Source organism: Thermobia domestica, chromosome 11 (assembly GCF_964235325.1).
Source record: "Thermobia domestica chromosome 11, izTheDome1.hap1.1, whole genome shotgun sequence".
NCBI lineage: Eukaryota > Metazoa > Arthropoda > Insecta > Zygentoma > Lepismatidae > Thermobia > Thermobia domestica.
In genome coordinates this window covers 237,569,560-237,628,190 of record NC_137464.1, presented here as the reverse complement: position 1 = coordinate 237,628,190, position 58,631 = coordinate 237,569,560, and the positions used below count along the sequence as shown (strand labels likewise).

Below are 58,631 nucleotides of genomic sequence, written 5' to 3'. Positions count from 1 at the left end.
GATATGAATGTCATAATTTTCTTGAGGACCGTTATACATCGCTAGAAGCATGTTTCCAAAAGCCATTGTGGTGGCTCCCTGGTAAGTTGTCGGATTTCAAATCATAAGGTTCCGAGTTCAATTCCCATCTGGGTCAATGCTCTTTTAAGAATTATATTTTCCGCAATGCATGAAAAATTATATAAAATAATTACATTAAAATACATCAGTTGTATATATATAACATAATCATTGCAGAATATAGTAATTACTATGTTTAAAATATAACATCTGAAATAGGTAGGTGTTCACAGTAGGTCGGTATTATATATATGAGAATGTTAAGTACAAGTTAAGAAACTCGTTGAATAGCAATAAATAAATCATGTAGTGTATTTATTTGCAGCTATTTGTCATATAGAGGGTAATTCTCCAAATTCATAATACAGCATGTCATTTATGTTCTTGAAAAATTATTCGATGCATAAACAGTGGGTTTAAACAGAGAATCCAAAGTCGCAACGCTTGCAAGAAATTCATGAACCCCAAAGGTCACGTGAGAAGACTGGAATTGTCCTTATGAAGCATGCCACAGCAGAAAGTCTTTACATAGATTTTCAAATCAATTCCTGATATGCTTTTGCAATGTGGAAGTGGTGATGCCTTGAGTCGCTCTCTCTCGCTCGCTCGCTCACTCTCTATTTATACAGAATATAAAAGTGGATGTATGTGTGTGTTTCAACATAATTCTGATATATCTAGCGCAATTTTAACTATATTTCTTACAGTCTGGAAAAGAGTACTGTCGGGATACACATCAAAAATGCTAGAAACGGGTCGATATTAGTGTCGAATCCATAGCTTCGTGGTCGCTTAGGTGAATAGTTCCACTTTCAATTCAAGTCTAATTAAGCTCCCATTAGCTCCCGGGGTGGTTACGTAGCGACATAAAAGTATCGAAATCAACCGATATTAGAATCGAATCATAAATTTTCAGCACCGCTAACAGTGCCGCATTTCCCATTATTCCACATTAGTCTACGTATCACATTAGTCCTATTGCCTAGAGAGCAACATATTTGTAGAGTGCAAAGTTTAAAACTTCTATAATATTTTAATTTTTTCCGTATGAAAAAGTTAAAAATCAAGAGCAAATGTACTATTTCATGAACAATCCTCTTTTACTATTCTATTATGTTTAATAATTGCGTAAGAAATCTAAAAATAATTCAGAACATGTTTCGCATTTGTTATTTTTTGTTACGTAGTTCTAGCTGTAGCATGTATTGAGTGGTATTTAACTGTAGTAAATTAAGCATATTCGAATTCAGTTTTATTTTAAATTTAGGGATGAAGGGGCGGAGAAATTTGTAGTTATTGGGGCGCCGAGAGCACAAGTGCGTAGGGGCCCCGAGCTTTTAAATGCAACACTGGTCGCTAAATTAATTGGTAGAAATTTTAATGTCATTTAAGACCAAATTTACTCCTAACGGTGGCAGTATCCGTTTGCTCTCCTAGGAGAAATGAAAGGGGCTGACATCAAAATTATAAAAAAAGACCGACATTAGTGTCGAATCCATAATTTTCGGGGTGGATTAGATAAAGAGTGGCACTCCAGGTGTTTAATTGTAAAGAAAATTAGTTTTTCTTTCTTTTTTTTTTACGTTGGTCTACTTTTCCTTGATTTGAGACTTTCAAATTTCATCCTACTTTCTACTGAAATGTGTCTGTAAGGCAACAAAGAAATAATTATATATGACAAATTTAATCTTAATTTGAAAGATGAGGAACACTTTACCATTGCATATCGTAAAGGTTATGTTCACCGTTGTTGTAACAAAGCGGTGCTTGAGCGATTGACAGTAGGAATTCAAACTCTGATAAGTGATAATTTCAGTCTTGTTTTATTTCAAGTGGAAGCTCTTTAGTGAACGGAGAAGAGGACGTGGATCATGCACCCTAAAAAATGGTATAGTTGCCATAATCATTAAATGGTTAATAATACCAGAATAGTATTGCTTATATAGGGACAGCTATGCTTATGGCCAGTAATAGCATACAGGTATGGCTATTAAATCCGGGTTATTGTTACCATACATGTGTGCAATAGTACCATATTTCTGTATTGTAAATTTAACTACAATCGGAGTTAATAGTCAATATTACCATGCAGATTACAATACAGCTACATCCCAACTATACCTTTATAGCTCTGCCTACAATACCATATTCGTTCGAATACTATACCGTATTGGTATTGCAAAGATAATAGATGGTTGGACAACAGGTGGACAACCATACCGTATAGTCATTGTAACCATTATATGTTGTTGTATTTGCAAGACTAAATTACAGTACCTACAATACCGTATGGCTATTTTAACAATACTGTCTTATTGAGACAACCATATAGCAGGGTAGGTGCACCAAATTTTATACTTGATGTAACCATACTATATTGCTGTAATTGCAATATTATATGACTATATCTACAATATGGTATGGCTATGTGAACAAGAACGTCTTGTTGAAGCAGCCATATAAGATGGTAGATGGAACAACCTGCATAGGTACTATAACCATATTATATTGCTATGGTAGCCATGCCGTATTGTAATATTGAAGATAAAGTATGTTTGCTGTTACCATGCTAGATTGTTGACAGAACAATCTAGCATAGTGTGTGGAACAATTTTGGAATTGTTATAGAAACAACACGCATAAACACACCACCTTGATTCTGCTTCATATTAAACTTCACAGAAGATAAGACAAAGGTATTATTAGAAACAGTTCCAGTAACCATTTCAATACTTCTTTAAATGGTTAATGGAAATGTTTCTAATAATAATGTTGTCTTATCTTCTGTGAAGTTTGATATGAAGCAGAATCAAGATGGTGTGTTTATAGCTATCGTAACCATGCAGAAGTTGTTTCTATAACAATGGAACTGAGGTGGTATGCAATGTAGATCAGAAATTACACAGCATTTATAACAACTACTTTTATTTTCCTTTAATCAAGTATACATTACAGAAAAATTAGAAATGCAGCACAGTAATACCAAAAAAGGAACTTTACAATAATGCAGTTATGAAAGTATATAAAACTTTTAATCAATGCAATGAAAATATACGGTTTAAAAAATAGTAAACCAGACATATATTATTATATTAACATACTTTTGATTTACATTTCTTTCTTAATATTTTTACACGTATTTTATAAAATGTGGATGTTACTAAATAACAGCTATTCCAAGTAACTGAACACGGAAGACACATATTGATGATGTGTCCAAATTAGAATTATTTTTCAACTTACAGTTTCAGTGTACATCTGACACCATCTTCAGAGAGAGGAAATAAGATGGCAAATAGTGGGTAAGGAAATTGAGAAGAACTTGAAGTATTCAATTTTGTAATCTATTCTTTTCCCATCCTATTTTTCTCTATCTGAAGATGCTGTCAGGTGTACAACCAGACTGTTAGACAAGATATAATTCTAATTTGTATACTAAGAACTACCCCAATTACATAAACTAGAAGTTTTGAAGAATCAAGATTCACTCAGGGCCTAAAATTGAGTGGAGTACTCCACACTTTGTGGAACTGTAGGGAAGGTGTGTGGAACTATAATTCTTAATGTGTGGAGTGATATTAATGTGAGTACCTTACTTTTCTCGGATTATACATTTAAACGCGTTTAGTGTATCAAACTATGTCTTTCTGATTCAATACATTCATTATGTAATGGGTTACTCAATTCCATATATCTGCCAGCATATGACATTAAGCCAGAAGTTTGAGAGTGATGAAATGTTTCTTTTGGACATAACAAATAAAAATAGAACTGTAGCACAATTGGAGAGCATGAAAGAGAAACCTCTGTTAGGCGGGTGTGAAGAAACGCTTTTAAACGAACGTGATCAAGAGAACGTCAACGGAGAAATACAGTACTCATTACATGTATTCAACTTCATCGTAACACATGTCGCAATAAATCCCATAAGAAATATGTCAGTGAGAAAAGAGATTTTACTGTAGTACGCTACGAAGTCCTGGATTCCATAATTAACTTTGTTAGTCAGCGTTTGCTGTATGAAAACAGTATTGTTGCTTTGGACGTTTGCGTGATTTGCAAGAGGATGTAACTGATGATGCCTTAAGAGAATGCCACAAAGTTATTTGTCCTGATACAGATTGCAGTTCGCAATGCAATATAGAGCGGCATCATCGTGCAGTATGTTGAAAGGTCTGGACGCTAAAAGCCTTCTCATGAAAATCTGGGGAAATCAGTCATTTCATGCTTTGTCAACAAGTCTAGCCCGAGTTGTTGCTTCGAAACCATCTTTTTCCGATGATGAAAGACTTATAAGTGACTACAACATATTGAAAACAGATAACAGACTCTCTTTGACTCCCACTACTGTGAAAAATTACCTTCACGTTAATATAAATATGGGTCCGTTGAAAGATTTTAGTCCAACTCCTGCTGTTATGAAATGGCTGGCCAGAAAGGAAAGGCGTTTTGAAGTTCGTAGGAAGTCAAAGGAACAGCCCTGGTATAACCGTGTATTTGCCTCGGCAGAAAACAGACTGAGACAGCGTGATGATCACGGAAAAATGACTGAAATTCTTATGTAAGAAAAAGTGACTTTTTTTCCAGTGTGACTATTTTTCTTATCGGTTTGTTTCCTGTATTTTATGGTTTTAATACAATACAATTAAATATGTATCCTAATGTGCCTTTAATTTTGTTTGCTCTGGATGCCAAAATTTTCCTAAATAATAATAATAATAATAATAATAATAATAATAATAATAATAATAATAATAATATTTTCTTTTGGGTCGCAGGTAAACATGATGTACTGGACAGAACACTGATATGTCAAAACAAATGCTGACTAAACTAGTTTTTCTATACTATATAAAATTTTTACCAATGTAGAGCTGTGATGTCGTTGAATTTTAGGCTCTGGATTCACTTAATACAATACACATATATACACGGTGATTCAGAACTCGAATTCACAGGAAAATGAACTTTGAACACCCTGGTCCTCGTAAAGTCCTTAAAACTACAAAGAAAAACGTTCTTGGCAGGACAATCGGTCTCCACCATATCCGTTACGTTTCAACACAAAATTTAGTGGCAAGTATTTGTGCTAAAACTGATTCACACAGAACAGGAATCAGAAGAAAACAAATATATACATGTATTATTCCATTAGACGCAGACTTACTGTTTTACTGATAATGAATATATTACATTACGATTTATGGCTGATTCGTTTTATTATTAATGAATTTAACACTAATGCTTTATTGTTGTAAGATCATATTGCACTTATTTTTAATTTATTTTCCACATTCCTAATACTGATACAATAAATCATTTTTGAACCAAAACTACTAAGTTTTATCTTAGACAGAAAACCAAGAAAAAAAAATGAGTACAACTTAACAAATATACACAATTCTTTTGAAACTTGGTAACTGTTTCCATTAAAAATGTCAATAATATGAAAAAAAAATACAAAACATGTTACAAGACTGCTTTTTTAAATGGAAAATTTTGTAACTACCATGTAGTTCTTTAGTGTCAATACCTACATCATAATAAATGTGTTTCTTCCTACGTTTGATAAATAATACGGAAACATGCATAAAATAAAGCTTGGAAGATTGAACTGAATTAGTGTTTCGCTATGTCAACTGAATTTTCCTTATCATTTTATTATTACTTATTTTTCAAAAAGCTTTTTGGAGTTGGTAGTGCGTATTTCTAATGTCATTTAATCTCTCAATTTTTTTCTTTCTTTCTAAAGTGTACCGTACATAACGGAGTACTGAAAAGTTTTCAGAATAGTTTTGCAGCTCGTGAAGTTTAAGCTAGAATGATTAAACACCACCAAGCAATTCCTCGTACATCCTTTGTGAGTCAGTGCCCTAAGCGGCTTTGTCCTAGGAAGTCGCATTTAGTTTTTAAGCGTATCTTCCCCAAGTTATGCGCTGAGTAACAGCGAAATTGAAGGTGACGAAATTTATGAAACTAGGTAAAGCTAGAAAATCTGCTTCAGAAGCACATGAAATGTTGAAGTCAACATTTGGAAAAGATGCTTTAGACCATAGTCAAACGTAAGAGCATGTTAAAAGTGAGATTGAAAATAATGTCCGTTCAGGATACCCGTCAATCGGTATAGAATTTTGTACCACGAAGAGAACATGGGAGGATTACTGTAAAGGCTGTGTAGAGACTTGCTGTAAAGACTGTGAAAAAAATTATACTACTAACTTTCCATCGGATTTACCCAACTCTGCGCCGTGTAACATTTTCTTCTTCAGAATGGAAATCAACTTCAAGGGCCGAGGATTTAACAGTATACAACACTCAAGCGAAACTGCCATCACGAAATACACGAGTGGAAATATATGCAAAAATTAAACGTGATCTTCTAGCACAAAGTCGCTTAAGCATTGACCACCAAGTGATGCACGAGGAGCCATCTGCCGGAATTTTACTGTACAGACACTGCGGAAATTGGGTACCCTATCATACACATGACATTATTTAACATGATAAACGCAAACAAAAATTTACATTAGATGCCCACACAGACTGGATTACAAACGACACAATTTCACGACGAATATTTCCATGAGAAGTAATTATTATTATTTTACATTTTCTGAAATTATTTTCTTGGTACAATATGCATTATTTGCATCTAACAATAATACGAAAGTATTTGCTAAGCAGTAATAAGACTTGTAAGAAAAGGCACAAGGACAAATAAAATACTTAAATACAAGGGACAATAATTAGAACCATCGTTAGCGTAACGTTTCGTAACACATAATATAAACGTTACAATACGAAAGAATATCTACTGATTCATGTTCTATCATAGGTTCGCTACATGTTTCCGTACCTATCTCTTTTTAAGAGTTAATGGCATTTGATTTTCGCGACGTCACGCCTGTGGTTTTCATTCCTTAATAGTATTCGATTTCTCCTACAACCTTTCCTTATTTTTATAAGTTTAAAATAAAATGAGGAGACAAAATGTATAACAAAGAAATTGGGGCAGCTCCTGCAAGTATCTACATTTTAAGGAGTAAAAATTTTGTTAGTGCACCAAGGATCAGAACAGGAATCGTCAGGCTGACGTCCTGGATTCAAACTTACGTCCAATAGCATATTTTCAACTCTAAAATTAGAACAAAGTATAGTTTGAACTCAATAAAGGTTATAGTAAATCGTTTATGTAATTCAGTGAGATTTTCAATGAAGAAATATTATGACCACTAGCAATGTATTTGCAATCAATAAAAGCTATTCTTTTTGACGTACGACACATCATACTACCATATAATATTAATCGGAATTTAATGGCATCATATGTTTTTTCTTAAGACGGACACCTTCCCAAGATACGGTTCTTGACTTTGACACATTTATATTAAAATTGCAGAAACCCATTAAAAACTGCTTTCATAAATATCTTTTTAGTAGATTAAAGTTAGTGTCACATGACATCCTTCCCAATTAAAAAAAATACTTAGAATTAAAGATGGCAGACAATGATTTACCTTCCTTTCACGCAATATTGTTTAACTTTTGTTTTAAACCCATTTCGGTAACACTAAATCCTTTTCATTAGCAAATCCAAGTTACGTTCTTATAAAGGAACCAGAACCCATACAAACTTTTGCGACTGGGTACACGGATTCCTTTTCCAAATCGGTTTTATATATATCGGGTGTAAGGAAAAGGTAGTACAGGCAGACAGACATGATTCTACAGCTAAAACGATACGAAAATGTCTTTATAAAGTTGTCCTTTAAGGCCCCCTTATGGAAGGGAGAGACCGGTAAAGTTTGGTGGATATGGCAATATCGCACGGGTTGTCGGTAACAAGACTTGATAGCAGCGATTTTGGAATGGTGTTTATCGCGAAGTAGAGGAAAGTGCCGTACTTCAAACGAAGGTACCTAACTTCAAAGCTCTTTGTCATTTTTCTTTTTCTTCTTCTTCTTCTTCTTCTTGTTTTCTCTAAAATAAAAGTATGTAATATCGGATGAAGCAAAAGGTCTGAAATGTGGCGGGAAAATGTGAAGAGATGAAAACGTACATTTAAAATGTCAAATTGAATAAATGTCGTACAAAAGGAAGCTTTCTGTGCCCAGATCATGACAAAACATGCCGTTTCAAATCTAGCCTTTTGTGTTTAAAATAAAAAAAAACTGATTTAAAAAACCTTACATAACGAAGAAGTTTAAACTAAACTCCAAAGCCGATATCACGTGTTTCTACAGAGTACCGCAAGATGTTACCTCATAGTCCAAATTTTACCCGTCTGTCACTTCAAAAGAGAACCTCGGAGGACAAAATATCGTAAGACATTTTCGTTTCATTTCAGCTGTAGAGTCAGATTCTGTCCAAGCTGTGCGATCTTTTCCTTACACTCGATATGTAACCTTTTTCTATTCCGAACAAAAAATCTGTATAAAATTTACATAGAACCAACCATGTTTTTTAAAAGTTTAGTTCCTACTTCGGTGGCCATAGGATCATGCAGGCAAAACATCTAGCAGTACAGGAATGTATGCTTCATTGCAAATGCTTTGCTAGTGGATATAATATTGTTTGACTGAAAATCACATGGATTAGGAAACATTTTCTTATGCTCGAGCCCTATTACGATTATGTTAGAAAACACTGCCCCACATGCAACACAAAATCATACCGAAACAGAAACATATATGTTGTCATTATCGATTATCTTATAATACGTAGGAGGCCCTGCAAAATTCAAATTTACTGGTATGCAGATCCACTCTTGCGTGAAAGACAAATGATATGCACAGTAGTGACCGTCATAGCCAACTGTTTTCATTTTCTTACATAGAAGGAAAATGTGCGACTCTTCGTCTAACAATTTTTTTTATATTATAAAAGTTTAAACCATCTTCATGAATTTCGAACGCTACCATGCAACACTTGAACACAAATCCGTTGTATATGCACCAAGCTACTGACCGACAAAGTTTCAACAACGAAGGAGGTAAACACATTGAAAACAATTGAAAATTCTGATCTTGTGAAAGGTATATCTTTGCTCCAGGTCCAATTTCTTGTTGAATATGAAAACCGTTTTTCTGAAAGAACTTGTAACATATCTGCAATTCGTGCAGCAATCTTGGACGGTTGGTGTTTGGATTCATACCTCATACACCATGTGAAAACAAGTGGTCCTATATGTCGCATTAAACGTGGATATTGAACCATATGATGATGCTTAGGTTTTAATGTATCCTGAAAAAAAGATTTGTATATCTCATGATGTTCTTCAATTAATGTACAAAGTAATTCAGAAGTGTTTACGTGAATAACTTTTGTTTTTAATATGACTGTTATTTCTCTTAGCAGAATATAAAATTTCCAAACGATATTTTCCTCGGGGACTAAGTCACCCATTATCAAACCAAAGTACCTTATGAGAAATAACATTTCAGCAGCAAACAAGTTTAAGTTATTATTTTCAAGATTTTCAGAAGATAAAGGTGCCGGCTTATTTACGTCATCTGACATGCTTGCAAAGGCCGAAATCTTACTGTTTAAAATATCCATTGTGAAAAGACGTGTTTCGTTGATGTAGTACTTCAAAATATGCATCATATCATAGTTCCCCACCCCTTCCAAAAGATCATGCATCACGTCCACACTGTAATTTTTGGTAACATGAAAACTCGGCAACATGTTCCAAGCGCTATTCTCTTTTACTCCTGTCTGTGAAGCATCTCCGAGAATTACATGTAGTTCATAATTCTCAACGTCCCGCAAATTTCGGATGTTTTCTCTTGACTGCGCCTGTAAATCTGTTTTTGATGTAAGGCAAAACCTGCAAGGGTACTTAGCAGAAAATGACTCTGTAAAGCCAAGAACGTAATTCAATCCAAGATTGTCACCCGTAATAGCACACAACTTAAAATAAATCTGTACTTCTGAACCACTATACATTACACATATACCTTCACATTCTAGCAAACGCAACTCTTCAATAAGAATTGAAAAGGTTGCTTTATTACCGAAAGTTTTTCTATCATTTGAATGAAAGACTAAGGCGAGAAATATGTTCTCTAGTTTCGCGATAAACTCCGGTGGAATACATGCAATTGTATAATAAACTACCCCTATCTTTTTTGTACCAGCATGCCCACTTGAAGGATTGTTAATTTCATAATCGTCAAAGTAAAGAAATAAAGGTAATATCAAACGATCATCAAAAACCGTTACCTCGTTTCTCCAATGCAGTCCTTGCACACTACTGAAAAGTACTTCAGTCTCTTTATCTGCACTGTTCTTGAAGTGGAGTAACGTTGACAGAACATTCGGTAACTCCAAAAATAGTTTAAGCATTTTTCGCATAGGCACAAACTTTCCAAGCACTTGTAATGTTTCCACCGAAACCTCGCCTTTCTTTCTCTTTGAAGATAATTTCTGTCCAATAACATAATCAATTGGTTTTATCAAACTGCCCATTGTCTCTAACATGCCAAATCGCCTATATTCGGTTTCCAAGCTATAAAATGGACTGGGCATGATACTAAACATGTTCATTACTTCAGTTACTGTATTATCATCATGATTTCCTCGAAGCGTTTGTAAAATTTTCTCTCTTAGCAGTTGCATCATACTATCGCCCATAAACCCGTGTACCCAGTCGCAAAGGTTTTGTATATGAGTTCTGGTTAAGTTACATTGACTATACAGTTTAGTAATAAAAAGAAGGGCTTCCTCCGTTACAGCCTCACGGTAATCTTCAAGAGAAAGGCTTTCCACAGAAGTTTCAATTGGTATATCACCATTATCAGACAACTGTCTATCAACATTGATGTGACACACCTCATTTTGGTATCCACGAAAAGGCTGGTTCCCATCACCACCCGCACTTGTTCTTTCGTGTTTCAGCAAGTGTTTGCGGAATGAATTGGCGTTATCAAATTCGCGTCCACACAATGATTCCCCACAACGAAAGGGGCTCATGGCACCTAATTTGTGACAAAATTTTAAATGAAGTAACAGAGACTGACTCGTTCTTAAGTCACTATGACAAACAAAACACTTAGGCATCTTCTTACAAACTAAAAAGAACGTATATACATGAAAAAACTATTTTACAAACTAAATGATTAAGGGAAAACAACCTTTCCCGCCATTACACGGTACTAGATCTTTGATATTTCAGAGATAAGCGTGTTCACTGAAGGAAAATTCTTGTCGCAGTCATTTTCAATTTTGTACATATGTTTCTGCACCATAGGCGTGCCCACCAAAAATTTTCTGGGGGGGACAGTACCCTTCACTCAACATTGTGGGCCGAATTTAAAGAAAGGCTGATGTCATTGCACTCCCTTCTTAATTTTCAAAATGTCACATAACATGAATTAAAGTGCCGCAATTTAGGATAGATAAATCCTATCAATGGTGATAACAGGTTCTATTCCAGCGACACAAAAAATCCTATTTATGGTACTGTTGACAATATTTATTATAATTAATGGGATTTCCAGGGCGATGATAATTTGTAGGTTTCATGACAGTACAATTAACTTATGATCAGTGACTAATTATAAAATTCTAGTTCATGTTTTCATTTATGATTTGTATTGTTTCCCATTTTGACACTGAAATGTTTGATATCTCTAGTCATATGAGCCCAAGAAACGTAGATCCTTCAAAAAGCCGCAAAAGCCCAGCTGCTGATCCTGAAGATGTATTGACAATTCCGTCAGTCTTCATCTTTCCAACGTAGAGAGAATTTCTTCATAATGTTAAACAACTCCCATTATTAGACTAAGTCTACAAATTCACCCATTCGGACACAAGGATTTAATGTTTACAATGTTTAAGACGAGACCACAAGCATTAGCCTCGATTAGAGCAGAAAATCGTGACCTCACTGAAAGTGACTGCAACAATAGTACTCATAGTTCGTGCACCCACTGCAAAGAGTTTCTCACTACTTCTGACGCACTACAGGCACCCTTAATCACAAGATTAGTACTGTGAACTCCACAATGCACGTACAAGGCAAGAAGTTCCTATTTACATATAATAGATGGAACACTAATTCCAGAGCCATCATAAACTTGTCCACTGAGTTGAACAATGGAAAGCTGGGGTCTCACCATCTCATCCAGAATAACTGAAGCTATAAACTCACCAGTAGTTTTTTGATATACTGTAGAACACACGAAAACTTTCATGAGAACAGAGATCTTCATCAACTCCCCTGGCACAAATATCTAATTGTTCTTCGCCATTCACATCACGGGAACCATCAGACACAATAGAGTACAGAGAAGAGTTTTGAGATTCGATTTTGTTACATATATGAAAAGCAATTTCTTGGCCCATGGTTTCGAGATTTTGTTCTGGATTTTAACATCCATAAAATTACATCTCTTCATGTTTCCCTTTCTCCGGCTTTTCAATTATGGAAAATCTTCAGAGCAAAGGCTCATCAACTGAAATAAATTCCTGAACCGGGAATAATGTCCTCTAAATGTGAGTCGTTGTCTTGCAAGAAAACGTATACTTGAGATTACATTTTTTTCAGAAATTTCCTGGTTTTCAGTTGTTCATCTAAAATTTGTCTGTTTAGTTGGTTTTCTATTGGAATTTTTCTCTGGGTGCAGCGCAGCCAGTTTATGGCATTCTGAAGTTTCGTATATACTTAATTTCTCTTTAGCTTTCTTCCAGTTGCAAAATCTTACAGTACAGAAAGCGTCTTCAATGGTTTTAGTAAGAACGTTTTTTTTAAAAAAAAGGTTTTTCAAGATGTCCTACAATAAAAACAGAAAATGACGCTAATTTTGTTTGGATCGACGTGCAGCTACGGAAGGAATGAAGTTGACACGACCTTTTCAGACGCTGTTGTGGAAAATTTGTAGGTAACACTAAAGTCTAATTGGGCTTTGAAAGGTTCGAAGGGTGGGGGAAAATCTTAACCACTTGCTAGATGTGGAGATTGAGAGGTTTCTTCTATAGACACTGATAGTGATGGTGACCGATAAAAGATTTGATTTTCCGTGGTCAGTTTCAGGTTGTAATCCATCAGCTGAACTATCATTTGAATTAATTTATCTCTTCTTTTCTTCAACAATGGCGCTGCTTTGGCCCACGTGCTGTCTTTCTTTTCTTTTTCTATGACAAATTGATCAATTTCAAAATAAAACAACACTAAACAGAAACAAGAGATGAAAAACTTCATATCAACGTTATATTCACAGTAACACACATAAACACGGCTGTTTAAATAAAGTTACTGTTGGAGAAAACACGCTACAAAACATGTCCTTTCAAAAACAGTGGCGCACTTGCGCACAGCCCAGTTGACGAAGTTCAACAATACATTAAAAAGAACACGCAAAGAGACCTACGTTACCCGAACAAGAAGAAGAAAAGTCTTTTTAGGCAAGTTTGAGTTATATTTCTGAAGCTAAACAGTGTTGTAAGTCTTCTATCGATTGTCCAGGTTGGCACACTAATGGTGGTATTTTTACACGAGTCCGTATATTAAATTAGAAAAGTCATTCAACATTTTCTCTTTTCTCTTTGTAATGCTATAAGTGTAGAGGGAAAAGAATGTTTTTAGATACTTAGAAACCGATATTTTTTTTCTTGCAGCTACCGCTTTCTTGGAAGACTAAAGATAACACCACAAGGCAGAAATATTTGAAACAGCATGAAACTTCTGATAAGTACTAAGTCAAATTCGAAATGTTTTTGCCTTGGAACCAAGTTGTAAATCTTTCACAAAGTGGTAGCTGTTCAAAATGAAAAGAGACACTAAGAATTACGTACTTTCAATTAGAATCTACTATTTTCATAAAGATACTAGCCCACACACACATAATATCAGTAATAGGCTATATGGTGTTCATTGGACCAAATATTCCAAACAATAAAAATTCATCTTACACTGAAGAAATAGTTATGCTTCGTTTTTCATTATCATTTGACCATGAAACAAATATCAAACTCGTTGTGATATGATGCTTTACTTTTTAAATTTTCAATACTTCCGCGTACTCCTAAAAAATGTAATAAAGAAATAACATCCATTTAAAAAAATATTCAATTATAACTCAACAATCTTCACAAAATTTGCAATCGATTAGTGAAAACGGCATCTTTCCAGAGCTTGTAGTCTCCGAGATATTATTGTTAAAAGAATTTCCCTCAAACTTATAACTTTTCTTGACCACAAACATATAAACGTAGGATTTTAATATATAGAAATTTCAAAATTTTCTTTTTGCTGCAAATGAATGTGTGCACGCTTTATGATAGTTTTCGACGTAGCTAATATAGTGTCGCTACTTTCTGTATTTCATTTATATACTTTGGCAGTTGTTACAGAATTTTCTTCAATGAAACTGTAATTCCTTTCAGTTCCAGGAATTATTAATTGACAATCGACGTTCACATTCCAGTATTTTATCATTTTTGCCGAGATATTTGGGGAAGAATTCCTGCTATAAAATTTTCTGGGGGGGACAATCCCATCCTAGAAAATTTCTGGGGGGGACGCGTCCCCCTCATCCCCCCGGCTGGCACGCCCATGTCTGCACAAATGTCCACACCTGTTCCGATTCCTTCGGATATTCTGCATCCAGTACTTGAAACGACTTGAATGTGCTATCGATTGGTTTCAGTGGAGTTTCAACTCTGTACAGATCATCCTCAATACTCACGTAGAAGGCTTGAGGTTCATCTATTTTTGAAGCGACAACGACGGGCATGGGCTGAGTAGGTTGTAACACATCTATCGCCTGCATGAATATTCATGAGGGGCGATAATTTTGACATGGTAGCACTTCGTAATACACGGCCGGTTGACAGTGTGAAAAAATGGATACACCTTTTTTCCGCATATTAATGACACATAATGTATGCAAGTGCAGCCGGAGGTTGTATAAAGAACATGACACATAATAAATGTTTCCGGTAAAAAAGAAATGTTAATTTGACAAGCAGAATAAAGAAAAGACCTTTCGGAAATAAAATATGCAGATCACACACGTAGAACAAGGTAATATATTGTTGGATTCATTAATATGCAGCACATGTAACGCGACAGCTGCTGTTGGAGAATATTCTGGAATTTTGGATCGTCGGAATGAGTGAAAGAAAGTACTGGAAAATCCGAGATCTTTTTTAAATTTATTATTGTTGGCATAGGGGAAAGAACACACTCGAAATTTCTGGAAAGATTGAAGGGCATATAAATACCGATGCATTTGCATGATGTGCACATTTAGAAAGAAGAGTCCACCAAGTACAAGTGTTAAGTTTGCGAAGAAGATATTTTACTACTAGGAGAGATTGGAAGATTGGTAAGTACTAACGTTGTAGTTTTCTTGTATTATACTTGTTCATTTTTATATGGGAAAGGGACATATTGTAATTGTTGGGAGTATAAGTGGGACGGAAGTGTTTGGTTTTATCGGAAATTGATTGCGGAATTTCCGGCATTGAAAATGATATGACTCGGTGTACTTTTATGGAATTATAACTTGACTAAGATATAGTATAATGTAATAGGAGGGTAGAGGGAATCAACATTAATGATTGCACCGGGAATCGAATGAGTATTCTCCCAGGTGGAGAACCGTACGCTAAATTTTATGCTTGCAGTGTGAACGTATTACTTATATGTAGCTATCAATTGTTAATTGGACAGACATAACAGGAAGTTAGCAGAATGCGCCCCCGGGAATCGAACCAGAACTCTTCCACTTGAAAAGCCGTACGACAAACATTTTGCTTAGCAGATGTTGTTACTTATATGCAGTGGCGTGCGGTGACTTTTCTCACAGGGGACTAGGTTCGAAGAGAATGTGTGCTGTAGAGTGGAAGTCCTGACTAGTATTGTTGACGCCAAATAACGCAATTTATATGTTTCTGTAAACGCTTCTTCTACCAAGCCTCTTTCTTTCAAGAAATGGATAATTTCAGTCACAGTTTTATTTGAAAAATCTAAGAGTTTGTAAACCTATATAATTCACTCCGCAAATTGTTAAAATTAAAAAAAAAACTCCTGTAACTTGATTTAAGGGTCAAAAACAAACTATGAGGAAATCGAGATTTGAAGCACTGAAAATTCTTTAAATCTAACAGCTCAAGAAATTCTAACTCAATGAGATCTTGAAATCTCACCTCCATTTGTCCAATCGCAGTATCAATAATGTCATTGAAGAGACGCACATATATTTAATTTTTGGATGTGTTGAGTCATCTACTTTAGTCTACGTCTTTTATTAGAAGGTTCCCGTTGTCCTACTTTTCTATAAGTCTCTTCAAAATCGTTTCTTGCATTTCTAAGTTGAGATACCATCTTTTATACTTTTTGGATGCAATATTTCACATTCATGGTTTTACTTTAAAGAATGGTGAATAGTATATCCGTGCGCGAAAAAAAAATGACTGAAATCTTTTAGTAGAAATACAAAATCGAAATCCTTCAATGATAACTCACACATTTTTTGTAGTCATGAAAGCTTCGGTGTCGCAATTATCTGAATCCTCTACAATGTTCTCAGAATACTGTAAGAGTTATATTTGATTTTCATTTACTGCATGCACAATTCTGGAATTGTGATTCCATCTTATATTGGCAACTGTTGGAAATCGCTTAGTTACTTCTGATTCAGCAAGCGCGTTACAGCGTTTCGATGAATATGAAAAGAAATTTGGAATGCCACTTATTCTTTAAAATATATATATATATATATATATATATATATATATATATATATATATATATATATATATATATATATTACATTCCTTGATGTGATTAACAGACTGTGGATCAACGACATTGAGTCTGTGAGTATAGCAGTGTATGGTGAGTGCACTCAAACACCTTTTAACAAAAGATTGTAAACCGTTCAAATGTCCAGAAAATGTGGCAGCTCCATCCATAGCCTAGTGCTACGAGAGAGGACTTGGAAAGCATGCTCACTTAGACAAGGGCGGATCCAGGACCGACTTCTGGGAGGGGGGCGATGGGTTGTTATACTCCTACTTTTAAGATCTCCAAACTTTGGGATGGGTTATATATATAAAATAAGAAAGTTTCCTCTTCTGCGGGGGGCGATCGCCCTGCTCACCCCCCTGGATTCACCCCTGCACTTAGAGCAGTCGCAGTGCAATTACTAGTAACACCCGCAAAACAAATAAATCTTTCATGAATATTGCCGTCTTTCACGTACCGATTGAATGTTGAGAGATCTTTGCAATGTCCGTAGTTTTGTCCATTAGTGCTGTAAAAAGTGTATTGTTTATTTCTGACTTAATTTTACCCAGAATTACATCAACACATTTAATAATATAATTCTGAATCCTGTTTGATGTTCCTTTAAATGCTCCTGTGCTGTGAAGATGACAAGTCAACATGGGCCTTCCTCTGGCTCACGAAAATGTATACTTAATATAGCAAACCACGTATATTAAATACCAGAAATACCAGACGCAAAATAACATCCATATACAGCATCGCAAAATAGCATGCGCCCCTCCCTAGAATATTTTCTTCTGGCGCCCCTGCAAGTCCATTTAGTATCTTACTTAAAAGTAACTGAATTATTTCAATATAGTTTCCCTAATTGACAGAATCTTCCTGTTCGTTATGACCTCTAAATGATAGCTCTTGCTTAGCCATAAAACAAGAGGCATAAATCAATCGGTTCATTAGTTCTCGGTTTCAATCAACTTCTGCATTGCTCGCTCAATTGAAAATCTATTCTGGTTTCCCGAAAGTTTTCAATTTAGTTATTGTGGACAGGCGTGAATAACACTTTTCGTGGCGCAACTTCGGTTTGTGAAAATTGTTCATGTCACAAAAGCCATCATTATTTCACACGTCCTTTTTCTATGTGGAACAGAATACAAGGCCAGCAATACAGTTTGTTTCTTGTCTTACATGCAGTTAACTATTTTGAAGAAGCAAAATAATCCGTTTTGATATTACGTATATAATCTTTCATTTTTGTCTGAATGGAAATGCTTAAAGTTGATCTACCACTGGTTATTATTTGTTGCTTTTCTTGAAAATTAAGGAATCCAAATGACACCATGAATAATTGGTCCAGAATACAACACCGAAACGGCCGATCCCCATCCCTACTGTCTCCTGTACAAATTAAAGTAATATCACTGCTTGCGCCATCGCTTTGCTGCAAGGGACTCGGTTTCTCAAACGAGTCCCCTTCCATACTTTATTCTTTGAGTCATTTTCAAAATATATTGATAATCTAAAAAGTTCACACTTCACTAGATCTCTTAAAGTGTCAAGATTAATACTGCAAATTTAATTGCGTTAAAACTATTAACTGTAAAAAGCAAACGAGCATTAAATTTGCTTACGACAGAACGCCCGTGCTTAGAGCTTACACAACATAATATGAGGACTAGCTGGCTGGACCCTGTTCCTTTCCCGAGAAAAGCCGATTAAAACCCGAGCGTTTCCGATCCCCGCCTCGCTGTCGCATCCAGCACACGGGCGCTGACTAAAGTTGTCAGAACAATTGAGTTAGTGTTATTTTACGAAAATAGAAAATTACAAACAATATTTTAGTTTTCTTTGGTATATATTTATAACAAAATACTTTAATTAAAATGCCAGGGGACTAGCCTAGTCCCCTAGTCCCTTTGACGGCACGCCGCTGCTTATATGTAGCTATGAATTGTGTAAGACGTATAACTGATATTTAGAAAGTATATGGTAAGAAGGAAATTTTATTGAGTAGGGAGTCATGACACTGCCGGAACTCGAACCAGGGTTGTCCCACGTGGAGAACCGCACGCTTGCTTGCATTGTAGACTTTTCTCAGTTATAAATGGTATATTTTACTGTGTATGAACAAACTTATATTGGATAGGTAGTTAACAGAATCTGCATCGCGAATCGAACCATAGCTCTCTTACATGCAAAGCCAATATGGTTGAGAATGTTAGTGTTACGTTGAATATCATACTTCGTAATTTGAAAAGTCGTAATACGGTAACTAATTGCATTTTTTTCTTTTCTGTTTTAGGTGCTGAAGCAAATAAGTGATAGGAGCGAGAAAAAGCAGAGAGCGACGTGGATTTCAATTGGATCATCACTTAAACAGAGATAAACTAATATTCGGTAAGTATTATTATTATTATTATTATTATTATTATTATTATTATTATTATTATTATTATTATTATTATTTTCAAAATTTTGTTTGTTTTCAGGTTTTTAGTCATTGTATACATATAGTGATTGCACTTTTTTGTCTTGTATTTTACAGAAAAAATGGAGTTTTACTTCGAGGAATTTAACGTTATTGACGAAACCATTTTCCAGGTAAGATTGAGAGGGTTGGATACTGCTGAACGTGTTTTACAGACTTGGCAGTAGGTAGTGGACCTGCAAGCAGCAGGGTATATTGGATCGTCTGAAATTGTAAGTGATCTACTATCGCTTTTGTATCTATATTTTAGAAATAATCAATATATCATACTGAATAATGTTCGCTCAGCAGCGGACATTATAGAGCTTTTTGACCACGGATTTTTCCGTGAAGATCGACTGTATGATGCGGCATTTATGTCATATTTAAATTATATGGCCTCTGAGAAGGGGCAGTTAAAGCGAGTGAGTGACAAAAGTGTATCCGCGTTCTTTTCATTTACGGGAAATCGTGAAAATGTTCAATCAGAACATAATGATGATGATGATGACTCATTACATATTGATTCGGCACTTAAATGAAATTAATTTGGATGAACCATTACAAGATCAAAATTCCGAAACTGACTTTACAGAGATGTGGCAAAAATTACAAGAAATTGAGGACGAAAATGCGCGTGTTGATCGTCTGAATAATGCACATTATTCAGAAGATATGCGGCCCACAACTTCTCAGCACCCTCCATTGCGAGGGTATGGAGGGAATGAAAGAGAGTGTAATATGTTTGAAATTGTGGGGAGAAATGTGAGAGAGTACCCGCGTTTTAATATGAAAGGGGTGGAAATTATTGTAAAACCAACGGTGCAACATATAATTACAAATCCCATGGATTATATTACATCCATGATGGATTATGCGCTCTCTGCCGTTCTGAGGGATACACGACCCCACGATTTTGTTGGTTTAAGAATAAATTCCGACCGAGATCTCCTGAATAAAGAAGTGTTTGTTCCATGGCGAAAACGTCAAAATTTGAATACCGATGTGGTTCTTAGAACGGTGGAGAACGTAGTAAATAGCAACGAATCATATCTTTTAGGGAATCAATTAGAATTCCGGTTTGACATCGTTGATGGATTACACGGACAGGGTATATCTAAACGCGCAGCGGTAAGAAAATATGCAGAAATGTTTTTTTTTTCTCAAGGATCATGTGGTGGCCACAAAGGGTAGTGATTTTCTTTGTCTGACAAAATCCATAGTATATTGGATTACAAAACATGAACAGATTAAGGATGCACTATACAATATGACCTTGCCTACGAAGAAAACATGGGAAAATAAAGCACAAAAATTGTGTAACGATGCAAAAATGTACGTTGAACGGAAACAGGGATTTGATTTGGAAGATGTAGATGCTTTTCAAAATCATTTAGTGAAAAAGAATTATCAAATTGTAATATATGAATTTCTCGGAAAATTCCAGAACACCTGTGGTACGCTACCCAGGAATAAATGCGGAGAAAAAGATATTTATTTTGTATCAGAGAGGGGATACTGTGGGCCATTTCCAACCCATTAAGAATATTAATTCGTTTATGGGTAAGAGGAAGTTCTGCTTTTCGTGCTTGGAAGGATTTTATGAAACACGTGCGGCTCACCAATGTCAGATGAGATGTTCGTACTGTGAACACTTTCATAGTAAAGAAACTAACGCGAAACTAGTACATTGTACACAATGTAATAGAAACTTTGCTGAAGGCACTTGCTTTAATAACCATTTAACACTAAATAAAGTAAAGAAATCCACATGTGATTACGTGAAATTGTGTAACGCATGTGGTGTAATTTATGATGTGAGAAAAAGAAAATCTCCTCATGTATGCGGCGACTATTATTGTAGTCTCTGTAAAGTGCACGTAACTGTTGGCCATCGATGTTTCGTTCAAAAGTGTAAACTAAAACGCACTGAACGGTTTTTGTGCATTATATTTGATGTGGAAACCATGCTATTAGCACCAAATGAGAAAGGTGAACGGGAGCATGCCGTAAATTTGTGTTGTTGTTTGAATGTATGTTTCCACTGCATAAATACTGGAGTAGATAGTTTGTGTTTTAAGTGCGGAGATAAAATAACCGGGAACCGTATGTTTTCTTTCACAACCATGGAGGCGTTTATTGAACATGTGCTTATGGAAAGGCCAGAGTATCAGATCATTGTGGCACTTGCTTACAATAATTCGCGATATGATGGTCTATTTTGTGTTCGCACACTTATTGAGAAACAAAAAATAACTCCACATGTTCTTATGCACGTCAAAAGATATTTCAAATTAGTATTAGTAATCATTTTTATTTTCGGGACACTTTTCTTTATCTTGGTGTAAAATTATCCAAATTACCGAAAACCTTAGGATTGAATGTTGAATTGAAAAAAGGAGATTTTCCATATCTCTTTAATACAGAGGAACTTCAAAATTATGTTGGAGAATGGCCGGCATTGCATTATTATGACCCAGACTCACGTAGTAGGCAGACCGGGCAGAACTCATGCTGTGGCATGAAGAGCGAGTACGGAATGGTGATATTTTTGATTTTCAGAAAGAATTGTTGGAGTACTGCCGGAACGATGTGCGTATATTGGCGGAGGCAGTAATTAAATTTACCTCCATGATTGAAGAGAAAACAAATAGTATTCAATGTTTTATTTCCAGCACGACGATCGCTAGTCTAGCAATGTTGACGTACCGGTGTCATCACTTGATTGAAAACACAATTCCAGTTATTCCTCCAAACGGGTTCCAACTTACTCAACAACAGAGTATTAAAGCATTAAAATGGTTGAAGTATATGGAACACGTAACCAAGAGATCTATTGTTACTTCGAATAATGCGTTGGAGGAACGGTTTGGCAGATATAAAGTTGATGGTTTTGACGCTAAAACAAACACTATATACCAGTTCATGGGATGTTACTGGCATTCCTGTAGAAGCTGCTACAAGGATAATAGAAATAGCATTTTATGCAAAGAAAATGGTGCGTACAACACTTTTGAAAAGAGATACGAACAAACAGTGCACTGCCGCAACTATTTGAAAAAATTAGGTTATAATTTAATAGAAATTTGGGAATGTGAATGGGATGCAATGGTAAAACGTGATAAACATATACAGAATATCCTCGAACAACGGTGCAAACATATTCGTGATCCTCTCATTCCGAAATTTGCCTATCAAGGAGGTAGAACAGAAAATTTCAAGTTATATGTAGACTGTGCAGAGGACGAATACGTAGTTTACGTAGATGTCACTTCGCTTTACCCCGCAACAATGTGTAAACGAGGCATGCCTGTGAGTGTACCTAAAGTACACAATGGCCCCAATTTCCCCAATGTGCGAAACATTCATGGACTTGTAAAATGCAGTGTTCTTCCACCCTCCGATTTATATTTTCCAATCCTCCCTTATGTTACGGGAGGAAGATTAATCTTTGGATTGTGTAAATCGTGTATGGATGAACAAAATGATGATGAATGCACGCACATAGATCTTGAACGTATCATTACCGGAACGTTCTAAACCCCCGAACTGCACAAAGCATTAGACAATGGATATGAGCTAATTGAAATTCATGAAATATGGGAGTTTGATTTATTAGTCCCGGAAAAAGATGTTTGTGAAGGATTATTTGGGTCATATGTAAAATCCCTTTTACAAATGAAACAAGAAGCTTCAGGCTTTCCTGCAGAATACAAAAGAAGAGCAGGAAAAGTACATTCAAGAATATTTCAGGCATGAGGGAATACAGTTAAATTATGAGAACATAGAATATAATCCAGGCCTGCGCAGTACAGCGAAACTGTTTTTGAATTCGCTGTACGGGAAATGGGGGAAAAGAACAAACCTTTCACAGTGCACAATGGTTGATACAGCAGAGGATTTTTTGAAAATTTAAACAGATCCTAAATATGAAATTCAAGCTGTAACACCAATTGGTGAAACTCATTTAATTGTTCAATATAAAGACTGTGAGAGTGAAAATATCCCATTAGCATTTTCCAATGTTATGCTGGCAGCGTTTATAACATCATGGGCACAACTGTGGCTGTATGATCTACTAACAAGTGTTGGAGAACAGAATGTAATCTATTGCGATACGGACAGTATCATGTTTATACAAAGAAAAGATGAGCAACTCCCATTAAAATTAAGTTCGTATTTGGGTGGGTTAACAAATGAAGTTCCCGAAGGTTGGGAAATACGTAAAGTAATAGCATTAGGTGCAGAGAATTACGCCTACGCTTTACGCAATGCTAGTGGGGAAATGAAATATGTATATAAAATACGTGGAATAACATTAAATCACAGAACAAGTGATAAAATTAATTTTGATAGTTTTTATGATTTAGTGACGGGGAATCGGGAGGCAACTGTAATCGACATGCCATCCAAAATTGTTCGGAAACCAGATTTGCGCATCTTTTCTCGAAGAGAACTAAAGACACATCGAATGGTGACCAGTAAACGCAGACGAATAGACGCTGACATTGTGACTGACGTAGCAAAAAGTGTTACTGTTCCGTATGGCTATAGATCTCATAAATGATTGGCCAGAAACTCGTCTTTTGGGGAATAAAAAGCAGAGTTTCTATCACATTGTGTCATTTGCAACGAAGATGTTACGTTTTGAACATCCGTGCACTATTCTCATAGCTGGTCCTTCCCGTGCTGGTAAAACTCACTTTGTTAATCGATTAATCAAAGAAAGAAATGATATGTTTAATGTTTCCTTTAAAGAAATTGTATGGTGTTATGGCGCAGTTATACCAAACTTGGACGTTGATGCAAAAATACGTTTTCTGGAAGGAATCCCCGATATAAATACTTTTGATATAAGTGAAAATTCATTACTCATATTAGATGATTTAATGTCAGAAACAAATGACAATGTGGCCAAATTATTTACCAAGTACGCTCACCACAAGAAATTAACCGTAATATTTATTGTTCAAAATTTATTTCCAAAAAACCGGCATGCTCAAGATATTAGTTTAAATGCACATTATATAGTGGTATTTAAGAATCCACGTGATAAGTTACAAATTGAATATTTAGCAAGACAAATTATGCCTCGTTAAAGCAAACAACTCGTGAATGTCTTTGAGGAAATTACACAAAAGCCACACACGAATTTATTGTTTGATCTTACACAACAAACACATGATGCCCTACGACTGAGAACGCTGTACATGAAGTATATTATTTCAAGAACCAAAGGTTAAAGTCAACGTATGTATTTCTCTTTGGGAAGTTGCAACAGATACGGATAAAAAGAGAGAAATTGAACAGCTTAATGAATCAAAATAGACAATTAACAAGTTAAAGACTATAGGCTGCGGAAAAGCTATTTCGTCACAAATTCTAAACATTAGTTTTATTCATTGCTACAAAAGGGATTTCATATCTGCTTATTAACCCTACTGAATCTATCTTCTTCATATACTGTTATTCAAGTAAATACTGATTTCAGGGATGTAAACTGGTCACTGAAGTCAGTATTTCAGACTCTTTGGGAGATTAAACGAAAAATGTTCAATTACTACACAGCAGTTGAAATATTTCTCGTGATCTGAGCTCAATAATGAAACAAAAGAATAACAGAGCTTTTTTAAGTGCTCGATATGTTGTCGATTTACAATTATCATTTATTTTTCTTCTAGATTTTGATTTATTCTGCTCGGACTTACGACTAAAAGGAGACAAGGGAAAATTGCCGGAGCAGCTGTAATTGATCTTTTCTTTGCTTACGGGAATAGGCTGAACAGTGTTGCGTTTTGATAATTATAGTGAACAATACTTAATGAAATAATAAACAATGTGTACACCATTTCTCCACAGTCACAACTTACTTCCATGCACTTCCACCAATGGCGCAAATCCTCCCATAGCGTCGTCACGGTAGAGTTCCTAGCCTTTGAAGCGACATCACGATCACAGCGCTGGAGATCCTTATCTGATAAATAGTACGTTTCCTTAAAGTGTTCCTTCAGTTTAGGATAGATGTATAAAAGACGCTCTATCCAAGATCAGGGTGAGGAAGAAGTAATACTGACTTGTGAATGGCGTTGTTCACAGAGTTTCTTCCCAAAGGTATACGAGCGGTACATCGAACACTAAAACACTAAAGAAGTTGAAAGTTCGACTGACGCGCGTCAGACCTGAGAATGTAGCCTTTCTTCACCGGAAAGTTTACCACCGACACAATATTAAAGCTTGGATACACTACACTCCATACAGCCCTGATCTTAAACTTAGTGACTTTTGCATCTTTCCTAAACTGAATGTACACTTAATCCACTATTTTTCAGAGAACAATGTCGACCGTGCGATACGATTGTGGTGTTGCTCTATAGGCAAAGCATTCTACCGCGACGCCATTGAAGGTATGATGCGCAGTTGGAGAAGTGCGTGGAAGTGAAAGGTGACTATGTAAACAAGTAATGTTTCAGAACTGAGCCCTAGATGTCAATATGCTCTTGTTTTCTTCTTCTTCAAATTATGTTCACTATAACCCGACATATTAAACAACAAGCAAAAATTTTCAGCCCACCTTTGTAATAAAAGTGAGATTTCCGTAATCTGAAATACGGTATTATTATACACGATTTTGCTTTGGTAGTTCACGGTCTTAAGTCAGAGTTTTAATAAAGTTGCAAGTTTTATTAATAATCTAACGAGTTTAAGATATATTGACAGCTGTTCTGGGACAGACTGTTAAACTGTTGTTACATAAATATTGAGAGACATCAATTTCTTCTTTAAAACCGTTGTTTTTGTGGCATACACCTTCCGCATACGGAAGTTCAAGTTATAGTAGATCTGCGTGCAATATTTTCTTTTAATAAGAAAAATAATTACCTTCCCTGATGTTCTCCTGCAGCAAAAGTTCTACTAATGTGGCTCCGTCATTTGCTGTTTGTTTGGTCGTGGTAAGTATATGCTGAATCTTCTTTAAGTCTGCATTCCACGTTGAAAAAAATGTTATATCTTTCCCAGGATATAACTGGCCAAAATCAATGTCTATCTGAAAAGTGAAAGAAATTGTTGTCACATATACCTAACGCTGTTTGATGATATAATGTTCTATGCTTTCTTCTCTTTATACAAAAGTTTGGTAGTATAGTTTTCTTTGAAGTTCATTAAATAATCTTTGTTTCAACAGAGCGTTTTTAATCAAGTTATGAACATCAATGGCATTCACCCCATTATAGTATCCATTTTCAGAAAATACTATGTCTGATTGAAAAAGAAATCCCAAATTAGGCATGTAAAAAACAATTAGAGTGGAACTGATAAAATACACGCAAATATAAAACAAACTTCCAAGCGCTTTCGCATTTATGGAGTCGTCATACAGGGACGCAAAGACGAAAGTGGAATAAGAAATAGAGAAAGACACAAGGACCGCACCTATACCAACAGTGATTTCTCCACAAGGTTCTCTACTTTCTCGTATGAGTACTTGACAGCAGTCACGTGATCACATGACCACCATAGCACCTAGCAGAAATATGGCAAAATGGAATGAAATCTTTGAGTTTTACGTCTCACGATTATGCCGGTTAGGCTAAAGGAGACCGTGATGATGAGAGATGAATGAAATGGTGGAATGAAGAAAGTGGGAGAACCCGAGAAAACCCACGAGCACGGTGTTTGTCCACCACAAAGTCCACACGGCAGGAGCAGGGTTTGAACCCGGGACCCCAAGCACCGGAGGTGAACGCTCTACCACTGAGCCACCGCGCTGATAGAAAGCAGTGATAGAGTTTTACACACAGATGAACAGTAGATATACTGATTGCACAAATTCACGGAAATTTGTTGATTTATAATGAAGGTAGTACCCTTGAACTGTGAATCTGTTGATTGACCATAATACGTGAATATGTGTAACCATGTTGTAAAAAATCGGCACGCATCTCTTTTAGGAAGTTTTGTACCCTTGTCTGAATATAAGATAGCATAAAACACTATGCATCGTGATTTACTGATAAAATTATAATACAGAATTTATGAAAATGAAAGTAAATAAATGGAAAAGAACTATGAACGCACCATCTAAATCGACTTCGGTAGAAGTTGTAGCTGCACACCGGTTTCTCAAAGGCAAAACACCACTTTGCCGCAAATACCTTCTTGTGTTGCAATATCTGTCCCAAAGTTTCCCTCTTGCCAAAACCTTCTTCCCTTGAGCAACTTTATAGGGGACGTAGTAAGTATGCTACTTGAAAAACAAATCACTGTTATAATATACAGTCCTGATATCCTATTGCACAACACAAAATTACAATTAAACTATATTATTTCCACAGAGAAACAAAATATATGGAAACCTGTTTTAAACGAAACTTATATAAACCGGAAATGTGCCAAAGATGGATAGTTTTTAGTCCCGGCAACTCTGTCTGATTTGCCATATGGTAAAGATTTTTCTCTTAACTGATTGCCAGCTCGAAACGTAGGGGTACTGTAGTCTGTCTGTCTCTGTGTTGGCGTTACTACTGAACTTCTGTTTTCAATAGTTAAGATCTTTCGGCCGTGAACAAGAATGGAGATAATGTTTCTGTTATTTAAGTCACCTGTTTCCTGTTTTTATTGATACACACATAAGCACTTTTCTACTGTCAAAACTTTCTTTATAAATTAAAGACTTACTGCATGCTACTCCGTCATTACACATGCATTTCCAAGAATTCGGTCATTTTTGAAAAAAAAAATGGTAGAAATTTAGACCAGTTGTTGAAAATTTCCATTGTTTCTGCTGCAGAAAATGTGGTTTCAGTGTGGCGTGTTTGTGTGCCCAGTGTTGTGCACAAATAGGCAAAAACAAATGTTATTGTTACTTTGGAGGACACAATACGATAATTGAAGAGAGAAAAAGAGACAATGTTTGTAAGATATAAAGTTCATTTCAAATGTTGCAAACGCAAATTTCCAACACTGAAACCCAGAAAATGAAAACAATCCTTAAAAGGCGGTGAAAATGTAAAGAGGAATGTGAGAGGAAATACATAATAAAATACATACTTGTAGTTTGTACTTTAAGCGTCTGTCTTATTCAAATAAGTTCACTTTGTTAATTGAGTTTATGTTATAAATACATTTTTGTGTTAATTAATCTTTCACCTCAACCATTTTAACCTAGGTATAGTACTACAAGATTATTTTTACCAGCAGTTATTGTTACAGAACTTAACTTTTCGAATTTGCATACAACGGAAAATTATTTTGTTCCTTGACGTTCCGTCTTATACAAGTTTCACTGTATATATATGCTGTAAATTAAACATGTTGGAATTTATTTTTTTTTTCTGGATTCCTTTAGTACTTCAAAAAATGAGCACTGAAAAATGTATTCTGATAAGTTATGGAAAACGTTCACTTGTAAGTTAAATTGTAAATTTCTCCTTGTTCTGAAGACAATGATAAAATAAATATCAATACAATTAAGTCTAATTTTCAATGAGTGTTCAGAAACTACACCGGCAAAATCGGAAGATGATAATTAATGTAATTCTAAGCAAAAAAGCTTCTACACATATCCGATTCTCAGCGGCCTGACACCTACAGATTGGTAACCATTCTGTACATTTTTCCAAAACAAAAATGTATTACTCATCCTGTATATTTTCTAAAGGTCATCTATGATGCATTTGAATGGTGACAGAATGGCCTTTCCAAGGGTATATGCCATGTGACGATATTTGCGTTGGAAGGAGTCTCATGAAGCTAATTTTCAGAACAAAATATCTTTCTTCCAAGAGCTTCAAGGAACACGGTTGCCAACACTGTCGCCAAATAGGAACGACAAAAAATTACGCATCAACTTCAATTTTTATGCTGAATAATGTCGCAAAATTTATATATATATATACATATATATATATATATACAGGATGGTGCATTTAAAATTTGCCACCCCCTATATCTTCGAAACGACTACGAATATGAGAAAACGCTAAAAACACGTCCATCATTATTTTAAGGGGCTTGAATTTTCAGCTATAAAAGGTCCCCCTAAACACCCCATATAGCGCTATCTGGAGTCAACTTGAAAATTTTAAATAGCAAAGGGGGTCGAGTGATATATCGTTGGAAAGGTCTCGACAAGAGAAATATTTTACCGAGAGTTTCAAGTCCCTATGTTGACTCCATCTAAGATGTCTCGGGTTCACATTCTTTCCAACGATATATCACTCGACCCTCTTTGCTATTTAAAATTTTCAAGTTGACCAGCGTACCTCGATAGGGGGGTACCTGGAGTGGACCGTTTATAGCTCAAAATTCAAGCTCCTTAAAATAGTGATGTACGTGTTTTTGTGTTTTCTCATATTTACAGTCGTTTCGAAGATACACTGGGTGCAAACGGACTTCATGGACACAAAATGGGAACCCCCGCCATTTAGGTAGGGTCAACATAGGGACTTGAAACTTTCGGCAAAACATTTCTCTTGTCTAGACCTTTCCAACGATGTATCACTCGACCCCCTTTGCCATTTAAAATTTTCAAGTTGACCCACGTACCTCAATAGGGGGGTACCTGGGGTGGGCCTTTTAAAGCTCAAAATTCAAGCCCCTTAAAATAATGATGGATGTGTTTTTGCGTTTTCTCATATTCGTAGTCGTTTCGAAGATACACTGGGTGCCAATGGACTTTATGGACACAAAATGTGAACCCCCGCCATTTAGAATAGGGTCAACATAGGGACTTGAAACTTTCGGCAAAATATTTTTCTTGACGAGACCTTTCCAACGATATATCACTCGACCCCCTTTACCATTTAAAATTTTCAAGTTGACCCACGTACCTCCATAGGGGGTACCTGGGATGGACCTTTTATAGCTCAAAATACAAGCCCCTTAAAATAATGATAGACGTGTTTTTGCCCTTTCTCATATTCGCAGTCGTTTCAAAGATATAGAGGGTGGCAAATTTTAAATGCACCACCCTGTATATATATATATATATATATATATATATATATATATATACTACAGTAACAGAAAGAAAAAATAAAATTGTCAATTGTCATTATACAATCGAACTACTTTTATTAAAATGAAGAAAGTTTTTTTTCTTCCTCCACAACTTCCCTTCCAACTCCACTATCGTCATATATATTTGATCTAGGAATTAATTCGTGCGGTTGGTACGCACACATTGAAGCTGTAGTACAAACACAAAATACATAAATACCTTAAGAAAAATATTGTCCATCGCTAGCCACCACTTTCGCCCATCTGTCAGGCAATGTACGGATTCCGTGGCGAAAGAAGTCCTCATCCTTGGAAGCGATCCAGTCAGAGACCCATGTTTCGATATCTTCTGAAGAAGTAAACCGCTGTCCAATCAAATCGTTGTTCATGCAATCGAACAAGTAGTAGTCCGAAGGAGCAACGTCTGGTGAATACGGCGGGTGGGGTAAAACTTCCCATCCGACATTTTCTAAATAGGTTTTGACCGGTTTTGCGACATGTGGGCGAGCGTTATCATGTTGAACAATAAGTTTATCATGTCTGTTCTCCCATTCTGGTCGTGTTCTGGCCAGAGCTTGCTTCAAACGCATTAATTGTCGTCGATAACGTTCTCCATTCATAGTTTCACCCGGTTGCAGCAGCTCATAGTACACCACACCTTTCATATCCCACCATATGCACAGCATAACCTTTGCACAGTGAATATCTCGTTTTGGTTGTGATGGACCTGGTTCACCTGGTTTCACCCAGGCCTTTTTTCGTTTAGGATTCTCGTAATGGATCCACTTCTCATCACCCGTAATAATTCAATGCAGAAACCCCTTTCTGCTCTGTCGTTGAAGCAGCAATTCGCAAATGGTTTTTCGTCTTTCAACGTCTCTGTCTTTCAATTCATGTGGAACCCAATGTGACATCTTTTGAATCATTCCCATGGCTTTCAAGCGTTTGGAGACTGTTGTTTGATCAACGCCTAATGCTGCTGCAAGTTGTTCCTGCGTTTGACACGAATCCTGCTCGAGCAATGCTGTCAATTCTTCGTCTTGAAATTTTTTTGGCTGTCCAGCTCGCTCTTGGTCTGCCAAGCCGAAATCACCATTTCTAAACCGTGCAAACCACTTCTGACATGTTCGCTCAGCTAGAGCATGGTCACCATACACTTCCACCAAAATACGATGACGTTCAGTCGCACTTTTCTGCATGTTAAAGTAATGCAGCAGGACACCCCGCAAAAACACTTTATCAGGCACAAATTGCGCCATGTTCACTTAACTACAAACTGGTGTTGTTGACGCTTTAATCTACTGCCCTATACTACGAACGATACGCGATGACAGGGGTTTGCAACACATGTGTGGATACACGAACCTGTGGGACGCTCCGTTCGTTGCGCCATCTCTTGTCCACCCGCACGAATTAATTCCTAGACCAAATACATCAGTGGAAAGGTACTTCCATTGCCGTTCAAATACGCCATGCGTCATCTCTCTAAAGTACATACAGGATGAGTAATAAAATTTTGTCCTGAACAAATTAGTATATTTACCAACCTGTAACTATCAGACCGTTGAAAATTGAACATATTCTTATGGGATCATTTTTGCTTAGAAGTACATCAGCTATTATCTCCAAAAGTTGTCAGTATGGTTTCCGAACACTCTTCAAAGAATCATAAAACACTCCACGACTTTTAATTTTTTTCCAGTGAACGCAAAGAAAAACGAAGAAATAGCAATATACAATAATTCCCTCACCTAACTGAATTTTACACAAATCTTGTTTTCAGCCGGAAACAATCGTACAATCGCCTCACTTATTGAAATGAATGACTGTCTACTGATCCTGTAAGACAGAAAATGAAATTTCACAAAGCAATTCCCATAGAAGCTTGAATAAATATTAAGAGACGACGCTCCATTGGGGAGGAAAAAAAACACTTGTTTATAAATTTTGTAACACTGGCACTAAAGAAAGAAGTGAATGTTTAGTTTCATTAAGTCAGGCAAATAAACGAACTGTAATATTTAATACAACTCAACGTGTTCCAAGTTACTGCAAACAGCTATTAATAAATCCAAAGGGTGCTATGCAGTCATCAGAACACTTTCAAATTCCAACTGATCCATATTGTTGTGTACCACAATGAGCAACTAACGAATTAATGCGTTTGAACTTTTGCTTTGATAATTTCAATGCATTTTGAGACCAAATGAATCCTAAAAACACAACTACAAACATAGTTGTAATATAGATCATAAGTGAAAAATACTGTCACGGTGATAAACGCAATCAATACCGTCGAATATGTGCCATGTGAAAACGAGATTCTACTCGGAATTCTTAGTGAAAACGATAAATGTATAGGACAGCAATTACTTAATATTTAAGACTATTGCATATACATTATCTTTAACATACGATACCACAAAATTTAACGAAACGATCTGTACCTTTTATCTGCGCCAATATATCGAATGATGACATCTGTTAATAAACTGCGAGCTCTGCTATTAAGATGTCCCAAATTCTTGTGCGTAGATAATACTTCTTTTCCTTGCAGTGAACTATTCAGAATCTTCTGCAAGTCCTAGAACAAGGTACTTGTGATCATAGAATTTGAAATAAAACAAAACTTAAACAACAAAAGCAAAACTATAAAATAATTTGATATCACTTATGTTAAGATCACATAAACGTGAATACGTATAACCAGACGAATTTTATTTCAAAAATTTACAAAAAGAAATTCTTGTTTTCTACAAAAAACAAAAACTAGCATGAGCATGTATGTGTAAAAGTACACATATGTCCCAAATTTTGTCGAATGGGTGCAGTATTTTTTTTTTTTTTTTTTTTTTTTTTTGCTATCTCTGGTGATTACCTGAAAAAGAATTTCATTTTCAACGCATCACAACTTTGACAATTTTTCACATGGAAACTTTATTTTGATGGCACTTGCAATCTTTTCTACCAGAAAACTAATGTTTTAAATTTCGTTCATATCTGTTTCGTAGTTTTCATAAACGAACAACGCCGAAATGCCAATTTTTGTATTCTAGAAGCGTAAGCACTAGTCGATCTACTTTTTTAAAGCCTTGCTTGCAGGGCGACCGTCCTGCCTGATAACGTTGAGTTGATTTTTAGTTTAGCGTCCCTTTCAGCAGCGAGGCTATATGAGACGTGGACCTACTGATTAACGTGGAATCCGAACCACATGAGCTCCCGCTGGAAATCGAACCCGGGTCCCCCACGCCATGCCTGATAACGTACACGTAGAAGAGTTTAATAACAGTCCAAGAGCCGATTTGAATGAATGTGGTATCAAATGAATACATTAAATAAGATTATAAAGAATATGAGTTATGTTTACATTGAGTTCGTCCTACCAAACACATGCTCACTCTTGCTGTCATAAAAGAGTGTGACTAACTGATTATTAAGATCTGGAAAATTAAACTTTAAATCTAGTAACGGTTACACAAGCTGTACCAACATACTTATATTTACGTAAATCTTCTATGGAAATACGAAGAATAGGTACTCTCTTTGAGGATAAACGGACACTTACAATCAGTTTTATTTGTCTATTTCATCTTTGGATGTGAATTTTCATCAATTTCATGGGCTCTTTACGTGAAATACAAGGTAATTTTACACCAGGAACAATGTGTTGTGAAAACTTACGAATTCCTCTTTTGCTGCACTTTCCTTCACTTGGGGGTTTCCATCAACGGGCTATTTTTGCAGATATCTACATCTGTGGATGTATTTCTTGATCCTGCCGAACCACATACTACATCAACTGGAATACACAATAAATAAATAAATAAAATAATGCTGTAAGAATTTTATATTAACCTATCCTTATTCTCTCTCTCAAATAAATTAATTGAAGTACCTTCATTACACGTAAAAGCAATCACTCTAAGCAAACAGAAATGCATGCTGGCGTTAGGACTTCACACTTTGACATATTTTCTTTTACAAATCACAACCAGGAGCGGACCGTATATACCCGTGTAACAGCTGCGTTTAAGTAATACTTGCACCCACGCTTTAAAAGTGAATTGAAACAAAAGTGGCCTGCTCGGACTGCCATTCTGATGGAGGTTTTCCTTAGTCGTACCACGGTAATGGAAGCAAGAACTAAAATATTTCCAGGTCACTACACCTCTTTCCCAGTCAGAGGGCCATAAATAAAATTCAAGGGAACTCACATAATGTCTACATCCGAAAAACGATAATTTTCTCTACTGGAATATATAATTAAAAGTTTAAAATCATAAAATATGAATTCGCAACTTACCACTGTCCTAATTGCTAATATATATTATAATATTATAATATTTCAAGAGCTTTTCGACTGGCATGTTCACGCGAATCTTCTGTATATTAATAACATGTTATAAAATGCGAGAGATGTTGAACTCAAGGTAAGAAATAAGAAGTAACGAAGAAATTAACAATATTTATATATTCATTTGAAGACACAATTGAACTCACTTGTGAATGCTCATCGCATCACTGTGTCTTACACCATTTTTTTAACAATTTGAGAAAAGTATCTCAGCAACCTGATGCTTTGATCATGGAATCTGTTTAAAGAAAGAAAAATAGTATATATTGTTTCTTTTATTCCTTTTTTCTAAAAAAATTCAGTTAAAAGTCACTTGCATTTTATAATAAGTTTCTCATATGCGGGTGGACGGTAGGAAAGTTCTCGAAATAAGGGTTATTTCAATTTATACGAGCGACTAGGACACTTACCCTTTGATTATCTTACCTATTTATTAACAACATTCCAAATACAGCCGAAAGGCATTTCACATTGAAACAAATAAAAACAAAGAAAGGAAAGGAGCTTCGAAGTCGGCGAGGCGGGTCATATATTCAAGGTACCATCCAAGGTACCAGGTACCATGCCTAATGAAACTAAGAAAAACCCTGGAAAACAATTGTTACGATGGCCTGCCTCAGGATTCGAACCAGGGACCTCTGCACACGCTAACCACTCACCCACGCTCGCTCGGTTAACTACTAACTGCAATAGCACACAAAATGTTTATCTTTAACTATTACCATTTTTCCATGCTCATTCTTCATTTTCATGCAATAAAACACATAAATATTAATCCGAAAATAAATGTTTAAACATGTTTTCTGGTGGTGTTAGTTGGATGTGTCTAATTAAAAATACTTTTCTACGTAAGTCATTGAGATAGAATTACAATCTACTCACAAGGTTCCTCGTAATAATACAATGTGCTTCCATTTGCATTGCTTATCCTATCTCCACCACCAACACTAGGGAAAAAGGAAATAGTTGTCACCTGGAATAAAAGTTAATTATTAGCTTCATTAAATACAATGATTAAAAAATATAAATGCATATAATTACATAGCGCAACTGCGTACGCGCGTAATTTCCCTTAAAGTGTTAAGAACTGTTAATTGCCATTACTTTTATTTTTTATTTTATAACAACGCACAGATTCAACAACTTCAAGATGCCTTTTCTTGAACGTGTGCTGATCATAACCAGTTTCATGTCAATTTTGTTAATGCATTTTAGTTCAGTTTGTGGCACTTCATGTTAAGTGAACCAATGGTCCCCACTCCACCATCTATAATTTGTTTAAACTTTTGCTCCAATGTTACCTGACACAAAAATGAAGATTAGTCTTTTGTGGTCCGGCTATCTCAAAATAACCCTTGTAACAGCAACAATAAGTACTTTTTTTTAAGTGCTTCTCATTGTTCACTGAAAGGTCTAACAAACTTCAAAATTTGCTACCTGAGAGAGAGAGTTAGTCATCAATTCCCATGGATGCGCAGAATTTGTACATAAAATTCACAAAGTTTGCTTAAAACAAAGTGTGTGTGTGTGTGTGTGTGTGTGCAAGTGTAATGAGTGACAACGGTGTATGAAGTCAATTTAGTAGACTGATACTTGAAATAAATAAAAATGGTAGATGTACTATAGAACAAAGAAAACCTCAAATCTGAAACACAGATTGTTTTAGGGACATGCGATCTTAGAAAAAGGAAAAGTACAAGATGTGAAAAATGAATGCTCTTCGTATCTCAAAATGGTTATGTTGCGAAACTTAATCAAATTGGAACCATAACCAGTGGAAAGAATACGTTTTCATATAATTAGAAATACATTTTTACGTAGATAACTTTCTTGGTTTCTGGATGGTGGAAAAATAGCTATTAGGTCATTTCACACTGAATTCACTACCGACAGAATTTGCATACCATGTCGATGCAAGTAGTAATATTTTTAACAAACAAAGTCGTAGGAAAGAAGAGAAGAGATGGGGATAAAGAATGGATGGAGAGAATGATGAAAAGGGGATAGAAAAATACAATACATTTTAGTAACATCATGCCAAAACTTACATTGAAGCCCTCCTCGCCTGTTAGTGAATAGAGTGCGTGAATAATTCACGCAGTCCCGGGTTCAATTATCAGTGGAAGAGCAACGAACACATTACAGTGTTCCTGATTTCACTTTAAAATGTAGTTTCACGTCTAATATAGCGTCAATGCTAAAATGGGACATTTAACTACAATTAACTAAATAACTTACACTAAGGCCAAATCTATGTCTTTCAACTTAGTAAAAAGGAACAATTGGCTATTTTGATTGCTGTTACATTAAGCACCCAAAATCACGATCTGCAATACAACATCGAGCATGAAAATTGATATGATCACCGCACCTTGAAAAAACTGGCTGTATTAACTTGTTCAATCTTTGCGTTATTGTAAAAATGAAAGTAAACTAAGTAGAAATTTGATAGCTATTCCATATTTTCCAATATTATCTAACCAAATAAAAATTATTCTCAGAAGGTATTTCATCGACGCTTCCGATATTCTTTCAGAAAACATAATATATTTCTCAGAGGATTGAACCTCTGAAACAATCTGGTATCTATTAAGTCGAATGCAGTTAAGGACAGAGATATACCTTGGTGAAACAGAGATATATATTTATTAAGACTAGAAGAACCTGTTAGAGAATCAAATCAAACCGTCATTTCGGGACTTTCGCTACATTTAGGGCTTTCAATATGATATTCGTACTCGTAAGTTCTTGTATCTCTTTCATTTACCAAACTTACAATTAAGTTTACATTTACATTTTTCTGCTATCTTTAAATACATGTAAAACTGCTGCACTGTGCGCTATAATTTAAGTATTAAATTGCAAACATTATTACATGGATAATTATTATATTTTTAAACATTGTCTTTTTTACGGATTTTTTTTTCCTGGAATCATCTGAAATGGATTACAATTTAACGTTTCGTTCAGAATATTAATTTACTGCCGTTGAAGAAAGTATGTGCATTCGATTTCTTGGTTTAAGTTTAGCGTCTCGTTCAGTAGCGAGGCTATATGAGACGTGAACCTACAGCTTAATGTCGGATCAGAACATGAGCTTCCGCCGGGAATCAAACCCGGGTCTATCGCGCCAAAGGCGCGTCACTATCCACACAAGCACTGAAGACCTCGTATGTGCACTCGAGTTTGAAAAAACTAGGAGGGTAACAAAGAAAAGATTTAAATCATTAGTTTCCTTGTTTTGTTCTGAGTTAGTAATAGTATGAGTTGGTTTGGAAAAAGCTTGCTAATATTTTTTACGAGTGAATTAAACGTACAAAATTGTTTTCATTTTTTTTCTTTCTTTTGCGAAGCATCAACTTTTACACTTACACATTGACACGGACTAATCCTTACAGAATGCAAGTACAATAAGTAACTGAACGCAAAAGACAAATTTTAAAACATTAAAGTGTAATAATTAAAATTACATCTTCCCTGACAGTTTCGGTATATTCCTGACACCATCTACAGAGAGGGAATAGAATGGGAAAATAGTGGTAGCCTTTTCTCATTCTATTCCCCTATTTGAGGATGGTGTCAAAAGTACATTGAAACTGTTACCAAGATATTTTAATTTGGGTTAATTTCAGTTTAACGTCCCGTTCAGCTAGGCTATATGAGAAGTGGTCCTACTGATTAACGAGGAATCCGAACCTCATGAGCTCCCGCCGGGAATCGAGCCCCGGTCTCCCACGCCAAAGGCGCGTATATTTTAATTTGGGCACTGTAAGGTGTTTATATTTACAAGTAAAACACTTTGCTGAAAAAAATAGTGAGTATTATACCCAACACTTTCTCTACCGATTAAAATCGTAATACGGTTGACAATACACCTATGAATACGGTATTACAGGTACAATGATAACAAAGTACGATTATATTTGAGAAAAATAATAAGATATCAGTTATTTCTACCTCGCTATCACTAAAGGTACTGCCTTCTGAGCTTTGTGACAGGAAAGACACAGGGGATGAAGAAGTAGGAGATTTCATCTTCTGTTCCTTGTACAATTTATATTTTGATATAAATTTCATTCGTGGTCCAACTTTAGGAATTAATTCCTTTATTGCATTCACAGTTAAATTTTCGAATGCGTCATCATCGATTTCTTCCTCTGAAATAATAACAAATGTTTATTCAATGAAATACACAGATTGCACAAAGCTCCTATTTAACGAACAATATAAAGATTTTGTCGGAATCTATGGTACACGATGCTGGGTGAACATAAATTTTGAGCTCCTTTCGGGAATCGAATCCGTCACTCATCACACCACAAGCGCTAGGCAAAACAAACTGGATGTGAAGAGGCTCTAAGGAAATAAAGAAATATGAATAAAACTTCCCTGAAATAAGAAAAAATTGAATCCTGCAACTCTTCATTCTTTCAATTTAATTTTATAAAACGACATGATAAAATTAGGCGGATTATACAAATATGTTCAACTTTTTGTCACGTCTTAGCTATTTTCTTCAATGTCATTCAAACCGGTTAGCATCTTAAAATATAGGTCCTGAGCGACATATTTTCCATATTCCTATCTTTCAGTTGTGGGTCAGCTTCTTTAAGCCAAATGGCTCTTAAAAAAAAAAAAAAACTCTTCGGAAATACAGCTTAGTGATTGCATGTACAAAAAGTATTTATCCTACTTGGAAGTTGGGATACAAATAACTGAAGGTCTGTCCTGAAGAAGCAAAGTAGAACTAAGGAGGTACTGTTCTGTGCCTTTTCTCTTGATATTATTTGTTCATTTGTTTGGTCTTTCGGAAAATCTTACTTTTGATGACTTCAATATGTGAATGGAATGAAAAATGAAATGAAATGAAATTTTGAGTTTTACGTCCCACGGTTATGCCGGTTAGGCTAAAGGAGACGGTGATGATGAGTAATGAATGAAAATGGTGGAATGAAGAGAGTGGGAGGAAACGGGAGAACCCCGAGAAAACCCACGCACACGGTGTTTGTCCACCACAAAGTTCACTTGGCGGGAGCAGGGTTTGAACCCGAGACCCCTAGCACCAGAGGTGAACGCTCTACCACTGAGCCACCGCGGCCCAGAATGAAATTTATATCAAAATATAAATAAATTGTCGGATGCAGTGAACTACTTGAATGAAGGATCTGTCAATGCTAATGAGGAAAGCATAATTACTATTGCAAAAATATCTTTAATTGAGTAACCAGGAATGAAGTATAAAAATCTAGCTTCATGTACCGCAGTTATGCCCTGTATGTTGATGGAGAAGAATCAACAAAGAAACAGCTGCTAAATTAAGAAAACCAAAGACAGGTCTTTTGTAATGGAACACCAAATCTTGGGAGTTACAGGTATTGTGATCTCAGAAATAAGCTGAGAAGAGGCAGAATATGCTTTAAAGAAAATGAAGACAGGGAAAGCAACTACAAGCTAAAACATGGGTGCTTAGGACCAGAAGTTGTCCTACCGCATACTATGGGATCTAATGAAAACTGTTTACAGACAAGAGAAAAATGCCAAGTCAGTGGAGAGAGAGAGACAGAGAGAGAGAGAGAGTAGTACTGTATCTATATACAAAGAGAAGTAAGATGTACAAAATTGTGAAAATTACCGAGGAATCAAGCTGATGCCACATACAATAAACACTTGGACGATGAAGATTTAGAAAGGAAATTAAATAGAAAAACAACAGTTGAATCCATGCCACAGATGAGTACAACTGATACAATCAGTGGCGTCATTAGCTCTTAAATATTAGGGGGGGAACACATGATATATCTCACAAGTGCAAGTTATTTTCTAATTACATACTATGATTTGGTTTAATTTTATCGAAATAAATTAATGATATACCGTAACTTATGCAGTGCAAATAATAATAAAAAAATAAATAAATAAAATACTAGCCAGCTGGTAACTTTATACACGACACAGAAAATTATGGGGGGCATGTCCCCGTCACGCTAACGACGCCCGTAGATGCAATCTTATTAAAGCGAACAATGGAAAAGCAATAAGGACGCAGTATTTACTGAATGGGCAAAGACGTAAGACAGAGTACCAAGTCAGGAAGTTTGGAGGTATATGAAAGGAAAATGGAACTCCAGTAAAGTACAGGAAGATTGTTCAAGATCCGTATACAAGAGCTAGTGTCCCGGTAAGAAGCAGTGTAGTAATAATACATCTTACTGCATTTAGAGTTGGACTGCACTATGGTTCGGAAGTGAAATCTCTATCTGGTAGCCCAAAACGCAACAGCCCAATACGAGCATAACCTAACCGTAACTACCCTACGCCAGAGGTCACAAAACTATCTGGATATGTATGTCCCTCAATAATGAATAGGCACGAAACGAATATAATTAAAACGTAACTAATTCAAGGAAGCAGTCACAAAACTAGCTGTGTGTATTTTTGATTATTATCTATCAGAGTTGGTTGGTGTAAACCAAGATGGTTTAAATTTTTAAAAAATCCAATTGGTTTAAGCCAAAAATATAAAATAAATGGTCCACAGCCAGAATGAACACAAATTATTAGTATTTTTATTCACTTCTAAGCAATTTAAATTAGGACGCTGTACTTCGGATGCAGTGAACTACTTGAAGTAATCTTCTGTAATCTGTATAATCTTTTGAAATTGTCCATTTATTTCAATTGTGAAATGAAACATTTAGTTTAACGTGCCACGTTTATACACCGAAGCTAAGAGAGACGGTGATGATGAGTAATGACTGAAATGGTGGAGTGGAGAAAGTAGGAGGAAATGGGAGAACCCCGAAAAAACCTACGCACACGGTGTTGTCCGACAGACGGCCCACTGGCGCGAGCTGGGATCGAACGAGGGACCCCACGCACCAGAGGTGAACGCTCTACCACTGAGCCACCGCGGCCCCTTATTTCAATTATAAGTCTGTAAAGTGATTTCACTTATGCAGTTGTGTATGTTTTTGTCCTGAAGTGACGCAAAATATGCACAAGTATGCAAATCGGTTAAACATATTTCTATCAGGTGTCCTAAGGTTTAGTCTATAAACACATCGCCTTCCTAATCAAGGGATCCCGAGTTCAAGTCCAGGTGAAGAACAATTTCTCTTGGATGTAAACCGAGTATTCAGGTCCAACCTTAAACTGTATTTCCCGTCCTTCATAACCTCACTGTTGAATAAGGGTATATGGACCAGACATTTTCATTAATATGTAATCTCAACAAATAAAGTTTAAAGTGGAATAACGATGACCCCTACTATTTTTTTTTAAAAAAAAGGAATAAAGTAATTTGAGGGTACTGGTGCTATTGAGCTCGATTTCAACCTCAAGAAAAAACAGTAACCCGGTCAAACTCGAAGGCAAATATCAACTAGCTCTGTTTTCCTCGCAATCGATGACTTCCAATTCCAACATGTGCAGCAGCTGTGCGTGTTACTGAAGACTAGCCTTCGGCTAGCTGGAGGTCTCGCACCTAGATCACCGTTTACTCCGACTACGTTCTCGCACCTTATAAACCCACAAGTATGCCAAATTTCATCCGCAGATGTTCAGGAAAAGTCTAAGCATTTTGAGATGTAGAAGATATGATATTAAATAACTGTGAGTTTTCAGTTTTCTAAAATAAATAATATATAAATAAATAAAAATTTAAAAAATACCTCTATAATTAGATATTTTTGGTCAATAACTTGCATATCGCTATCAAAAGCTTGCAAGCATACCGAATTTCAAGCTTTTGTTCCAATTTCAATTACCTAAAACAAAAGATTTTATGTCCAAAACAAGCATGCATTTAAATAGCACCGGAAATATTTCTTTTTATTTTAGAATTACCCTAAAAACTAAAAATATTTACTTTTGATATTTTTTGTGAGTTACTTCCAGAAGGTTACAAACATGCCAAACTGCATCACTCTAACCTTCGGGCTACATCATTTAACTTAATATTTTTTAATAATTTTGGGCTGTAGAAGGTGTCTCCATATAAATAACAAGGGAAGATTTTTCACTTTCCCAAACAACCTCACTGAACTAGGAAATGTATAGTTTTGGTGATTTACTTAGTTAATTTTATGAAAACCCTACATGAATACCGAATGGAAAGTTTTTACTCAAATACAATTTCCTAAGACTTTTTTTTTAAAGTACACCGAAATAAGATGGGATTTTTACTCATTCTTCCTTTTCACTTACTAAAAAGAAAAAAAAAATCCTGTATATTTTTCTCTGAAGGCTATATGTATGCCAAGTTTCACCTTTCCACGTCAACCGCCAGTTCCATTATTTTGTCAGTTAATTCATGTAATTTTATGAATTATAGCTAAATTGCATTAGTTAATTGGTTATAAAAAAAATGGCACGATGAAAAGTTTGAAACTTCCGGCTTTTATCCTAACTTAACGTACGCTCTAATGCAACGTGTGAACCAGATAATTTCTAAGGGGAAGTTCTAGAACACAGGTTCCACATAACTTATAGGTTAGCAAGGTTGGTTCCTTTCTGTACCAAAATTTAAATTTTATTTCACAGAATATTGCTAGCGAGCGTCAGCAAGTGAAATCGGGTTAGAAGACCGCAGGATACGTTGTTTTTTGTTTTTATTACAGCTAAATGGGAAGTGGGACATGTGTTCTAGAACCTTGTAATTTCTATGACGTTTATATTTTCTTCTCGCTTATTACAAAGCTAAGGCATCACTGCCGCATCGCCGGACCAGTATTAAAATCAAAAAAGTACCAAAATGTACTGTATACGGTTATAAAATACAGTGCAAAAAACACAAACCAACTTGTGCTAAGTGCACGAATGCTATCTAACCGAGCCAAGGCAGGGCGGAGCTAGCGGACCAGCGCGGCAGTGTGCCCGAAGGGAGCAGGCGCGTCAGCGACGATGTGTACACGTGTAAGGGAAGGTACTGAAAACACTTGGTTTCCGCAATCATATACATTTCAATAGCACTTGCCATGGTATCATACTAATAATGCTTTACTTTCAGAAACAGAAGTCACTTACCTTCAAAATCGTGTACAACAGTTTCTTGGGGTCTTCTTTCCTTAAACAAGTACTCAGCTAAATAGCCCTCTAAATGGTTTTCCTTCTTCCCTGACGCTGTAAAATAATACGCTCCCTTTCTTTTCTGTATTTTCAATTCATTTCCACATTTTCCACACACCGTCAACCTTTTCAGTATACTGGTCTTTCACAAAATTTCAATAACTGCCGCTCGTTATTTTTGAACAGTTCTATGTACGTAACACACGACATGTGACAGCCTTGACATACACGAGCTATTTTCATACTCCTCTTCGCGATAACAACTATATCTCTCCGCGAAATGGTCCATCCAGCCTCCACATACAGTGTCGCTTACAACATCAAAAATAACCAATTTCTTCATTTTTACTATTCCCCTTACATGACTTTCACTCATTCTTGCTCATAAACAAACAAACAAAAAAAATCTCCAACTGACCTGGTAAATTTTCTAAAACTGTTCCGGTGATACAGATAGAAAAGTATCGGACGTCCAACTTCGGAATAAATGCCCAATTAAGTAAAACTCAACGCAGAAATATCAACATAGGATCACTATGATCCCCAAGCATCGAATCGTTCTGCAAAAGCTTAAGCCTCTTCCAAAAAGTACGAACTCTCACATTAATAATAACCTTTCTCTCAACTTTTCGCACAAACATCTTACAAGAAGTCTTAAATCATTATTATACCTTATATAATTTCATCTGTACATTTTCGGGCTTAAGTTTAGAGTTGCCCCTCCAGTTTCCAACCTACAAAAATGCAATTAAAACATTAAAAATTGTTAGGTTAGGTTAGTTTAGGTTACCTGGTAAGACTTTAGTTAGACTAGAACAGTGACTGAAACAGGTTCCAATATCGTAATTCCGAGTAAAAACGGACTAGAAACTCTAAACTTACCCTCAATTGCGTGAACACATCGTGTCTCTATTTTGATTTCGTGATAATAAAAATAATATTTTGGAAGCGTCATAAATGCTTAATAATACACTATTTCGTACAAGGGACTTTTGTTGCTTGTGCGCAATACAATTCAAATAAACCTTCAATTTACATATTGAAACTTACTGACTATCCACTTACCTTGAAATTTCATTATTAGGGTTTCTAAACCCCAGTCTTTTAGAATATTTTGATAATTCATGCTTTCCACTATAGAATCCATCATTATAGCGGCTACATGACAACTCGTAAAAGGCGGGATTTCGCATTGTTGCCATAACAAGAGTTTTATATTGTAATAGCCATTCTAACCATAATGCTATCGCTATTTTAGCAATACTAAATAATCTGGTTATAAAAACAATATGCATGATATTATTAACCATACTAATATTAGCAATATTTTTTTCTTACCACAGCCATACTAAAAAAAATAGGTGTTGTATAATTAACAAATCAGTATTTATACATCAACTATACTATAGTCAATATTAATTTACAAATTAGCAATACTCATCAACAATGCTTTTATTGTCAATTCAGCTATACCATTTTTTAGAGTGAGGGAAAGAGGTGTATGTTGTATTTATTTATCTAGAAAAGGCTTTTGACCGCGTAAATTGGGAATTGTTGTTGGGAGGTCTAACAAAGATAGGGTTGGAATGGAAAGATAGAAGACTCATAAGAAACTTATACATGAACCAACAAGTAAGTGTTAGGATAGGGGAAGAACTGACGGAAGAGAGTGCAATTGGAAGGGGAGTTCGACAAGGATGCTGCCTCTCGCCAACACTATTTAATGTCTATCTAGAAGAGATAGTGAAAAGGAGTCTACATGATGATGATGGCAATCGGTAGGGGGTAGAATGATTAGATGCATAAGATTTGCAGACGATATGGCGCTTGTTGCAGAATCTGAAAAGAAAATCAATAAAATGTTAGAAAAAATGAGAAAGGGCTTTGAAGAATATGGGATGAAAATAAATGTTAGAAAGCCAAAAGCCATGGTGATTGGAACGAAGGGGTCTGTGTCAAATATAAAAGTAGGAGGGGAGAAAATAGAACAAGTGAATAGTTTTCGATACCTGGGTAGTATTCTTAGTAATGACATGAAATGCGAACGTGAAATAAAAGGAAGGATAGGAATGGCGAAAGAAGCTTTTAGGAGGAAGAAAAGTCTGTTTTGTGGGACCTTGAATAAAGACTTGAGAAAAAGACTCGTAAAATGCTCCGTGTGGAGTGTTGTACTATATGGGGGCGGAAACGTGGGCATTACGTAAAGGTGACGAAAAACGACTGGAAGCCTTCGAAATGTGGGTGTGGAGGAGAATGGAAGGAATTAGTTGGGTAGAGCGGAAAACGAATGAGAGAGTGTTAGAAATGGTGGGTGAGAAAAGAACACTTTCAGATATTGTTAGGAAGAGGAAGAGAAACTGGTTGGAACATTGCCTAAGAAGAGAATGTATCATGAGGGACGTCCTAGAGGGTATGCTGGCGGGAAAGAGAGGGAGGGGGCGAAGGAGACTACAATTAATGGATGATATTAAAACAGAAAGATCATACGCGAAGACGAAAAGGTTAGCGGAGGACCGTGGAGCATGGAAGCTTCTCAGCTGCGGCAAGTGACCTGCCAATAAAGGCAGAATACCTATGATGATGATTCCCATTTTGATCCACTTTCACTGACGCATAAAGCGATACAAGTCACGCACAAAACAATGTGAAGAAAACGAGTTCGAAATTCGATGCTGACTGAACAGCAATACGTTATTTCGCTATATGTGTAGGCCCATTATGCCCCATTTCCGTAGACACATAAAACATGAAAATAGTCGCAGAATACGGTACAAAATATGCGCTATACGATGCGAAAGAAATTACCTGCAAATTCGATAGTGGCGGAACAGTGGTTCTTTTTCCTCGTACATTGATGGATCATTTTGACCCCACTTTTAGTGTTGCTCAAAACGTGGAAATAGGCGCACAAAACGGCACAAAACACTCTAAACGATGTAAAGGAAACGCTCTCAAAATTCGTTGGTGGGGGAACAGCATTTCCCACGCCGTAAACGTCGCCAACACCTAGTGGCCCTCTTGCCAGTAAATATCTGTCGTCGCTATAGCGACGTGTCGAAGGACTGCCGCTAGTGTGCCACTAGCGGCAGGGTTTCTTCGAGTCGAAGGAGATATCTAGAGTCGGAATATTGAAGTTACCACTGCGTAGCAGCGAGGGCTTCATTCTGGACCGCGCTTCTTCGATTCGTCGCGGAGAATCGCGAAGGGACCAACACGAACTATCGCCAGTCATGTACATGCGGTTATTTTTATATATTTTTTCCTGATGAATTGTTGCTAAAGTGAACTATGGGGGTCAAGAATAACCCCTACTTCTACATCATGAAGTGAAAAATCTTGATATGAGTGTGTATAATTGTATGAATTTAGATGACAATTTGTAGCCTATCATTTGAAAGTGAATATGGGAGAACTATGAAATAAAGTAAATAGACGCGTATAATTTTGTTATAAAATTACATGGGCGAACGGATTTTATCTAATCTCAAACGGTTATCGTCGAATATACAGGGTTACAGGAGCACTCTGAATTGCTAAATTAGAAATACCACAATGATTTATGCCTGTACAAGCGACGTCTTCTGCATCGCCTCCGTGGCGAATTCGGAAGAGCACGCGCCAAGTAATCCAAAGGTTTGTGGTTCGCCCCGGCCCTAGGGCACGTAATTTTTATGTTTTAAAAGTATTTTCCAGACTCTCCTTAATGTAACAACTTACGCATATAGGCGATTTAACATATTTTGGGGGAGAAATTTTCTTGTTCGTTTTCGTTTCGTCGCATTCCTGTAGTTGGTGGTATAATTATCAAAACGGAAGTGGGGTCACCGCGGATCGTCGCTGCAGGGTCAGCAATTTTTGGCAAGATATCTCTAGTTGCCCATCGATGGTCTTCTAACGCCCACGGCATGGAGTTAACTTGTTCCGTTATATTTGTATCTTCATTTTGACTCACTTCCGGTGACGAACAAAACGATGAGAAAAAACGACCTCGAAATTCGATAGTGGCGGTGCAGTGGGTTTTCGCTCAAGCTTGTAGACCCATTTTGACCTACTTCCGGTGACGCACAAAACGACAAAAGAGGCAATAGATGATACGAAAGAAAGGTCCTCGAAATTCGATAGCGTTTAAACAGTGGGTCAGTTTCGTCACACCTTGGAGGCTCATTTTGACCCACTTCCGGGGACGTACGAAATGTAGAAATAGGCGTAGAAACAGCACAGAACGATGTGGACTTCCAAATTCATTGGTGCCGGATCGTCCCACCGTGGAAGCCCATTTTGACCTACTTTCTTTGACGTACGAAACGTAGAAATAGGCGCATAAAGAATAAGAGAAAAATGGAAAGATGGGGCGAAGAATTATTAAAACATTTTCTTCTAGGGGCCCAAATACGCGTATTAATGCTTGCACCTCAGAAAAAATATAAGTTAGGGCGCTGCCGCCATATTTGCAGACCCATTTTGACCCACTTTCGGTAACGCAAGAAACGTGGGGACAGACGCACGAAACGATGCAAAAGAAATCACCTTGAAATTTGTTGGTGGCGGAACAAGTTAATGACGCTGATTAAGCTTATTCCTGAGCTATCTGGGGTGCAGTAAGTACGCCAGAAAATTTTACTGTGGGGGTGTTCAAAATAAACCCACACAGCAATGAAATATTTTCAAAACGTTTCTAAAACGTGCCATCATTTTCCTTCAGAAAATGTATCCTACTTCCCTTAAGGAAATATATTCCATCTGTTGTTGAAAACATTTTCCACATAATACTGTAAACATTCTCTGAATATACTCAAAAACGTTTTAGAAATATTTTATACGCCGTTAGAGAAGTTTTCCAAAAAATATTTCCTGTACGATTTCCAAACATTACTGAAAATGTATTTGAAACGTTTTATACAATGTTAACGGAATGGTTTTTAAAATATTTCTCATGGAATATTTTAAAATTATTTACCAGTAACACAGACAATATTTTCCTACATATGCCAAAATATATTTAGTGAATATTTTTTGTACATCTCAGAAAATATTTAGAGAATAGTTTCTGTGCATGACAAAATATTTAGGGAATATTTTCTGTACATGACAAAATATTTAGGGAATATTTTCTGTACATGATAGAACCCGAAGCCCGTAGGCCAACTCGGTTACTATTGCAGATACGGAAACAAGGTAAGATATAGAAGGAAATTTTTAAAATGCAGCAAGTTTTGTATTTATATTAGTATATCGCCCAATAGACGAGAAGTACAACGCTGCCACTGTTGGATAACACTGAATGAAAGAAAGTGTGATTTGAAATTATTTGGACCAAAGGGAACGGAAAGACACAATGAAAAATATAGTGCAAGACCCAATTTCGCTTCCTTTGTATCTGCTCTCCCCCCCCCCCAACACCGTGGTTGCTACGCCACTGGCGTAGATATTGCATTTGCATGTTTATCCTTCACTGTGTCTCCTTTCAATTCTTCTCGGTGTAGCTAATTTTAAACCACACATTCTTTTATTCGTGTAGCCCAACATGATGTATGTTAACGCATTTTCTTTATTGAGCGGTACACTAGTACAAAAACAAAAGAATTGCTGGAATTTAAAAATGTCCTTACATATCTTACCTTGTTTTCATATCTGCAATAGTAACCGAGTTGGCCTATGGGCTCCGGCCTTTTGCGTCACTCTATATATATCTAATGGCTACTTGCTGGGAACAAATAGCGGGTTGAAAACAAGGCGGCCAAACTGTGACATAGCAGCTGGAAGAAAACATAATATTCTTCTGTCCAATTTTACCTGCTTAGACGCCTTTGCCTCACTCTGTCTTCATGCCGAGAAACCATTGCGGCCCACAGACTCAGACACACACAATAATAATAATAATAATAATAATAATAATAATAATAATAATAATAATAATAATAATAATAATAATAATAATAATAATAATCAGTGTAAATTGTAACTACATAATGTTAGCTTGTTCTCATAATTTTAAGCATTTTTTTAAAATCAAAATCTTATTTACACAAATGGTTCCTGGGTGTTCCACTGGTGCTACTGGTATGTGGCCACGCCGTGCATATATGTTGGGGTGTCTTATGTGACTTACGAGATTCAAACTGGATATTAGTGTGTTCACAATCGTCGCCTGCCAGTTTTGAAAGCGGCTGTATTGGATCCATTAAAAAAAAAAGATTGAGGTTTAGACATCCAATTCAAGAAACAATTGTTGACAATCCTTTTCCTATCTTAAAAATAATAAATCCAATATAGCCGCTTTGAAAACTGGCACGCGATGATTGTGAAGACTAATTTGCAGTCTGAACCTCGCAATATGACATAAGACACCCCAACATACATACACGGCGTGGCCACATACCAGTAGTAGCAGTGGAACACCCAGAAACATTCTGTGCATAAATAAGATTTTGAGGGAAAAAAAAATAAAATTATGAGAGCAAGCTAACATTATGTAGTTATAATTTACACTGTCCACTATAATAAATATACATATATATCGGTTAGTAGTTAAATAAAAATATAAATGTACACTATTCTGGCTTTATTTATTTAAATTGTCTTCAGCAGAATCTTCATGCTGCTCGTATTATTTGTTTCTATACATTAAGAACAATCTTCTCAAATATCAGAAATTCACATTTTAATTTGATAAACTTGTTCTAGAAAATTATGTCACTGACACACTAATACTTATTTGCTTCTGTATAATCTCACTTTTGATTACCACAACTAACTCTAATTTCGACGCTGCGAATTGTCAGTTCAAGTTCTGTGGAACTGCAGCTGAATTCTTAACTGATTTTCTTGTTCGTCTCTGCATGGCATGTTGAAGCTAAATCCCAATAATCTACGCGATCTCATCGTTAGTTACGTTTCTCTCGTGTTGCAGTTTCTGAAAATAAAAATAATAGGCAGTGTTTAATAACATAATAGCAGCAGGGAATGATTAGAGATCAATTATTACATCTTAAACTTACAAAAATATTTAAAATGTTTGTGTAGGACCTACAGCAGCTTGTGAAGACAATAATGTGTTACAAAAATAACATCCTGAAGAAAATGTAAAGGGCAAGGAAGACAACAGCTAAAGCTGAAAGTGACATACCTCAGACTGTAGCTTAATTACGGACGTTGTAACATGTTGAAGCGGTCGCACTTTTATTTTTAAAAAGTATAGCATCTTATAAATATTAAACCTAATATTAAAAATAATAATAATTTGAAAACATGTGGCAGCATTTGAGTTAATGAAGAACTAGCGTCTCATTCCGAAGGCTCCGATCTCAAATCTGGGCCCGATCATTCTTTTACCCTCAGTCGCACCAGATGAATGCCGAGATGGTTACTAAGGCTTTGATGACCGCTACCTTGCTCGATTTCTTTGCCACGGAGCAGGCCATGCATATTACTTTGCCTTATACAAATGAATAATTTTGATAATGTACGAATTAATCGTGAAATGCTCAAGAAAACTACCAACATGACAGAACAATTCAGTAAAAGGATGAACTATATTTTATACATATTCAGCTCTCTCTTCTACGGACACTTAAATGTAACGTGTCACTTGAGGACAGGAAAATTGCACCTTTTCGCTAAAATAAGGATTTCCAAAGCCTTTTAAATGTTATAACAGCGGTTGCAGTATATGCTTTTGGGAAATAAAGTTTACAGGAAGATGATTCTGAGAAGTATTCATGGCACATTAGTAAGTATCTGAAGCGAAGAAAATAAAAAGGGCACCAGAATGTTTTCCTTTTTTTTAAACAATATTTTAAACATAGTGTATCCCTCTTCAAATGACAACTTCTATATTCTTTTCCACTCTGAAAATGAGATTAAAGAACAGTAGGGAGAGTTTCTTACCTATTATTGCGTTGGTGATTAACGAGGAAAGCTCTTTCCTTTTGCACCGTGCCAACTAAATTGCTCAGCTATTGCACTTGTCTTTTTCATGATGTTTCTTGTGATGGCTTCTAAGCTGTGACCTCCCAGTTTTTCATTTCTTAGACCTGTAATGAAATACACATTAAGCACTCAAGTAATAGTAATGGAAATTTAGAGCATACAATTGATGCCCTTAAACAAATTACATTGATTTTAGACGACAGTGTCACAGAATCAGTTGCAATTGGCGCATCCTCAAAAATTAATATTTGCACTGACGTTTTATTTTTCCAATAAAAGAAAAGTTGCATACTAATTTTCAAGCAGTTGTACAGGGTTGGCAAAAACCATGGTTTTTATTGAAAAAAACAGTTTTTTTGTTTAAATAATTTACTCTATGTATTTGTATTAAATATGGACAGAAATTAATTTGTTTCGTCTTGGTGTTATTATGCTGAAAGGGAATCCAAATCGCTTCTCGGCTTACATCCAAGAGAAATTGTCCATTTCGACACGAAACCGGGACTAATTGGTCAGAAGTGAGATTGTCGACTCACTCACGAAGGACTCCTGATAAAAATACGTTATACTGATCTTTACATAGGCCTAGTTGTTCATATAATTGTCAAGAGTCATTTCAGAAGGACAAAAAGATAAGTAGTTACAGAAGTAAAAACATTACAGAATTACATATAAATCGTGAAACTTCCGCCTTAGCCATTGGGAATATCCTATTATTAGTTTAAATGTATTTGTATGTAAAATTTTAAGGTCAACGTATCATAGTAAATGACAAATTTGTTATGTAGATAACATTCAACAAAATTAAAACAAAGTCGAATCCAAGCTGATGTAGGAAGCTACGTAGGCAGTTGATACATTTTGCCAATTTCTATCAATATATTTAAGCAACCTTGGCTTCTTTATAAAACAACAGGCATTCAGGCAAGTAGAAATATACAATTTGGTTTCGTTTCGTGTGTTTAGGCTTATCCTTATGAAATATCAAAGTTATCACGGAGAAGACTTTCGCTTAAAGGGACACCTCGAATCGCTACTTGGTTTACACTTGAAAGATGGGTTGTGGTTCGACCGAGAATTGAACACGGGACCCCTTGATTAAAAGGTGAGAAGTAGATAAACGTAATGCAGATGGTGTGATATGTGGAGACATTACCATGAATTTCACACGATTTAAAGCATTTTTCGTTCTTTTTTCTTTTTTGGTTTAAACCTGTTGGTTTTTTTGAAAAAAAAACAGCTGTTTAAACCAGCCAACCCTGCCGTTGTAAATTAGAAATTGATGAAAGCAATGTATGTATAAAAAATAGCAGGAAGACGAGGAATAATTTAACAGTTTCAGAATATACACGGTGGTTGTAAAGCCATCAGCTTAGCTGGCGTGTGATGCTGTTAACATTTTAGAAGTTGTGGAAAATGCGGGTGCATAGGTTGAAATGTAACTTAATAACCAAATGGTGCACTCTAATAATGTATTCGATGAAAATAAAACTGTGATAGTTTGTTTAGTTTTAGAAATATTCATTGTTACAAATAAGAACTGACTTTACACCCAAGCTGTATTCAGGGAGTAGTAATGCAGAAAACAAACTATTCGCGAACATGGATGAGAGATACTTTCCAGCATGCATTGTTTAACAAGTCACGTATTTCCAAATTACTTCCAAAGCAAAGCCTACACGAAGTTGTTCTATCAGAATTCATAAATATCAAATTCTGCGGAGAATTGTAGGCACTAAAACGTCAGCAACCTATATTAATACACTAGTTTAGCATTGTTCACAGATTGAAAATATTATGTATAACTCAAGAAGCAGGTACTTGTATATGGAAATTAAGATGAAATGAAACATTTAGTTTAACGTCCCACGTTTATGCATCCAGGGTGAGAAGACGCTGATGATGAGAAATGAATGAAATAGTGGAATAAAGTAAGTGGGAGGAAACGGGACAGCCCCGAGAAAACACATGCACACGGTTTGTCTACCACAAAGCCCGCTTGGCGTTAGCTGGGATCGAACCAAGGACCCCATGCAGCAGAGATGAAAGTAGATTGGGTACCTAACTTCTGGCCCACTTTTCCCCCCACCCCCTAACTAACAAAAACTATGAAGCCGCCACTAACCATTGTACTTTAACACAGAAGGATACCCCAAAGTGAGATTGAATATGCTTTTATGACATTTAAAATCATAAAAACTTACATCTAAAACTTATAACTTATAGGTCTGTCTTTGATTGAAAAAATAGTTTTTGTTTGATCGAAATCGGTTCAGAAATAGCTGAATTATAAGAAGATAAAGTTTAGTATGTCGCATAGGCTTTTATGACATTTAAAATCATAAATAAATTGTCAAAGTAAAAAGCAGCAAAACCTGTGCACAGGTGGACCTGAGAGGACTTACGCCTTTCTCTTATTTGTTTGTTTGGTTTGCTTTTGGCTGCCTCTCAGGCTCCTTTTTCTGTTTGTTTCTCTTTCTGCTGCTGCTTCTCTTGTGCCTCCGTTTCTCTTTCTGCTGCTGCTTCTGTTGTGCCTTCGTTTTCTTTTCCCGACTAGCGCTAGTCTCCATTCACGTCAACTCAATCTGATTTGCTGCTTATAGATGAGAGAGTGAAAATCCTTCTTCTGGCTTGGAGGCGACTCGAACCTGCGACGTCCACGCCGATAACTACTTACAGCTGGCCAGACTGCAAGCGAGCGAGCTCGGCTAACACTACGCTCAAGAAATCAAGTGAAAATCGGGCCTTATATATGAACAAATACTTCTACAAGCAACGCCATCTATTAGCAAATTGATAAACTAAGTGATATGTAACGCCATCTATTGAGTAGGTGAGTAACTGCTTGAATATGTTCACCTGCCCGGCAAATTTAAAACGAAAAATAAGAAAATTGTGGATATCTTGGATCCTATAAGAGATAGAGGGTTGATATTTAATTTTTGGCAATTAGTGTTTGGCTGACCCATAAGTGCTGCCAACCTATAAAATTAAAAAATCACTAAGACTAGTAACAAATTTGGTCCTAAGTTTGCAACACTGCAAAAATAAAATTCATAAATTTGAAAAATAAAAAAATACTAGCATAATCTACATAAAATTCTAAGACTTTTTTAAAGAATAACATTTTCCAGAAAACTCAAAAATAAACCCGTAAAAAATTCCCGAAATTTTGAATTGGCTGTAACATTGTCAAATATTAACCGATTTTCAAAATTCAAACGTCAATCAATAGAGAAATAAATTGAATTTTTTTGAATGTGTTGTAGGTTGCATAACTCTAAGGATATGATTACAAAAGACTCTAATAAATCTCTTATTTATACATGTATCTTTAAAATTCGAATGACATTCAAAAGTACTGCTTCTCCTTATGCATTGTGTATATCCAAAGATCTCAGTTTTATGGCTTTATCACCATAAAACACTTAGAATATACTTAAAATTACAAGTTTGGATACTGATAATGGAATCTTCTGTTAACTTCGTTCTCTATAGGAAACAACGACTTCTTAAACTCTGTCCACTGATCGTAATTCAAGCTGAATAGACAACCGTTAATGTCAAAAACCACTTGAACTTCGGTTTGCAGATTTTTTGCAATTACATTGAAATTGTTAGTAAGAATGAACTTCTTTTGGGGATCCATTTCTAAACACTCCATTTTTTACTTTTGATGACATATTTTTGTTCATTTTCGTTCATTTTTTGGATTTACATACAGAACTCAACAGTTGGATAGTTTTCTTTTAGACCAGTGTATTTGATTTTTATCCCATCTTTAACGATCTCATCAATCATTTTATCTGTTAAGTGTTTTGTAAATCTAGGTGGAAGAAAAACCTTGAACTCACACTCGACCAAAATGCTCTTTCCAAACTTAGTTTTAATCTTTTCCATTTTCACAATCTTATATTCTGTATTTAATTCCAATTCTTTTAATCCAACAACTTGTTTCTGTTCAAGACTTCCAAGCTTGTTTAAAAAATCAACGTGTTTTGCCATCGTATTTATTATATAGAAAATCAATCTTCAATTTTTATCTTCACTAAAAAAATATTTAATCATTTTTTATCAATTTCGTTTGATGGAAAAACTTCCATAAAACAATCGTTAATGAAAACAGTTTGAGGGTATCTTTTCGATACCCTTTAAAGTCGCTTATGGCTAACTGATAAAGGGCCAGTGATACTGGCTCTTAGATTCTTGAACCGTAAGGGGTGAGCAAAACCTCACCCTTAAAATCTCTATATGTCCGTTGATATTTTGTTAACTATCTAAAACTCTTCTACTACTTTCTCATTCTTGGGATCATATGTAAAGTTCTTTCGCCCAATTAAAATCGCATAACATATAGTATCACCAGCCACAGCTTCTGCAAAGTCGACAACAATCTTTATGTTTGTTCTCTCATTTACCGATTCTTCCTCCTACTACAATTAATCACATACATTGGTCTGTTATCTATAAACTCTTTAGGGTCATAGTACATTTCGGTGTTGCCACACGTTATTCTCTTAAATGCAGTATAATCTTCGTACATCTTGAAATAATCCTTGTTAGCAATATCTAAGTTTCTTGATTCTTTTGGAAATACCTCATTCCTCCCATTCTTAAGATAGATATTCTTTACCTTACAATGATCAAACTTACTTGCATCTGCTGTTTGTTTGCCACTTCTATCAGTTTGGAACATTACAATTACGAAATCAGGCATATCAAATTGTCTAGAATTAAATTGAGTAGTAACATCAAACTCCAAGAAAGAACCTACAACAGCCTTTTGAACACATTGATAAGTATGGAATGAAAACATGATTTTTGGTTCTTTAAGAATGCTCAACTTTAACTTGTTTTTATAATTAGATTCGTATTCAACAATAGGCATTTTTATCTCCATACTTTTTATTGTTATTTTTCCATCATGAGGAGCTGCTCCCGATCCAGTCCATTTGTACAAGACATCGTTATTGTTGTTAGCTTTTGTAAATGTTATTCTCAATCCACCTTTCCACATAACCTCTTTATAATCACTTAAAAAGCCTGGAATTAATCTTAATGGATACAAAACACTAAAGTCCTTTCTTAGACCAAGTTTATCATCTGTTTTAAATCCTGCTTGTTTTAAATATTCAACTTCTGGCTTGGAAATCTTTAATGTTCCGACAGCTGTAGATGTTATCCCTGGTAGCTCAATTTTGTCTATAACAACACCATGCTTTCTAACCTCAATTTGAGAAAAGAAGAATGGGAAGAAGTTATCTGCAAGTTTTATAGTATCATTTGCACCAAATGTTCCTCCAGCTGATGCACCAACAACTTCAAGTCATATGACAATCTGCTTTGTGTGGATGTACGAACCCATCACCCACGTTGAAATCGAACTCAATATCTTTGTTAGCTTCATTCAAATTATTAAATGTTCTTGCGTTAGCTTTAAAACTCTGTAACTCATAACTTTCAATACTATCCATTTATTATAAAGAAAATCTTGAAACGCTTTGATGGGATATACCCATAAAAGACTCATACATAATAACAATTAAATACTTAACAGATAGGGAGCTCCGATCGGTGCTACCAAAAATATACATGCTGAAGTCTTGGACTTTCTCTCGACCTTCTTATAACCCCCATCCCAACTTAACCTTAGCATTCATAGCAGTACCAATCCCAAAAGCAGCTAATCGTTCACCAATTGGCGCATCACTACTAAATGCTCTTTTCCATGCTTTAGTTTCCAGTTCCTTATCTGCAATATGTCTTGACTCTGTATCTTTATTGTCTCTGTAGTATATATCGTGCTCTTTACAAGCCTCATCTAATGGGTTAATACCTTCATCACCTCTTTCTAATCTTTCTTGTAGCTTAGTTCCCGGACCACAGTACGAAAATCCTGGAATATGTAATTCAAATGGGAGTTTATTAATCAAGTCATTTACTAATCCTTTCCCAAGCTTCTCATCATTCCAGAATCGTGGTGGTAATGTATTTAAGATCTTAATCAAATAACCTATACCTTTTGGATCAATCGGAATAAACTGTGAAAGCTTATTATTAATCATACTCACTATACCTACTTTCTCATTGTAAAAGTTATGATTTCCAACCTTTTCTTCTCCATCTATGACAATTAGCCTATCTATAAGCTTTCTCACGTCATTCATCCATACATATTCTTTAGGTATCTCGGTATATTGTTTAATTCCTTCATCAGTCCTTTTAGGTGTCGTGTTCTTTTTAGGAGTTGGGGGTAAAGTTGGTTTAATATAATTATCCCAAATAGGCTTGATAATATTAATGTACAATGAACCTCTACTAGATGCTACCTTCTTATCTCGATTATATTTTTGGAAGGCAGCATCTGAGTCTATTATTATTTCCTTGTACTGTTCAAAATCATCATCATCATAATCTTCAATGGTTTTATTAGTATTCGTCGTTAACAATTCCCATAGACCTTCTGTTCCTTTATAAGTTTTACCATTAATTATCAAATCATCACCATTCACTTTAACTTACAAATTTCCTATCTTATTTATTATTTTTCCATCTTCTTCTACAGTTCTTATTCCAAACACTGTATCATTTCTTTTACTATAATATTTCGTTGCAATCTTACCAAATGACTGTGCTGTTGTTAAAGGTTCTACTCCTTCCACTTTGTCTTTAATTTGTTTTCTCATTTGTTTTATTTCTCCCGTTATAGGCGTATCACTACTACTTGGAGAACTATCATAAGTTATCTTTTTAGGTGTTTCTAGTAGACTGGGATCTATTGAAGCCGTCTTATGTGCAACTGGAACAAGTTCAGTTATTAGATTTTTATTTTGTTCTGCTACTTCTTTGATCTCACTTCCCAAGTTTTGAATAGCATCAATTACAGGCTGTTCTTGTGTCTTAAATTTATCGTATATACCTGCTCTTTCTTTCTTCCAAGATTTGAAGCCCTTTATCAAGAACTCCTTCAACTTAATATTCTTATCAATTTCTTTCTCATCCATTTATTGTATAGCAAACGA

At 35.8% G+C, this 58,631-nt stretch overlaps 1 long non-coding RNA gene across 1 annotated transcript; it reads right to left on the bottom strand.

The window, feature by feature from the left end:
• Positions 1–32,031: 32,031 nt before the first annotated feature.
• LOC145663783 (uncharacterized) lies at positions 32,032–33,976 on the bottom strand. Its single transcript, XR_014127268.1, has 3 exons — positions 33,942–33,976; positions 32,708–32,844; positions 32,032–32,099 (listed from the first exon to the last, which is right to left on the bottom strand). It is a non-coding gene; the product is annotated as an uncharacterized LOC145663783 (long non-coding RNA).
• Positions 33,977–58,631: the final 24,655 nt, after the last annotated feature.